This window comes from Pseudochaenichthys georgianus, chromosome 17 (genome assembly GCF_902827115.2).
Source record: "Pseudochaenichthys georgianus chromosome 17, fPseGeo1.2, whole genome shotgun sequence".
NCBI classification, from domain to species: Eukaryota; Metazoa; Chordata; class Actinopteri; order Perciformes; family Channichthyidae; genus Pseudochaenichthys; species Pseudochaenichthys georgianus.
The window spans coordinates 234,518-306,606 of NC_047519.1; the positions used below are offsets into that span (position 1 = coordinate 234,518).

General features: G+C 42.9%; 2 protein-coding genes and 2 pseudogenes across 5 annotated transcripts; 1 reads left to right on the plus strand and 3 right to left on the minus strand.

Moving 5' to 3' along the window:
- The window catches only part of LOC117462351 (casein kinase I-like), a 16,375-nt pseudogene extending 16,314 nt beyond the window's left edge, over positions 1-61 (minus strand).
- Positions 62-1,905: 1,844 nt separating this feature from the next.
- On the minus strand, positions 1,906-24,053 carry LOC117462423 (casein kinase I-like). 4 transcript variants are annotated; one of them, XM_034104656.1, is made up of 11 exons: positions 23,921-24,052; positions 19,376-20,417; positions 18,496-18,565; positions 14,170-14,318; positions 13,581-13,815; positions 12,379-12,464; positions 12,183-12,267; positions 11,883-12,031; positions 7,757-7,837; positions 3,295-3,396; positions 1,906-1,935 (listed from the first exon to the last, which is right to left on the minus strand). In XM_034104656.1, the coding sequence occupies exons 2-11, from the start codon at positions 19,637-19,639 to the stop codon at positions 1,921-1,923; spliced, it is 1,236 nt and encodes a 411-aa protein (XP_033960547.1). In that variant the 5' UTR covers positions 19,640-20,417; positions 23,921-24,052; the 3' UTR covers positions 1,906-1,920. The 4 variants fall into 4 exon arrangements, with proteins under 4 accessions (XP_033960547.1, XP_033960548.1, XP_033960546.1 ...); XM_034104657.2 differs by lacking the exon at positions 3,295-3,396 and having other exon boundaries at positions 23,921-24,051; XM_034104655.2 differs by lacking the exon at positions 1,906-1,935 and having other exon boundaries at positions 1,945-3,396; positions 11,883-12,028; positions 23,921-24,053.
- A 4,989-nt stretch (positions 24,054-29,042) lies between these two features.
- Positions 29,043-30,786, minus strand: LOC117462103 (zygote arrest protein 1.S-like; annotated as a pseudogene).
- Positions 30,787-50,057: 19,271 nt separating this feature from the next.
- mrpl37 (mitochondrial ribosomal protein L37) lies at positions 50,058-59,307 on the plus strand. The gene is made up of 8 exons (XM_034104461.1): positions 50,058-50,573; positions 51,424-51,607; positions 53,086-53,201; positions 54,246-54,434; positions 54,543-54,697; positions 55,450-55,575; positions 58,556-58,630; positions 58,960-59,307. Exons 1-8 carry the CDS (start codon positions 50,189-50,191, stop codon positions 59,035-59,037), a joined length of 1,308 nt encoding a protein of 435 aa, XP_033960352.1. The 5' UTR covers positions 50,058-50,188; the 3' UTR covers positions 59,038-59,307.
- Positions 59,308-72,089: the final 12,782 nt, after the last annotated feature.

Consider the following 72,089-nt stretch of genomic DNA (forward strand, 5'->3'; position numbering starts at 1 on the left):
AGCTCCAGAACCATAGCGTTGTATTTACCACACGGTCCAAAGTAAAACACCTGGGGCACACCCTCTGGATGAACACACAGAGAAAGCACAGTCAGAACAGGCGTTGGACACATTGAGAAATCAACCAGGTGGAGTTAGCTTCCGTCTGGCAGGCCATACTGAAGCATCTGCTGTCTCCTCAGGCTGTAGGACTCCACTAGACCATCAATTGTTTATCTTTTCCTTGTAGAAACTGGGCTACAGCTTGTGCAACCCCGTCTCTAGAATGACAGTAAACCATGAACTCGTGAAATATCCACCTAAAAGCCACGAGTTGACTCCTGGTGGTGCCCTTCCGTCAATTCCTTTAAGTGTCAGCTTTGCAGCCATACTCCCCCGGACCCCGCTCACAATACAATACTTCATTCAACAGCAAGTTAATGATATGAATATCTTTTAACAGAGATATGTCTTCATTACTTTAGCTGCGTGCTGTGACCTAGGCTACAGTGAAGAAGTGGTTATCCAGTGACCTACTGTGAATAAAAGCTAAGTTGCAGGCTCGGCTTGTGGATGTTGTCTTAACTTAATCTTTGTGTTTGGCCGTTTCTGTTTTTAAACATGACTTATTTTAAAATCGTAATTCTCTCTCAGTCTACATGTTCTACATTCGCCTTTTATCTGCAATGTACCTTTGCCGCTCTAACGCTGTGGGGACAAAGTAAAGTAGTGATTTCCGATGTCGCAGAAACCATCAAGATTGAATCTTGTGCTTGTGATCTTATTGCACCACCAGCGATGTTGTTGTTTTTAATACCATCTAGTTATTACAATATTTTTGGGTAAACACAAAAGGAAATGATATTTGTCACATATAACGCAGGGAAGTGAAATCTGATACTCTTTATGAAGCGCACAAGTGGTTCAGTTTGCACTGCAGAGACGGTGGGTTTAATATCCATGGCAATCCTTCTGGTCTGTTCCCGTGTTCCAATTCATCAAGGGTCTTGTCTGTTGTTGTTGTTGTTGTCTGGATTGTTGCTTCACTAACAACTCATACTAGTTGATCTGAGGCCTGTACTACGAAGCAGGGTTTTTGCTTAGCGCTAACTTCAGGTAGAACTCCGGCTTTCCGGTCCTCCGAAGCTGGTTCTCTTTTAGCAGGCTAGATCTCCATGGTAAATTATGCTGTGCCGCTAACCTGGTCGGGACCAGGTTTCTCACAGCTCTGACATCACTCCATGCTCATACAGCGGGTCACTGGTTCATTTCAATGTTTCACACCATCTCCATCTCTGTTACTTCCCATGCACCTGAGATGAACACTGATAAGGATGTGAGGACCGCCCACTTCACGCCAGCAGAGCAGGAATGAGCTTAGCCTGGAAATGAGTTAGCATTTCAGCACTTTGGGAGCGTTCCAACGTCACGCCAAAAAAAAAAGCAAACGCAAATCAAAGCAGATTTAGAACAATGTTTACTTAACTTTGCCTTTAAAACCAGGCAAGTTGATGATAAAAGAATGATCAACATATAAGACGATATGTAGCCTCATATCACAACAATCAAATATCCATAATATCGCCAAGCCCTAGTTCTGACACGCTGAGCCTTATTATAGGCGGTCAGTGTCGTGTTCTGTCGTCCTGGTGAGAGGTATCCGGTATGCTTGTGTTGCACACCGCCTTCTACTGATTCATTACATTCCCCCCCACTCTTCTTCTTCATGCATTCATTTGACACAACACTGTACAGTAGAAATACATTTTGAAATGTTGCCACTTTTTAATGATTTGTAATAGTTTCTTTTACTTCGCATATTGACTGGATAACGTGCCATCTGATTTGTGTTTTCAGCTGCATTGTCTGTGTTTGATCCGTTGTCACTTTGTTCATGCTGCCCTTCTTGGCCAGGTCACTCTTGGACAAGAGATTGGAATCTCAATGAGTCTTTACCTGGTTAAATATAAATAAAACCTTTTAGAAAAATAAACACGTTTCCACATTGCCACAGAATGAGATTGCTTTGTTTGTGGGAATGTTGCAGAAGGTGGCAGATTTGACGTGGCTCCAGCTGCTCTCCATCCTCAGGCCGGAGCTACCCTGCTCGATCAATCAAACAACACGTACACCTTTTCTTGCCTAGTCTGCTGAACACAAACAAAGGCTTCGTTTACAAACCTGACGCTGCTTCTGGAAAGTACACATTCCTCCAAGACAACAGCTGTGTGCTTCTACCTTGATCATTTCAGCTAACATAAGAAAACTACATTGCCTCAGTGCATTGAGTGGTGCAGGAAAGAGTCATAGTTAGCATTTAAGCACTTCCAGTTCACCCGTCTGCACGTCTTTAGTAAGATGACAGGAAAATACAGTAGGGAGTGCCTCACTGATGAATGTCTGAAGCTTCAATGTGTCCTAAAGAAGTGAGGCTACTAAACGTCGACCAGCAGAACATTAGCCACCTTTAGCTTAGCGCTGGTGAAGGGCAGCAGTGTGAAGGTGATGTACTTTGTACAGAGCCTACTGTTAGCTTTTAAATTCTATTTAGATTATATTTACGCTTAAGAAATTGGGGAGACCAACCCTGCTGAACAAAATGTGTAAGTATCATCAGTGTTGGCCAAAGATCATATGTTACACTTCCATCACTTTTTTTTAGGGAGCCCTAGGGATGTTAACGTCTTGGTTTTTCTACACAAAAACGTCCTCACGGCACCACCGCTATTCAAGCAGAACATCAAGTCAGTAAGCATTGAGATAGATCTGGCAGCATAGAAGCCAGACCTGCGGTCCTCTTGCAGAAGGTCTCCAGTATCTAATGTGGAAACAGGACTGATAGGTTGGAAATAATTGTGACATTCCCTAATTGATGCTTTGCTATGAGAGGATTAGGGACACGTGAGAAACAGTTTTTGGGACGTGACCAAAAGTTAAAACAATTATTTCAGTGTTGACTTTAAATCTAAGATTTCTGAAAAACAAAGTCAGAATATTATGAACATTCATCATTTCTTTCCAGGATTTATTTTTGAATCTCAGATTCTGAGAATTGTTCTCATAAATCTGAGATCAAAATCAGAACTCAACTTTTTTTTTTTCTTTTGGTCACGTCCCCAAAAGAAAGGTTCTCATGTGGCCCTAATGATTCCATGATGTGCAAACCTTACATGGACACATGAAGGGTTCTTGATTCTACAACAATAGTCCCATGTCGGGGTGAGCCCTGCTCTGTCTCAGAAGGTCATGCAGGCGGACAGATACAGGTAGGCAGACAGACAAGAAGCCAGCAGAGCTAACCCTTCCTCTCAGTACCTGGACGGACCCGCCCAGCCTATCAGCAGTGAGATGGGAGCCCAGCAGCTCTCGATTGGTCACTGGAGTGGGCTGCGACTCACTGCCTTTCCCCTCTGGAGACTAGAGGAGACAGGAAGCCCAATCGCAGGAGAAACCACACAGGAGAGGGAGGGAAAAGGTGAAGAGTACAAATAAAATGGAAGAGGAGGCTCGCCGTGGAAAAGAGGAACAGTCATGATGGAAGGAAGGCGAGGGAGAAGTGGGAAGCCGAGCAGACGGAAAAGAGGAGTGGGCGGTGTGAGGAAAGAGAAAAGAAATGGTGAGTTCATAGTCAGTATTTGGTGGAGGGGGTGCAGTACAGTGAGAGTACACAGGAGGCTATAGAGCCCCACGCAGAAGGGCTATTTCCTTGCTGCCTCGCCTCACCTGCCCCAAAGGCCTGCAGTGGGACTACAGGTGCCTTGTGAAACGTTGACCGTGTGTGTGAATGCAAAAGAAGGAGGCATGCAAAGATAACGATAAGGAGACACCATTTGTTCTGCTTCAAATGGATTGGTGTCGTCAGCCACACAGGTTATTTGAAAACAGACACATTGGAATGCTAAGTGTTGTATTATATCTTATCTATTGTAGATGTTTAGAAACATAAAACATTTGTAATTTATGTCATTCTTCAATACACCTCACCTGATAGGAGAAATACATTATTCACTCGTCATCAGACAGACCACAATTAACTTCTACATCTGCCTGCATTCTTACCCATAAGACCCACCATTTAGTGCATTTGCTCATCATTTGAGCTTTGCACCTTCTCGGAGCACAACAGACTGTAGTTTGAGTATGAACTCGTATAGTTCCGTTCTGCTGTGAGCTGAACACAGGAGTCTTTAGGAGAGTTCACTGACAGTCTGCTCCCAAGCTGAGAGCGTCGTTCCAGTCAACTGACACGGGTCGGGCTTCTCCCCATTCCCCCTCTCTACTTCCATGGCAGTCAGTGTTGTGGTGAAGTCATTTAAGAACCTGTTTATGTTCCAACAAGCCCTGCTGCTGCGTCCCTAGGGGCCGGACATATATATAATATACACTACATGTTCTTTTTAGATTTTACTGGCCAAAGTGTATTTGGGTCAAAAGTATGAATATTTATATGGACTAGTTTTGTCGCGATTCTGCATTATTCTTTGATGAAATACTACAAGAACTAACATTTCATACTGTTTGTCATAACATATGCAGAAACTGGATTTCTTTCAACACAAAGAGGGTCCCACGAGTTGTTCTCTTTAGTGGAACAGAGCAACAACCTGTCTGCATTCTTCAAAAGTAAAACACCTTCCACAAATGCAAAAAAACAGAATTGGAAACTCAAGAAAATATTTGAGACGAATGTACCTCCCTAAACAACACTAAATCATAGGGATGTAACGATACCAAAAACTCACGGTACGATAATATCGCGATAACAAGTCCACGGTACGGTATTTATGGCGATATTGAATAATAAAGAAGAAAACAAAAAATTAAAAATATTTTTTTTCAATAAAATTTTTTTTACTCAGAAAATGTTTCTTATTACATAATACATCTGTTTTGTACAGCATGTTAGTAGGATAGCAGTATTTTAAAGTGTCAAAAACAACGTGACAGGAACAGACTGGAACAAGAAAACCAGTGTTTTTGTACCTATAGTACTACCAAACAAAGTAGGCCTTTTCTTTGTGCCACTGCATCTCACAAATAAACAAGGACATTTAATAATCAGACCCCGCAATAAAATAAATCAAGTTTCACTTTAGTTTTTCAAGTAACTCAACTCAAACTCACGAGTCACTCACTCAGCATCATCAGACAGGGTTTTAGGAATATGAGAATGTCCACATTTCCAGTATTTATAAGCTGGGATGTTTGGGCGTTTACAATATCCCCTGCTCTGGAAGAAACTCTCGCTTGGTACTGATGTTGCTGGGACAGCAGTGGTCGCGTTAACCGAATATTTTATTTAACAATGACAGAAAAATCTGAAAGCAGTCTGTCATTTTGACGGATTAGAACAAACTGGGAACAGCGCCAGCGTGTCCCCGCAGCGAGGCTCTGGTGTTATGCCGTGTTATGCTGCCCTCCAAAAGGAAATGATATAGTCTCCAAACCGTACTTTGTGTACAGATCAACACATGTCTGGGAGGTTTTGCTTTACGCTGTGTGCGCTCCCGCGAGGTGCATGCACACGGCATAACACCGCCCCCCCCCCCCCCGTTGAGAGTTCACGAGCGTGCTCTCTCTCTCTGTTCAGACCCGACGGGTAATAAGTAGGGCTGTCAAACGATTACAATTTTTAATCAGATTAATCACAGCTTAAAAATTAATTAATCATGATTAATCGAACTATGTCCAAAATATGCCATTTCTTTATGTATATTGTTGGGAATGGAAAGATAAATGAAAGAAGGCGGATATATCCATTTAACACCCAGTATCTATGTTTATTATAAAAATGTTCTGCGTGTCAAAATGAAAGACAACCCACACACCTATCAATCATCAAACCGTGGGGTCTTAATTCATTACGTGTTGATTTCTATCAACGGGGGAGTACTTCAGGAAAGTCGACAAAGGGGGGGGCGGCGGCTAGTGGAGTACTTCGTGACCACAGAGTGTGCACGTTGTGATCAGCTGTTTTAGCGCAGTTCTCCAGTGATGGGGGGAGTCTCCCTCCGCAGCCGGTTGGCGTAGTTTTGGCACAGTTCCGTTGTACAGACCGACGTTAACAGCAGCCCTGTCTGTGCACACGGAGACCGACTCTGTCGTCCGGTGATCTAACCGCCTTCTGGAAAAGCTTCACAAGTACGTCGGTACGCAAATGCGCTTTGTGACACAAGTGACGGTACGCATTTCAGATTACGCACATAACCTGCGTACCAGTTATGTGCACCCCTGTACTACAGCAAAAGTATTCTCCGTCGGGACTTCCTGCAACAACACGACGCCGTTATCTTGATTCTGATTGGCCAGAAGACATTATCAAAGATTTTCTATTGAGAAGTCGATCACTACGTGACAAAAGTTTTCAAAACCGTGGCGACTGAAATCAATCTTACTAACTGCTGTCTGTGCAATTTACTCCTTTTATCCAGTTGGCGGACTTTATTTTGTTTACTTTAACATCATTTTTCTTGGTATGGGTGTAGCCTACCCCAGCCATACCCTGGCGCTGCCACTGGTGGCACGTATGGGGCGGGCCATTCTGCACATGCGTAAAATGCATTAAATATTTTAACGCAATTAATTAAAAAAATTAATTACCGCCGTTAACGCGATAATTTTGACAGCACTAGTAATAAGGGATTATGACGGATATTTTACGATCCCGTCTGTCAAAATGACGGACAGCGAAAAAGTCTAACGCCACCTCAGCGGGACGGAGAGATATGCTTTGGCCATGGGTGACAGCAGTGGGTCAAACTGTGCATCGTCTCTCCACCACTTCAAAAACAACACAGTGTTTGCCAAGAAGGTGAGGCTTATTGACAGAGACATAAATATACTGTTGGTACTTGTCAATGTCTCTAGGTGTGTACATGTAGCCCTGTAAATACCATGTCCTTTTGTGTTCTGTTGTTTTATGTTCATGTTGTAACCTACTTGCTGCCATGTTGCACAGGTCTCTCTTGAAAAAGAGATCGATGATCTCAATGGGACCACCTGGTTAAATAAAGGTTTAAAACCAAATAAAGTGTTTAAAAAATAAATAAAAATCGAGGTAGATTTTGTCAGTCTCACGACGGTATTGGGACGTTTATTTACCGCGATACTGCGATATTCGGTATATCGTTACATCCCTACTAAATCACCAAAGCAATAAGAAGCTATCCTGAACGTAACATCAGGCACAACATATGTTCTATGCTGCTGATCCAGTCTGACTACAGCTGGTGGCTGAAGAAGAAAGCAAGAATCTCTACCATCACTTGACCTCAGTGTGTTCAAGCCCTTCTGTTAAACACTATCCACACACATCTACTGTCCACTTTTCATTGGACCAAACAAGAAGAATGTCCAACCAATGTTTAATAATGGCAATTTATCTTTACTCATGTTTAGGCAGGACGGCAGAAAGCTGCCAGCAGTGCGGCTGGTTCAGAGATGGGAAGCCAGTCCAGAGACAAACGCATGGATTTGCTCTTGCTATCTGCGGCTGAAAAGTCAAAGAAGAACTCAGAGGTCCCACTACACTTAGGCTATATCATTATGACATTCTTAATGTGTGTCTGCTATCGTTATAAAGGAGTTGTGGGGTGGCATTATCTCGATTCCATTGCACCATGTATCAAGAGAAGTATTTTCATACTTCTGTACTCACGTGCTATTTTCAGTGCGTGCCAATTAAAAGAACAGCAACATGCACTAGGCTGCCCCTCAGATCCTCTGTGTCACTCAGTTAGCAACCTCACTGAGTTGCGTGTGTGTTCAGAGTGTGTACCTGGTTTTTGGTCTGCGGTGCTTTCTCTCGGCTACTCGTTTGAAGTGGAGTCTCACTGGCCACTGGACCAATAGGAGTGGGCTAAACACAGGAGGTGGGGGTTAACATCAGATCAAGAAAAAACATACACATTCAGTGACATGACATTTCATTTTTTGGACTTTATATTCTATTACTGATTTTGTGCAGTTATTTCCAACCTTCTTTGCTCCGAGGTGGCCACTTCGACCAAGGAGGGACTTTTGCTTTTTACATTGTTTCATCCTACTCAGTAATTCATGACAAATTCATTGATAAAGACAAACTCAAAAACAATCATTTTGTGAACATCTGAGGAATATCTAAAGAAAGGTGAACGTGTCTGTTGACCCCTCAGGTTCACTAAGGCTGGGAACCCTGGATCTCATGGATAATACTGTTAAATCAACTATTCTGCCATTCAAAACTAATTAACACTCACATTTAAACATCACCACTAAGCTCATATCACATTATTTGAAATACAGAAATGTAAACATTGTTTCTGCTGACCTCCGTCAAGTCAGTCTATTCAGATTAAAAATAATTGTATACATGCAATGGAACATTTGCATATGCTTCCAGCTGATCTTAAAACCAACCATTAAACATTTTACAGTAACTTGAGATGTACATTTGAATGAAGAGTACATGTATAGTTATATTGACAAATGTACTAGTATTTATATTGTATACATCTGTACTTTGACCTGTTTGAATTGTTAGTGTGATTGGCATTACGTTTTTAGTGTTTGTTGATTGTTATCCGTGTACCTGCCCAGGGACCGCAGATACAAGTGAGCTTTTAGTAGCTTTGACTGGAAGTAAGGTCGTGTCATTACTAGCATGACTACTTTCTCAGTTCTTCTTTATGCAGTAGTTGATCAGTGTTGAAGCTATATGTTGGGGGGGGGGGGGCACGTAGTAATCAGCAGTGAACCGCTTCAACACGTGTATTTCGGTTTATTCACGGCATTCATTTTGTTATTCTGCAGTAGGGGTGCAACAACTAATCGACTTAATCGATTAAAATCGATTACCAAATTAGTTGGCAACTAATTCAGTCGCCGATTCGTTGGTGACGTCATCACATGTGTTCTACACCCCGTTAAGCTCCGACGTTATCGCTCTTTTTTATCGGTACAGGAGACATTTAAAACATATGTCATATGTATTATTGCTACATAAACATTATATCGCAGTCTTAGTGTCGCCAACTCCGTTTCTAATATGCAATATGACTACAAAATGCGTCTATAATGTATTTTTGATCTTCCCAATTCAGACGAGATCTCTCCCCTGCCTGCTTGCGAGGGGGCGGGGCAGTTTACACACACACACGCAGCTGCTACATGCAGCAACACACACACACGGAGGAGATGGCGGAGAGAACGCGCTCCGAGGTGTGGTTAAACTTTACCCGTCTCGATGTGGACAATGCTCGTTACCAAAAGTGCAATAAGAGTTTAGCATGTAAGGGCGCTAACACGAGCAATTTGTCTAAACATTTATCAAAAGTGCTCCACATCCAGACGGAGGAATGCACCGGGTTCCACTGTCTTTCTAGCAGTAACTCAGTTATAAAAACATGGGTTAATGATTAGAGGTAACTGAGTTATTTATTTTGTTAAAGTTTCAGCTATTCTGTTTACAGTTCTGTCATCACATTATTTAATATGATTTGTTAAAACATTGTTGTTTCTTTTGATGTGAAATATTATGCATTTAATTAAAAATAAAAAGCAATGTTAGTTTTGTTCACAATTTGTTTAGTTAGTTTACCTTATTTCTTGTCAAAAGAACCGTTAATACTATCGTTAAAAGGACCGGATCGATAAGCAGTATCGATATAAGTAGTAGTACAGTTAAAACCTTAACGATCCGAATAATCGATTCATTAATCGATAGATTAATCGATTATCAAATTAGTCGTTTGTTGCAGCCCTATTCTGCAGTATTGTTGTTTTATAGTTATGTGTTAATGTATATAACCCAATTTGTGTTCTTTGAAATTGAAAAGGATATTGCATTGTGTGTGTTACTTTCGTTGCAGTTGTATATGTCTTAAAGTGGACCTATCATGCTATATTTGAAACATATATTGTAGGGCCATACCTATATAAAGTATATAAATATTGTTTTTTTTTTCAAAATACCAAACAGCATTTTAGCCATGCATCATTTTGCTCTATTTGCTCTTTCCAGCCCTGTTTTTGCAGGGGGCTGATTCTGTGAGCTGCAACTGACCACGCCCCCCTGCAGGAGAGGGGAGTTGGCAGTTCCTTTGGCATTAGGGCAGGGATATCTCGATACTTTCCAAGGTTTAACATAATGAATTGTGCTACTTTTAAAGCAAGCAACGATGTTTTCAAATCTGTAATCAAAAAGCTCCTCAAAAACGCTATTGAAGCAGTTCCTGCCGTTGCTACGTTAGTTCAAACGGTAACAACGGACTATTTTTCTTAGCGGATGCACATGTCAATTTAAATCAATACAACTATTTTTTAAATCAATAAAATCATTTTCTAAATCCATAAAAGCATTTCAATTAATATTGGGAGTCATGTCGTTACTTTGTTGAGAATGTGGCCATGTAATAAGCGGGATAATGTGCACATTGCATAATGTGCCTTCATGCCGATCTAGATCCCTCCGCTTCGCGTCGGGCTCCTGATCAGCCTGTCGGTGTTCTTTTCCCCATAATGACCGCGTCGCTCCACATTATCCCTTACATGATTATATAGAGTCATTATTCATTTGTTTTAAAGCAGGAGGCGCAAACGCTTGCCTCGGGGAGGGAGAAAAAGAGCCACAGCGGAGAATAAACAGAAGGGCAACCATGGCAACCATGCAAGGGAAGTCTTCCTCGCTGCTTTACCACTTACAGGCCTGGCATATGTACTACAGCGTCTCCAGCGCTTTCGAGTAGCAATGGCCGGCCGTGGCCCAACCTCTCATTCCCCTGATAGGTGGAGAATTGAACCAAAGCCGTAGCGCCACCGTCCTGACGTCAGGACGGTGTTCAAATCTGAATCAGTCTGTATCAGATCCGTTGCAGCCCCTTTTTTAGAGATTTGGGTATGGAGGAAAATAGAGAGGGTTGTATTTTCCGACACTTGGTGAGTTCCCTGGAACACCGGGGACACATATTCATGTATAAAAGACGTACAAAAGTGCATTTTGCATGATAGGTCCCCTTTAAGTGGCTTCCTATTTTGTATGGTCATGCTTTTATTTTGAAGGAGAGTTAGCTCCGTTGCGTTGACAGGAAGTTGTTGTTGCTATGGAAACAACGTGACGGAGATTAACGGAGAAAAAAAAAAAATAACGAAATTGAAACCCGAATAGTACTCCAACGAACAAATATTCGGATATAGCCCTATTAAAATAGTTAAACATTTATTGTCATTTTTGTTTATTGTAAATGTACCATTTTATATTAGTCTAATTTAAGTGAATTGAAGTAGTTGTTTTAAGCTCTATTCTGAAGGCAGCTTTGGTCTCCTGGTGATTATGTACATATTGGAAACAGGTGATGAAAAAGCATGCCACAGGGCTATTATACATTATACAGCTTTTAGATGCGCAGCTCCTCTGTCTTGGAATAGTCTGCAAATTAAAGGGAAACTGAACAATCTGGTGCCACTAAATGTTTTAAAGCTCGGTTGGATGCTAGTCAATCGGAAGCTGTTGGTACCTGTTTATGTGGATAATTATGTAAATGATGCTGTATGATGTCCTTTTGTTGTTCTATTTATGCTTTTATGTTTCATGTGGAACTACTTGAGCAGGTCTCCCTTGGAAAAGAGATCAATGATCTCAATGGGATTTATATGTATAAATAAAGGTTTGAAATTAAATGAAATGAATACATTGGAAACCTGTTCATTGTATTTTGTTCGCATTGGTTAATGGAAATAAATGTACAAACAGAATTCTGGCCTGGACTTGGATCTTTCCCTGCCTGAGTTTTGCTATCTGGTGCGTCAGCGGCTGTTTTACTTTTGAGTTGATTTTCAGTTTGAGTTCTTCGTGATATTGGCCGCTTAAATTAGTATAATGAATAATGATACAATGGGGTATCAGCTGACAGTGAGCAGAAACTAACCAGAGGCTTCCCAGTCCAGTCGTACTGGTAGTCAAAGATGTATCCGTTCCTGTCGAAGAGGTCTGTGAAGAGTTTCCTCAGGTAGTCGTAATCTGGCTTCTCGAAGAAGTCCAGTCGACGCACGTACCGCAGGTAGGTGGCCATCTCTTCTGTTACAATCACACAGGTACCAAACCCACACACACACACATTCAAACACAGAGACACAAGATTTGATCAACATATGCTAACTTGACCATATTTGCAACAGCTGCAAAACAATATTTTGTATTTAATTTGTAGAGCTGTGTATATACACACCTGGGAAGTTTTCACAGAGGACCTCTATGGGTGTGTCTCTCTTTGTGTCTCCTATCTTCTGATAACGTTCTTTCAGAGTGTCAGCCTTGTGAAGACGGAGACATGAAGGAATGTATTCACTGTTTGTGATGGAAGGCAGCTTAGGAGAGGTGATGCAGAGGGGACAACAAATGTGACAGGACTGATAAACACTCACCTTGAGGCCCTGCCAGGGTAGGCTGCCTCGCAGGAAGTACATGAACATGTGACCTAGAGCTTCCAAATCATCCCGCCGGCTTTGCTCTGAAACAGGAAAACCAAAGGCTTTAATTACTCCTGATCACGACAGATGGGGTTGTTTGTCCCAGATTGAGTACGCCTTCAAACTCAATCAGAATGAAAACAGTGACAAAATCATTATTACAAGAATAAATAGCTTACAATTGTGATGACCCACTAATATTTCACACTAGCAATTACGCAAATATACTTATTTCTATATCTTTTTCAGTTGACTGACTGACAAAAACGATTTGAAATATGTGACCTCGGGGAGCACGTTTTCCACGACTATGTGATATTATAAAAACCTAAATATCAGAACTCACTACACTCAACAAAACAACATCATTCATTCAGTCCCAATTGTTTCACCACATTTAACCGTGTCCATTTGCCCCTTTTTTCATCTTCAACCACTTTGCGTCCTTAGCTCGGGGGCAACTGGCCGCGGAGAAAAGGCCCTTTCCCGGGGAGGCAACGTGCTAAAAAGGCACTTTCCTGTAGAGTTACTTGCATTGAGCTGAGCCAACAATGGAACAAGTTCACTTGATGGACAAGTGAGCACTGCTGTTGCTCAATTAGCTAGAACTTTGCAAGTATAAAATAATACAATTATTTGGTATTATAAAAGTGAGGTCTACAGGATAAGCAGAATGTGATTTTTGAGAGCATTAATATGTGTAAGAGAATCTCTGAGAATGAGGGCCAGTGTTCACATCACAAACAGAGCTGATCTCCCGAGCTCCCTGCCAGTGTCTTTCTGCCGAGACCAAGGCGCCATGTGGTCACAGGCCTACAAAGTGCTGACTCCTTCCATTGTTTGCATTTCTTAAACGCTAATTATCTTATTTTTTATTAATAGTACAATTTCAAATCTTATGTACACGTTATACTCCTTATATGAAAATTGCTCCACAGATGTTCTCAGGTAGAAGACACTTCTAACACAATTGTGTGATTTTGTTGTGTTCTGCAGAATCCTCGCCTAATTATTGAACTTATTAATAATTATCGAAACGCAAATTAAACGTATTTTGCTTACACACACATGCCTAGACATCTATGTCTACATAGGTACCATTAGCGTGCTGCTAATGATCGCATGCTTGGTCGAATGCAATGTAATGTAATGCGTACCTTTCCCCAGATGTGTATTGATGCTCATGTATCGAGCCGTTCCAGTCAGACTCTTGTGCTCTCTGTATGGGATGTGCTTCTTCGTCTCTGGGTCTATGTATTCCTTGGCCAGGCCGAAGTCTATGATGTGGATGGTGTGTTGCCGTTTGGAGCCCGGTCGGCCCACCAGGAAGTTCTCAGGCTTTACGTCCCGATAGATCAAGCTTCTGGTGTGGACGAACTCCATGCGGGTGATCTAAAGGAAAAAGAACAGAGGCTGAGATAAGTAATCCAAGAATAAACTAAAAGAACAAAGACTGTGCCACCACTGTTGAGCAGTTACTGGAGAACCTCACTGCTGTCATCGACCTGCCACCACACTTCAGGCTACATTGTTACATTTATTTTATATATACTGCTTTTACTTACTTATCTACCTGAATGTATATTTCTGTAAATTGTAATCATTTTATTAAAAACATCATGAGCATGACTTATATCTAATTGTGTTGTTTACATCTTTATCCATACATTTGCTGCAACAATGTACATTTCCCCTCTGGGACGAGTAAAGGGATTCTGTGTTTAGATCAAAATCAATGGGTTTTACCAGCTGTATAGCGATCATGAGGACAGTTTTCAGAGAGAAGGTCCGGTCGCAGAGGTCAAACAGATCTTCTAGGCTGGGTCCCAGGAGCTCCAGAACCATAGCGTTGTATTTACCACACGGTCCAAAGTAAAACACCTGGGGCACACCCTCTGGATGAACACACAGAGAAAGCACAGTCAGAACAGGCGTTGGACACATTGAGAAATCAACCAGGTGGAGTTAGCTTCCGTCTGGCAGGCCATACTGAAGCATCTGCTGTCTCCTCAGGCTGTAGGACTCCACTAGACCATCAATTGTTTATCTTTTCCTTGTGTAGAAACTGGGGCTACAGCTTGTGCAACCCCGTCTCTAGAATGACAGTAAACCATGAACTCGTGAAATATCCACCTAAAAGCCACGAGTTGACTCCTGGTGGTGCCCTTCCGTCAATTCCTTTAAGTGTCAGCTTTGCAGCCATACTCCCCCCGGACCCCGCTCACAATACAATACTTCATTCAACAGCAAGTTAATGATATGAATATCTTTTAACAGAGATATGTCTTCATTACTTTAGCTGCGTGCTGTGACCTAGGCTACAGTGAAGAAGTGGTTATCCAGTGACCTACTGTGAATAAAAGCTAAGTTGCAGGCTCGGCTTGTGGATGTTGTCTTAACTTAATTCTGTGTGTTTTGGCCGTTTCTGTTTTTAAACATGACTTATTTAAAATCGTAATTCTCTCTCAGTCTACATGTTCTACATTCGCCTTTTATCTGCAATGTACCTTTGCCGCTCTAACGCTGTGGGACAAAGTAAAGTAGTGATTTCCGATGTCGCAGAAACCATCAAGATTGAATCTTGTGCTTGTGATCTTATTGCACCACCAGCGATGTTGTTGTTTTAATACCATCTAGTTATTACAATATTTTTGGGTAAACACAAAAGGAAATGATATTTGTCACATATAACGCAGGGAAGTGAAATCTGTATACTCTTTATGAAGCGCACAAGTGGTTCAGTTTGCACTGCAGAGACGGTGGGTTTAATATCCAGTGGCAATCCTTCTGGTCTGTTCCCGTGTTCCAATTCATCAAGGGGTCTTGTCTGTTGTTGTTGTTGTTGTTGTGGATTGTTGCTTCACTAACAACTCATACTAGTTGATCTGAGGCCTGTACTACGAAGCAGGGTTTTTGCTTAGCGGCTAACTTCAGGGAGAACTCCGGCTTTCCGGTCCTCCGAAGCTGGTTCTCTTTTTAGCAGGCTAGATCTCCATGGTAACTTATGCTGTGCCGCTAACCTGGTCGGGACCAGGTTAGGTTGCAGGCTAAGAGCTCAACTCAGTGAAAGCACCGCCTGCTGACCAATCAGAGCTCAGTGTGCGGAGTTTAAAGCGATCAAGTCATATTACAGGAGAAAGGAAATACAGAAAAGCTGCCGTTGCAGGAAAGACGGCCGGCAAAAATCACCGACTGTGTGAACGTGAACATGAATAGAATATCACCTCCATCTTCAGAGCAATCTGACTATTATAACATTAGCGTTAAGAAAGCTTACTTAAATATCGGCCACAACATCAGTAACCGGATCAGAGTACATTAAGTACAGTCCGTGGCACTGTGAGTGCAGACGTCGATGTGTCCCATTATCATTCACATCCAGGGTATCTGCAATCCTGAAGTCAAATGTAATACATTTTAAGACCTCATCGCCACTTCGAGTTTTAACCGGTTAAATTGGCGACACACTTTACCTCACATTGACTATACACAGTATTGATCGTCCTTCCTCCTTATCTTCCAACCATTTGGACGCAGACTTGCATTTCCCCATAACGATGCTGCTTAGCAACCGGCGTAAACGGAGCTTCGCGCTATCAAGCAGTGAGCGTGCGATGTCCTGTTCAGATGACGTCAAACCCAACGGGATGCCATAAATAAACTTCACAGAATCACACTACACACCTACGCCATGACTACATTCAGGCACACTGTAGAATACGACCTCTTTGGACAATTTACATACTTATTGAAAACAAGCTACAAAATGTAATACCTTGGAAAATGTCGTTTAATACTTTTTAATAGCCTTAATTTTCTCTAAATTGATTTATCAACTTTTAATACTTTTTAAGACCCCGCGGACACCCTGACATCATATCACATTATAATTAGGGCTGTCAGTCGATTAAAATATTTAATCGCGATTAATCGAGAATGAATCGCACATGTTTTATCTGTTCTAAATGTACCTTAGAGGAATATTTTTCAAGTTTTTAATACTCTTATCAACATATGAGTGGACACATATGCTTTATGCTGATGTTTATTATCATTTGAACAATGACAAATATTCTCATGAATATTAAACACAACAACCTGAACATTACAAATATTCGCCTCAATTCAACCTGGAACCTGTGTGTGTGTGTGTGTGTGTGTGTGTGTGTGTTCGTTGGAGCTATGTGCAACTCAAGGCATATGCTCGAACGGGAGCTGCCTGGACGCTGCAATCATGTTGCGCACTATCCGTGCTGAGTGTGCTGACTTCTCCTACAATGTCCCGCTGTCTGGCTTCCTGCATCAAGTCAAGTGCTCGGCGCAGTTGTGGCGAAATGTCGCTCCTCTGTTTTCATTTAAACAGCTCCTTATATCCGTTAGCGCAGCTAGCTAGCACCAGATGCTAACAACAACAATGCACGTAAGGTCTCTCTCTCTCTCGCTCGGGCCACACACACACACACACACACACACCCTCCCGGTCCTCCCGATGGCCAGTCGGTGCCTGCCGGTGAGCGTGGAAGTGTGGTCTGCCACAAGCGGGCGGCAGGAGCGGGGCTGTCAGCATCAGCTTGTAGACGGTGTTTTAAACTCGATGCGCTCTGAAACTACAGGGCGGCCGAGGAAAAAAAATACACATGCGTTAATCGCATTAAAATAATTAGTGGCGTTATTTTTTTTTGCGTTAACGCGTTATTAACGGAAAAATTAAAACGCAGCCCTAATTATAATGCATCATATATTTCCTTATCTGAGTCAGCTGAGCCGTATCTGGCCGTGCAACACTCACAGCGTCACAGACTGGATGCAGAAGTGTTATTTTAAGCAACACATTAAGTTGACGAAACACTCGAGACAAATGTAATTAAAGTCAGATCGTGTTTTAGACGGGCAGTGATATCATAAACCTGTTAATGTACGCATTCAAACACGTGTTCTGTTCCCAGCTGTGTTCACCTTGCAGGTGCAGCTCTGTGGCTTTGATCCTGGATAAAGTAGACCCTCCAGAAAAACGCGATTATGCGATCGCATAATCAGCAAAATGGCGCAGATTTTTAAAAGGGCGCATAATCCCCGCATTTTGTCACGCAAAGTTGAGGGAAAAAAAGTTAACTCGTCTTGACGTGAAGTGATGATGATTACGCGACGTCATCAGCTCGTGCATCACAGAAGGTAAACAACATGTGTGTGTGTGTGATTAACATAGCCCAATTGCTTTTACAATAAATAAACATTGAATGTGTTTAGTTGAATAGTAAAGGGGTTTAACGTTAGTAGCGTTGTGTGTGAGAGAGAATAAATAAAGACAGCCCAATAGTTTAAAAAAAATTCTTTCCGCATATTTAGCATATTTCGCGACTTTCCGCAATTTCACCGCATAAAATCACATAAACATCCCGCATGTTTAATCGCATAATCAAGGATTTTAGCCCGCGTTTTTCTGGAGGGTCTAATAAAGTGTTTAAGGGATGTTTAAAGTTTAACTTCTTCATATGTCTAATATTAAAGTTCACTTTTCATTCAGGAAGTATGACGCTGCGCTGTCAGTGCGCTTGTCCATGTTTGTGATTGGTCGAATGCTCCAGATACCACCCCTCTCATGTGAACGCGCACCTAACTAGATAGGACACGGCTGGCTTGAGCGATCCACTTGATGACCAGCGTCGTAGGACCGTTTAGCGAGAGCGCGTATGTTTTGGATTAGGCCAACCGGCTAACTCAAACATATCCAGCTTCGTAGTACAGGCCTCTGGACATTGGCACAATAGAGGGAGAGGAGAGCATGTGAAGATATGTCCAAAACATCGAGCCTACACCCTTCCTAGGTCAAAAGTGTAGCAAGATATAAGATCAGTGCAAAATCAATCAGGTATTCCAAATGGGCCAAACATATGGTCAAATCAGCAGAGTTGTTTGACGAATATGAGACTTCTCTTTCAGAAATCATGATACAAAGGAGAACTTGAAAAGGCTAATTTATTAATTCATATTTGTGTTTATGACACGAACAAAACTCCTTATTCTTATGAATGTTAGTCACATGGAAATGTGAAGACTTAGTGAAAGCCTTACCTGAACTCCCCAGCTGTTTGTAGAAGCGATATTCTAGGTGAAGCTGTGGCGCCCGGGACTTGATAGGCTCCTACAAAAGGAGGATGATGTCTCAATAACAATAGTCACACAACAGAAGTAGTAGTAAACAAATAAAACCCATCTCATAATATACATTTTTCTGACACTGCTGTCATACTGAGGATCCCAATTATTGCAAGTATAAGGTGGTTAAGTACAATGTGAAACAGCTTCATGAATAATGCTCCTTCTTACTTAGACTAATAAAGTGTGCTGTCCCACAAAGCTATATAAGGACAGTGGTGCAAAGTAACTAAGTACATTTACACAAGTACTGTACTTAGTTATTATTATTATTTACTTGAGTATTTCCATTTTATGCTTAAAAAAATTGAGAGGTCATTTGTGTACTTTTATTCCACTACATAATACAAAATATAATCAACACTTAAATAAGGCTTTAGTTGCACCCGGAGCAAGTGTCAAAGGCCACTCGGCAGTGAAAGAAGAAGAATTAGAATCCAGCTTTGCAGGCTCGGTAACCCCATTCAAACATCCATGATTATATGAAAACATCAAACACGTGATGCAGTATTATGCTGCCGTGTTCATTGTATTTTCATAACACTGGCACCACAATATCCTCCGGGATAAATAATGACTTATCTTATTCTGAAATGGGCCGATCTGCATGATAAGTACTTTTACTTTTGTTACATTAAGTATATTTAGATGCCAATACTTTTGTGCTTTTACTTGAGTGACATTTTGAATGCAGAACTTAAAACTGAGTTTTACTACACTATGGTATTTCTATTTCTACTCAAGTGCAAGATCTCAGTACTTCTTCCACCTCTGAATTTGGAGAACTTATTTGTACCAGTTTGATAGCCACGTATTCGTTGGTGTACAGGTTCTTCCCAAGTCGCAGCTCTCCAAAGTTCCCACAGCCGATCTTCTTCCCGACCCGGAAATTTGGTCCGACCATCAGAACCCCGGAGTTGGAGCTGGTGCCCCGGCTTCCGTGCCCCGATCGACTCCCTGTCTTCCCGGGCATCCTCTTCCCCTCCTCTGCCTCCCCCTTCGCTCCACCTCCACCTCCTCCACCTCCTCCTCCTCCCACTCCTCGCTTGTCAAAGTCCATCAGTTTGTGGTAGCCTGGCCTCTCCACGGTTAAGCCGATTCCATGCAACCACAACAACTACCAAAACGACTGCCTAGCAGCTCGACAGTCAAATGTTAGGATTTCCTACACTGGGACAAAACGTGGGAAACAATGTTTAAGATGAACTGGGGGAGATGTGAGATGAATCCGTAAAGTATGAAGTTAAGCAGAGCAAAAGAGTGCTCAGTACTATGAAAGAGACGGGCTGGTGACGGTGTAAAAAGCAAAAGCTGATGATTGTTGGGTGGGGCGTTTAGATGACTTAATGAAAGAGGAGAACAAGATGATGGGGTAAGGGGGTACCACTAGCAACTAGTTTTAAACCCCCTTGCAGGGGCCAGAGATGGTGATGGAGGGGAAGAGGTAATAGCCTGGTCAGTCACCATACGTTGCTATCCATATGCTAACATGCTATATGAAACTTGGAAGCTCCGCTAGCTTGAGGCTTTAGACAAACCAGTCCACCATGACAACCGCCTCTCACTCAGCCCCAGGGCACACTTTGACAGCAGGAATGTGCTGCGTTGATCAAAAACTATTTACATTGGATTTTCCGTTACCGCTAGATACTTTAGGCGTGTGACTTATTGCCATAGGGCTGGGTTGGTTGCTCTTCAGCTTGTGCTCCTGTAAAAGCTGGATCTCTGTACGTGTCTTCTGACAGTCTGTCACAGCGCTCGGTCCTACGGAACACCGGCTGAAGCTTTGGGCCCTAGGTGTGAGGACCGCTGAGTGATGGGAAGTTTTAAAGCACCACCTGGAAGAGATACAGACAAAGAAAACAGTCAAATGAATTGCCAGGTACGTTTACACATACACGGAATTTGCTTTGGAGGTGCCAACAAAAACAACAGAAGAATATAGGTCGTAAGAGGAAAATAACGATTTTAAAAGCATTTGAAATGTCAAAACTTCATAAAGACACCCAGACAAAAATCTATTTAGTGGTATTGGTAGGATTAGACTTGTGTGTAAAAACCTTTATAGCAGAAGTGACAGCATGTGTCCTCTAACAGAAACCAGGCCAGATCTTCCTCCTGAAGGACATGTTCTCTGGTGTTTCTGATTTCCTCTGCTAGTAATAATAACACTCAACCTGGCTTCTCCCGTTCCTTCCTCCTCTCCTCTCAGCTTCCCTCTGCACTTCATTTTCTTGCCATGCTACGTAAAGCCAGTAAATAACGATGTATGTTTTTATGAGGTGCTAGTAGTATATGAATTTGGTTATAGTCCAGTCCAACAGACCAAGTACGGAGTGTTGGCCTCCCTGGCACTGCCGAGGGCCCTCGAGTACACCAGACTCCCACACTGCTCCCTGGATATATAATAATAACATATAACCCACTGCTCCTCCATAATGATGTCACTAACAGGAAAACATGACCGCTGATCCGCTGTGAGGGCGACATGTGAACTCTCAACACCAGCAAAGTGACCCACTTCTTATATGGGTTTCTTTTATTGTGTTTGCTACATTTCTGCAAAGACTACATATAGAAATGTTCACAACAATCAATAGAACTTCTTTATGTAAACAGGCCCTTGAAATGACCACAGAACGGTCATGTATCACTGTGGTACATTAAAAACAACTAGAACAGTCTGGTCAGATATTGACGTTCTGATGTCACCAAACCCCTCTGACTACAGGCGACCCCCACAGGATATTGTAGCCAATAAAAGCAGCTGAATGCATGTTAAAAAATGCCAATAGCATTGTATTAACTAAATATAACACACTGCAGTTTGTCATATATTCATTGTATTAAGTTTGTACTTTATTTAGTATATTTAAATGTGGTGTTAATATTTTTCTCTGTTCTTTTTTCAAATCGTTTTTTTATTTGTATATTCATTATATTTTGGATTTAATTCCTTGTATGTATAAACGTACCTGGCTTCTGGTGAACATTGTGATTCAGAAGGATCTCTCATGTGTGACAGCAGCTGTAACTACAGAGCAGCTGCCTGCGAACCTTTCTGTGGGAACACTCTCAGCCCAGGTTTACACATTGAGGTAATGAGGTTGCTCAAAACTAAGCAAACAAGTTAGTGAGATCTGCTAAAGTCCCAATTCATATTCAGATGTACCTGCAGTGACTGTAGTAAGAACCTGTAACGATATCCACTGGAGCAGATCAACACACCTCAGATTGAGCCACTGACAGCACTAATCAGTGATACTGTGTAGGCCGTGTGTGAGCAGGTTAGGCTGGCGCAAAGCAAGAGGCAACATCCCTCCCACAGTCTGTGGCTCAGCTCAGAGGGCAACGCTGGCATGAACAGAATCTAGAAGAGCGGCCGTTTCTTGAACATCGCTTTGAGCTAGTTATGTTTGGTAAACATTAACTTGCTGTAAAAACTCTGCTCCTTTTTGTCCCTTTGCTTTTGCCTATGTGTGCTATTCTTTTAACAAATCCTAGGATGACAAATAGTTCCACTTTCTTTAGTCAATTCTCTACTAAAATCCAATCACGCCCCTAACTAGATAATATCTTCAAAATAGGTTAGTATCAACCTATTTATGCTAGGTACATATGAAATACCTTCACCATATTTTAAATGTTCTTTGACCCCAGTACTACTTATACCTGCATAACAACGGATCATATGTTCAAATATTATTTGAGGGTGCACGGCGAAAAAGGCCTTACAACGAATCCTCGGAAACGCTTACTGGCAAATGCACTTCATTTTGTATTGAAAATATAAAAAGCAATATAGGTAGTGATAACGAAGTAGACCCACTAACCTGCATTCATCCTCACATCCAATAGTATGCTCTACACAGCGAGCCCCAGGCTACACGCCTGACCTCAATCACAGACTGAACTCTTTTTCCAAAAGAACACAAATGTGATGCAGACGAACCGTTTCTTATATATGCATTTGTTGACTTTCAATACAACATCTGCCCAGAGCCTCTGTATCAGCCACGGTATACACAATGTACTTGCTGTATTTACAAAGGCAATCTGCTGACAATGCAAATATATCAATACATGCTTATTAGGGGAACATATATTAGCATGGGGATGTATACACGCAACAGCTGCAGTGTATTTAAGATTCCACTAAATGTATGCTACACTCCAGGTGCAATAAAGGAACTGTCGGTGTCTTTCCAATACATTACAAGTTACTCTATTTTTTTTTTACTCTAAAAAGGTAACAAATGTACTTTATTTACTGCTCTCTCCACTTTGCAAGTCTCCTCCAATAATCGTTGTTAGGTTTGGTATAAAAACATTTCAAATGTATATTCCTACAGAAGGTTTGCATTTGCGTATCAAAAACACCTAACCGTATGACTAGATAAGGAGAGCATGTGGTACTGGTGGCCCCAATGGACGGACAGGCTTGATCCTACTAGTCAATCTCTTCATTGCAAGCTTTCCCCCGCAGCCACTTCAACGTTCTGACTTACATTTTGAAGGGAAATACGGTTTATATCAAGCTGTACCAACATGGCCTTGTCTCACCACCCACACTCCAACGATCAACTTAGCTGCACCCCCTCTTACTGGTCTCCATTAATGGATTTAGGTACCTGTGAATATTCAGAGGCCTAACTGATATATCATAGAACACAGTTCTGTTCAAAATCGTGGTATCTGCCACTATTTCTGAATTTAGCCCAGAAAGCTGTTGGGGGGGTGAGCTGTTTCAGAGTTTGCTAATGGAGCTAATGTTAGCTGGAACGACTGCAGCAGATTCCAACATATGTGGAACAGTAACTGTTCAATATACTAACCATACCCCGGGGTTCGATACCTGATGAAAACTGGAAGATTATTTTGGAATTTATAATATTATAGTGTTATTGCACGTCAACATATTCACCGACCCAGGCAACGCAGGAAGTTAGGTTTAGGCCACAGGAGTTTGTGTGTGAGTGTTTGGCCTTGGTGTAGCTTGTCAACGTTAGCTTAATTGAAACCAATTGGAAATAGCAAAGTAGAGAGAATGCAGTAGCACATTGAGGGAAGTAATGTCAGAAAATACAACAACTACAATAGTAACGAGCAGCAGTGAAAACGGACCACATCAACAGCTCTCTACCCAGCTAACGTTAGCTTTTACTAGCCTCTGTGGTCGTAACAAGACGTAGCCTGGTAGAAGCTAACATGTTAGCCAGCTAGCTAACTAGCCAGTGTTGGCTAACGCTGAATTTCTGCCCATACATACAGTCATTCATAAACATAGCTAGCTAATTCAACAAACCAATATGTAAAAAGTTCAAAGAACGACAAAACGTACCTAAACCGACGTTCTTTCTGTTGCTATTCGTCTACTTCGGGATAAATGTTCTTATTTCCTTCGTGTCGTTTTCCTGCTCATCTCTTTTTCTGTGGATGTTTGGCTAACCAGCTGAAAAGCCTCGCTAGTGACCGTAACGCAATTTGCGTAGAAGAGGATAAGTGCGGTAGAAAACGGAGGAGGCGAGCGTAAACTGCTTTGAAGAATACAAACAGAAAATCCGTGTGCGTGAGTGTAGCCTACGTGAGAGGGGGTCACGCACACTTTGATTTGTAGAGAGATGTTTTGCTTTTCACCAGCACTTTTTTCATACTCTTTTCTGGTGTTTCTAAATATATGTATCCAATCTAGAAAGTCATATGATGTACCTTTGTATACCAGCATTTTATTTTATTTACCCGCATATGTAATATTTGGTTCTAGATTTTTAACAGTTTTCCTGGTTGTCTGTACTTTGAATAACTGCACCTTTTTGAATGAATTTGCACCACTGAATACTGAAATACCCTCTTAAACATGTCCTGCGTGATCCTATCTTATAAAGGATGCTAAATCTGGTGATCACCTTACATATTCTCTTAATAAACTCATGTTCAATCAAATTGCTCTTACAAATCATATAAAAAGGTTTGGTCAGCTGAGCAAAGGATTGTCTGGCAGCCCCAATTAATTGTTAATATTGTGAATAGTGTTTAAACTACTATTCAAGCTTTATCGGTCTTGTTACATCTTTCATTTTAAATGTGTCAAATATTTCTCCGTTTATGGACTGCACTGTCAGAAGCCAAATGAGCAACATTGTATTACATATGTTAAAAAAGGTCATGTCATATAGCTTATTTGACTTATTTTAAACTCATAATATGCTACTTTAATGTTATTGGCTGGGTTTACCATGGACATTAAAAGTACAATAAAACTACTATAAACGATATGAACTATAAATACACTGTTACCGTATACCCTGTTACAAGATGTCCTTTGTCTTTTTGATTGAATAGATAACAGTTATAGACTTCCTGTCATTGTGGTAACATCAGCGATAACGTTTTTTATAAGGTGGGGATTTTTGAACAGTTGTTGACCATACATGGAGGTTTATAGTGATGGTCAGCGTTAGTCCTGGCTGGCAGCCTTCATCAGCTGCACATCCTATCTGAGATCCACCAGAAGCTTCTGTCAGTGTTCTACTGTATGTTCATATAGCTGACAGTGAGTCCAGAGCCGTGCTCACACAGCGACAGGTCACAGAGACGACGAGAAGACTATCACACATGTTGCTTCTGCTGGGGAGTCTGCTGCCTGAGTCCTGCTGAAGGGAAGGTTACGCCTTTGTAAGTCCAATCACATTATAAGATAACATCAGATGTCCCTTATTGATCCCAAGTTGGGACATTTTATAAAAGTGATACTAAACCAAAGTAGAAAAAAAATCATATACATATATAATTCATGTGTGCAATTTGTAGGGTTTAAGAATACATTCAAATGTAGATGCAATGACTGTGAGTACAAATGAAATTGTTAAGGGTGACTGAAGGGGAGGAAACAGAGTGGTTCAATAAAGAAACAGAGCAGGGATTATTCATATTATTATTATCAGTGGTAGTGTAACTAGAACATGTGAGTCTATCTGTCTGCATTAGATGTAGTAAGTATTAGAAATGGCGGCACAGCCATATTAGCAAAGATCATAGTCATCGATCGATGTTTGCTGTACAACCGCAGTAATGATCACTGTGTGTGAAAACGATGATACACTATTTATGTAAAAAGCCTTGTAAGAAAAGGGTACGTGTGCAAGGAGAACTCTCTGACCCAAAATGCATTGCACATGCAGTATATTTCAGAATGTTTTCTTAATCCTCGTGTACACGACTTTCATTACGTATATGCAAACGTATTATATTTTCTCTCAATCTGCCCATTGATATGTAACTGTATATTGGACTACTTGTAAAATAACGCTGTGCAATACTATTGACTATTTATCTGCTACTTCATTCATGTTAAATGTTAGATTTGTATTTTATTAACGTGTGCTTGCCTCTTTATTTATCATCTTAGTCTACTCTTTTATTTGGTCTTTATGTGCACTATTTTGAAGCTATTGTGATTATTTCCGGAGATTATGGGCTTCTGTCCTCTGGAGAAGGCTTCAACCTGAGCTGTGAGTTCTGCTCCCTGAGGGCCCACCATGTGGCCCAACTGTGGAGGAGCGCCCCCCAGGAGGGAGATACCATCTCTGCAGAGCTTCTCTGACCTTGACATTTAATATGGCATGAATTAAGTGTACTTTTGATTATGCCACACACTTTTAAATGTTGCGACAATATAAGCTCTCCTGTTGTAAAGGACGATGTTGATGGTTTTGGTATCGTTACATTTTTATTGTATTTTGTCCAAAGCAACTTATAATATGTGCATTCAACTCGTCTGCCCTGTCTTAATCCAATATTGAGTTGGTTTGGTTTTAGTCAAAGATTTCTTTAATGGAATTGTAAAAACATTTGTCATGCTAAATTACTTTTTCTACAAGAAACGTATGCTGCACAGGTCTAGTAAATAAAACATTGAAACTGTTGATTTCGCACACTTCTTTGTGAAGAACCTCTGTTTTACAGATCTGTTGAAAGAATTAACTTATTTAATTTTTTTAAGAAAGTCTTAGCTGACTTATAATATTTAGTCGAGAACAGTTTGACAGTCAATGATGTGGATACATTGCGAAAATCATGCAAGCACATCAAATTAATCAAATACGATGTAGTAGCCTACTTCCTTAATCCAATGGAGTGCATGGTGTTCATGAGTGATGGTATGGTCAGCAAAGATATGAGCACTTTTAACAATGTGTACCTCCATCTAAAATAGCATCAGAGGAAAGGTTCGTACAGTCTGAAGTGGTTTAGTTTCACTCTGCTACAGTACACACTGTGTTAGTACACTAGCCTTTGTGAGCTGTGGGTATCAGACCCCTCCAACACAACGACCCCTCCCCCACAGAGGACAGAACCCTGAAACTACTTGATGAAAACACCCAGGTCTGGTGCTAAAGTGCATCTCTATGGTAACATCTGTGCTGTCTCATCGGAGAGAATGTCTCTTGTCAACATGAGCTCCGCCCTCCCTGATGTGACCCTGGTTCTGAGGATCCGCTCTGCCACCCCGGCCCACAGCGGGGATTACTTCTGCATGACCCAGCCGCCGGACACCATCAGCCCCAAGGTCTGCACCCAGATAGCAGGTTAGATGACCGCCTTTAAAACGACCGTTTCAACTGAAAGGTGATCGTTAGGAATATATCATACGTTTATAATGAACTGAAATAATGATGTTTGACATAGCAACATTGGTGTTTTGTTAAAATATTAGGACAATCTATTCATATGAACATTTTAAAATGACTTATGTATTTCATAATATTAAACACTTTGTAGCTGAGTAGCCTATTGCATGATGAACCGGCCCCTCTCCAGACAACATCCAGCCCCCCCCACTGTGACAGCAGCCAGCAGCACAGCAGGGCCACAGGTGGGAGCGCACTGTGTGTCGGGACTCTGTTTAAGAGTTATAGATTCTCTCAACACTGATAACATCTAATGTCCATCTGATATCATATTCCATATCTCAACCACAGCCACATAATAAATACATCCTATGCCTGTTAGGAGTTCATCCCGTGCCTGGAGTAAGACACGTAATCAAATAAAAATAGTTTTAGAGATTTAAAAGAGGAAACAATGTCAGCCTGCCTGAGCTGCCGGGAAGGTAAAGGCTGTCGCCCCCGGCCCTGCCAGAGGACCTCAGCAGTGTTCCGCTCACAGAGATGTTAGGCATGCAAGGCTTTAACAAAGAACATGTTAAACATATGTAGGTAACAAGTGAAGGGCAGCAAGGATTGATATGATGTAGTAACTTCTGTTGCAAACCTGGCAGTGATTTGTACATTTGTAAATAAGATCTGTGGCAAACACATGTTTATAATACTTATATACATCAATGCTTGTATTGACTTTTAAATGAGGGAACCGGAAGTGGACATTCTAACTCATTTCTACAGCTCTCTGATAGTAGCAGACAGTAAGCCAATGCTGACTTTGACCTTTGACCAGAGCAGTGTCAGTGCTGTGCATAAAACCAAACCAGACTGTCAATTTGCAGATTCTAGAGACAACACCAAGAGACACATTTCTTTCTAAAAAACGTGGGTAAAAATGTTGGGTAACAGACGGTCCTAAAGTGACTTTAAAGTGACTTAAAACAGAGAGAGGGACTTATGTGTGCTCAAAGCAGTTTGAAAGGCAACAGTGTCTGCAAGAAAATGCTGGAAGTCACAGAAACTGAAATTCCTTCCTGTTGTGTTGTCTGAGAATGTGGTCAAACCACCGACGCATGAGCCTCACAGCGTCATTGCACTTTAGGAGTCAATCAGGACATGTTTTAAATGTATCCCGCGGTTTTGATGGCACTGCTTTGGGGCACCATCCACTGCTGAGAGTGTGAATCGATTGAAGGAATTAAAATCATTCAAAGGCTTTATTTATTATGCACAGCTATAGTGAAGTTTTAGCTATTACAATCTTGAGTCTCAGGCTCTTCCAACAATGTGACATACAATATACTTAACAAAATTAAAATAAAATACATAAGATAGCACAATAGACAATATGGTTCAAGTAAGCTGCAAATATGATTTACATAACACTTAATTAGAAATCAATATTGTGGAGTACAATACATTAACTATATTGTAATTATATATACATGTGAACATATGAGGACTATAAACAGATACAAATGGCCCATATGTTATGGGGGCTGATGAGACTAGACTGGGTTAATTATTCCCATCTCATGTCTCTTCTAATTTCACTTGTTTATGTATTTTGTCCTATTTTACTCCTTCCTCAAACCCTGCCTCTCTTCATCTCTGTGTATGTTGCAGTTTTGCCTCTGGGAGATTTTATTAAATTAAAATATGCATCCTCTGTCCATGCAGCTCTGCAGGGTCAGCTGTGGTACTGGATCCTGCCCTGCTCCTCTTCAGTTTGGCCTGCCTCGCTGTGAAATACAAGAGAGCATGAGAAGAAGAAGAAGATCTCTCCTGCTACAAGCTGGCTCTGCTTGTAACATAAGGACAACAGTTCCACACCGGAGTTGCCCAAAACAAGCATTTATTTTATGCAACACAGTGGTTACAAACAAGAATAAAACAGAACAAAGGTGCGGTGTCCTGCTGCACCGAGCCGGGCAGCTGAGAGAGAGCGAGAGCCTGTTCTGCAGCCCTGTTATATCCTGGAATCAGCGCCACAGGTGGGTCCCATCACTGCTGATTACAACAAACAGGTTACAGCAGCACCACCTGGTGGACAACCACAGGGTTGTCACACCCCCCCCCATAAAAGAAGTGTCCCCAAGACACTGAAACATCCAAACAAATAACAGAGCTTATACTTACAGCTACTACATGAAACATACATGTATTTAATTTTTCCTTACAAAAATAGTTTATGTTTAAGTTACGCTCCAGGATAATTAGGGGAACAAAGATTTTTTGAGATTGCTTCAAATAAACCACCAAAAGATCTCCATCTACTCGCTGGTAGGAGAATATATGAAGATCTTAAAGTCCGTTACGAGAGTCAACTTCCATTTGTGGCATGTACTGAATGTCTGCTGAGGAATGGGAGCTTCCAAACCCGAGCGAACATGCAGGGCAGCTCAGACGAGGTATTTGAAGCTGTAGGTGGCGTCGCAGGACAACCTCGAGCCCTTTCAGCGACAACACAGGTCCTGGCGGTGAGGCCTCTTCATGTTAATGTGCCGCAGATTCTTCTCACAGTTGCAGGTAGTCTGAGAGCAGTCCTTGCAGAGGATGGGCTCCACCCTGTAGGGGTTAAACCCAACCTGACACCTCCGGCAGAGCTGCTTGTTGTACACCTTACTGGTTCCAGGGATGCACCAAACATACGCACTCTCCCGCCGGATGTTGCATTTCTTGCAGTGGAAAAAGCCACAACTCTGCTCCAGGAACTGAAAGCTGGACCCCTTTGTAGACCTGTGGAAAGTTGTCGAAGTCCTTCCCGGTGTCCTCTTCGCCACTGTCACCCTTCTCACATTCATGTCCTGACTCAACGTGATCCACGGATTCGTTGGCTTCTCCTTCACCCGCATAGCTGAGTTTCTTCCTGGAGATTCTGCGGTCGAACACGAGGGAGTAGATTGACAGGCCGCAGGAAGCGCATGTGGCTCACCGGTGTAGTGCAGTACGGGGCCTTCCCCTCTGCTTTAACCAGCCCCGGGCTCTTGGGGGACTTTGACAGGGCCACTCCCTCTGAACAGAACAGCGTTTTAGGACCCAGCGAGCACTGCACGGTTTTATCCACTTTGACATTCACCTGCACACCGCACTCTTTGGTGATGCCTTTCCTCAGTGGGACTGGTGAACTGCGGTGAACCTGGGATAAACGCTCCTGCAAAGTTGGATCCTCCTGCTGCTTCTGTGCCAATTCACTACGAGAGACAGACAATGGAACAACAGGTAGCGCCAAAACAATATTCTCAGAAATGACTTTTTTACCTTGTGCTTTATAGGTCTGGGCTCGTGTTACTGCACAAGCTGGAACTACCTTTGTCAGCTTCTTCTCAGGGTCAGCAAGCTCGCCCCTCACTGGCTTAGAGGACACCACTGGTGAAAGAGGCCCATCAGGCCACACTCTGCCGCCAGCCAAGTCATTTCCGAGGATGACTGCCACTCCCGGAACAGGCAAAGATGGCTGGACTCCCATGGCAACCTCACCCTGCCGTAAATCACAGGACAACACCAACCGATGCTTTGGAGCAGACAACAACTGCATCCCCATTCCCTTGAACAATACACCACTTCCAGTGTCAGTTACCGAGGGAAATGGAAGAACGCCCTCAGTTATGTATGAATCCATAGCACCTGTGTCTCTCAGTATCTTAACAAAGACATTTTTTCACTTCCTTGCAAAGACACATAACCCTCTCGTATGAAAGGGGCATACCCTGGATCAATTTCATCTGCCAACTGGGAGGGGCGAGGTTTCACCTGCAGGGCTGGTCCGTAGTTAGAAACCGCAGCAGCAACTGGTTGCGGGGTAGTATAGAGTTTAACCGCAGCTATGGCCTCATCCCTAGCAACCTGGTGGGGAGAAGCTGCAAGGGCAACAGGCCTGGGAAACTGAACATTTTGGAGTCCCTTGGTTTTTGCAAGTACTGGGCATTCCTTTTTCTGGTGTCCTTTACTCAAACAAAAGTAGCAAGTACTTGGATCTACTTTACATCTGGGGTCACCAGACCAGTTATTTCTGCTCCCCCAGTCAAATCTCTCCCCTGAATGAATCTTGTGTGTTAACGTGTATTCATCAGCTAGTCTGTTGCATTGTTAACCTTATTCTCATTCAGGTACGTAGCAACGCATTCTGGAATAATATCTTTTAATTGTTCAAGAAGGAACAGTTCCCTCAAATCATTAAGATGTACTACTTCGGAAGCCGTGAGCCACCGATTACATTTCATCGTCAGCTCCCGAACAAGTTCCACATAGGTCTGTCCTTCTGACTTCCTTAGCTTCCTGAACTGCTGACGGTAGGCCTCAGGCACCAACTCATAAGCTTTTATCACTGCAGTCTTTACCCTTAAGTAATCTTCACTGTCAGCCATACTTAATGCAGAAAATGCTTCTTGAGCCCTGCCAGTTAACACACTGTAACAGCAATGTTTTCTCTGAATCAGACCACTGTCGTCTTTGGCTAAGTCGCTCAAAAAGTCCAACAAAAGAATCTACAGTCTTCTCCTCGAATTTCGGTAACAACCTCAAGTTATAAGCTACATCAAAAGTAGCCGGGGACACCCCAGAAGAAAGCTTACAAGTTGGACCTCATCCAAGAGGGTAACGCTCTTGTTGCAATTCAGCTTCCCGCACCACTGTAGTTAACCTTAAACGCTCCATCTCAGTTTCCTGGTCACAAGCTCTAGCCCGGTCCTCACGAGCACTTACTCGTTCCTCACGTTCAGTGTCTTGTTGGTACTGCAGCAGCATTACTTCCTTTCTCTGTTCAAATGTCATTTCACCAAAGTCAAACAAAGAAAAACCTGCACTTCTGACGCTCTGGATTTATATCTGCCTTCGCCAACTCCTCCTCGGAGCCATCATCGACAGCCCCTGCTGGCAGAACTTCTTGCAGTATCAACTGGGCCTGTAACATAGTCACTATGGTGTCTTTACGACCTTGCTTTGGAACGTCTACCTCAAAATGCTCTGCAATTTTTAACAGTTGGTCTTTAGTACATTTGTCCAGTAGTTCCACACTGGGACACTTCACAACATCTGTCAATGTAGCCATGATTATGCAAACTCCCTTGAACCCGGTGCACAGACACCTAAAAATATATATATTTTTTTGTTTCACTCTGGAATACCTCTCCCCTAGCTAACTGCCTACCCAATACTAGCTATCTTGTCTCACCCTAGTCTTCATGCATGGCACGACAGGTGTTTAAAACACTTACCCAATGACCCGGTAAAGCCCCACACCAGGAACAAACTGTCTACACAATCAAGGCAAACAAATCAAGTAAACAACTATCACCTGGTTCTTGGATCGGACGAGCCCCCATATGTTACAAGCTGGCTCTGCTTGTAACATAAGGACAACAGTTCCACACCGGAGTTGCCCAAAACAAGCATTTATTTTATGCAACACAGTGGTTACAAACAAGAATAAAACAGAACAAAGGTGCGGTGTCCTGCTGCACCGAGCCGGGCAGCTGAGAGAGAGCGAGAGCCTGTTCTGCAGCCCTGTTATATCCTGGAATCAGCGCCACAGGTGGGTCCCATCACTGCTGATTACAACAAACAGGTTACAGCAGCACCACCTGGTGGACAACCACAGGGTTGTCACACCCCCCACAGCTGAGATTTGGTTTTAAAACATTATTCCATATTTTAATTCCTGCATTGCTTCTGTCCTCAAATTAAACATGTCTGGATGCCTCTATAGAGTTGATCTTCGTGCTTCCCTGGAGATTGTTAATGTTTTTGTTTGGCTTTATTTGTGTTACATTACATTAATCAAACATGGAAATGGTTTTCAATTCACTCTTTGCATCTGAGTGGTTTTGTTTCTTTTTGGTATAAATAAACTTGATGGTAGGGGATCAAATGATCAATTATTTGTATGTTTGTCATTGTATAATGGTGTGTGACCATACTGCATAACATTAATAACAAATCCCAATGCAGAGACAGCAAACAGAGTTTCTCAAAGTAGATATAAATCACGTGGGAGTAAATGCTACATAATATTTTCATTTTCATTTAATCGTTTATCCGTTTATTTGAACCGGGACAGTGCACATCGATGAACACTAAAACAAAACAATGCTTACAAGCGTAAATGAGCTGGATTTTAGCTTTAAGCTAATTTCCATCCGTAGTCCCCTCACATACAAGAACATGACATTTATAAACATAGCAAAAATAAATACATGACATGCAGCATACACGCATTTACCACATGGCAGTACAATGTAGCAGCTACGGTATATAATGTGCAAGATAAGATAAAAGTGCTACATCAAGTGCAAGAGGAGTGCATTAGTGCATTAGCGCTGATTGCACGTCTGTTTGTTGCTCAACCATTCTCTGAGTTGACCTTTAAAACTATTGAAAGTGGGACAATCCCGTATCTCAGTTGGGAGGCTATTCCACAATGAGCTGCCTTTAATTCAGGGGTGGGGAACCTCCGGCCCCCGGGGCGTATATGGCCCGCGAGACCATTTGGTAATTTATAAACACGCAAAAAAGAAAACAATTAAAGAAATCTAGACCGCAAAAAAATTAAACAAGCGAGTGCCTGTTTTTCCTGGCCAAGGTCAGGGTCCTTGAACACAACACGAGCCTAACGTGTCATCACGTGGTATATGTCTTGTCTTGTGCAGTTCTGACGGAGAGCACCAGAACGTCGCTCCGGCCAACAATTGCAGTTGGGCCTACCCAGAGCCGTATAATAGAAGAGTTACGACAACGGAAGTTCAAAAACGGTTATCGTCACGTGGTTCATGTAGACGAGGATCGTTCCCCGGAAGTTCATGGCGGGCAATGTGAATGCATTGATAACAGGAGATAGAACTACGATTTTTGGTAATTATTAGTGAATAAAGATTTTGATTTGCAATATTTATACAACAAATCGATATGTGTATGTATTTACATCAATATGTTTTAAAAAATAAAATAGAATTTGCTAATATTAAGTGATAATATTAGGATTAGTGTGAACAGCTAGTTTACATGTTACTAACAGTGCCTTGGTTAAAGAGCCTGTTGCTGTTTATTTATAGCTTTGAATTCTTTCAAACCAATATTATCTTCTTAAACTTGTATGGTAGTCAGGAGGATCACTTTCTAATGTTTATTGATACATTTAGAGGGAGGGGATCTAAAGTAATGCTTTACAATTCAGATTAGATTCATTTCTACCATTTTCTTAAATTCATGGTAGTTTCAGTAATCCCCTGGTAACTGAGGACACAAGTTATCTAAATGACTAATGTCATCTTTATGGCTTTCAGAAAGGACAGGAGACCGACAGGTGGCTATCAAAGGACTAGCAGCAGCAGCATATGATGATGATGATGATGATGATGATGATGATGATGATGATGATGTTAAATGTGTTGTTTTAGGAACATCCATTGCAAATACATGGAATTCAATAAACATTGAATAGCATATCATGCAGTTTGTCTGTGCCTTTTCCTCCGTGTTGTCCTGGTTTGCTGTGCTGCCTCCTAGTCGCCACCATGGTTTGCTGTGCTGCCTGGGGATGCTCCAATCGCTCAGAGAAAGGAGTACGAATGTACGGCTTCCCCACTGACACAGAGCGGAGGAAGCAGGAGCAATTTCACGACCAACAGCAACAAAATATGTGATTTATATACAAACACTGCATTTACACTTTTTCACAAAACGAAAACCACACCATTGGGAAAGCTTAATGTTTTGTTAAGGCTTCCCAAAGTTATATTTATCTAATATTTAACTCCCTCCACCCCCGCATACAATCCCGTTTAGATGCCCCTCTTCTCTAATTCAACAATGTTGGACGAAATGACATTAAGAGAACGGAATTTACAATTGAAAGGCTGTTCAACGTGTGTTGCTAACTTGATCGGTATCCTAGCTTAATCTGTTATCTGTAAACGTTCCCTAAATCTACTAATTTAGGGATAATCCACTGACATCCTTTAATACACATGTTCATTAGAATCAGATGTACTGATAATATCTGCAATATAAATCTTCAAACTTCTTCTTACCTTTAAAAGTCCGTCACGAACGGTCTATTATGCTGCAACTCTACAGCTCTGCTAGCCTTGGCAACTTTGTTGTTATTAGCATCTGGTTAGCTAGCTATGCTAACGAATATATATGAGAGGCAGTGGCAAACCGTGTCTATCACAACTGGACCTTCTGTAGACACACACACACCCCCACCCCCCCCGCCGCCGCCACCCCCCCCTCCCGCCGTTATAATGTCCGTCTTTTCACTGAATTGTCGTCTTGAAAAGGGTACTCACAACAATTCCGCAACAACTTCATCTTCACCTGTTGCACTTGTCATTTCAACGTTAAAAACAATAAAACGGCATGAATTGCTTCGTCGCATTCATCTAGATCAGGGGTGCCCAACCTTTTTTGAACCGAGAGCTACTTTTAAAGTTGCCAGTCTGCCGAGATCTACCAGTCCAAATAGAGAGGCGTAGCCATTACTGACAGCCTACTACCAGGTAAATACACACTTCTACTTGTATAAAACTGACCTTTGTACGATTAATACCTCGTAAAATACTGCAGATCCTTTATCTTAGTATTTAACTGAAGTTACACAACAGTGTTGTTGATACAGAGTTGGAGTTTATTCACACGTCACACACTACAGTGGGTAATGTTTTCAAGAAACATTGAACAGTGCTGCCACATATGACTCAGGAAAAAAAGAAAAGACTCTGAACCCTTTCTTTGCCATTATATAAAAATAGTGTTGCTACAAAAGTATAAATAGCTGAACAGCTAGCTCTGCCGGCGGGTCTCTGTGGTCTCGCACTGACGGCTGCTGACCTAGCAGCAGGACCAAAATCCACACCATCGGAGGACTGGGGGCCCGCACCGAGGGCTAAAAGCACAGCAGCGGGGAACCATGCATCACCAGCTGGCTACACACGAGGCCGGCTAGCAAAACAGCTAGCTCGGCCGGAGGATCTCTGTGGGCTCGCGCCGGCGGCTGCTGGCCTAGCATCTGGACCAACATCCACACCATCGGAGGACTACGGGACTGCGCCAATGGCTAGCAGCCTAGCGTCAGAAATCCATAAAAAACCAGCTAGCTTTGACTGCTCCACTGTCAACAACGGCACCGAGGTAAAGCCTAGAAATCCTGTATTTAAAAAACACCAGTGAATCAAGCTAAAATAGTGTGGGATCCTCGGTGCAAGCCGAAGGGACTATTCAGTGGACATTTACATTTCCGCAGCATCTGCAATAAATATGAACAGCTAGAACATCTCCTCCTTGAGTCCAATATTGACTGTTTGGGAATATCGGAATCTTGGCTAAAACAGTCGTCACCATCCACTCTTGTATCTATGTCAGGATATAATGTGTTTAGGAAGGACAGACTGAAGGGAAAAGGAGGGGGTGTGTTGCTTTATGTGAGGAATACCTTTACTTGTAGGGAGAGTACTCCCAGCTAATATTGAATTTGATTGTGTTGGTGTGAAAATCAAACTATCTGAGGAAATGTCCCTCACCATGATTTGCCTGTATCGACAACCCACCGCCAAGGTGGATTTATATGACCAAGTAAAACTCCTGCTGAATTCCTGTGACTCCAACAAAGAGCTAATTATTGTAGGAGACTTTAATATCAACTGGAATGACAAACAAAATAGAAAGAGCTTAAAACGGATCATGGATAAACACAACTTAATACAACTAATGGATCAACCGACTAGAATAACCAAAACCTCCAAGACTATGATAGTTTTATTATTTACAGACAAAGCTGACAGAATAGTTAAAACATACAACTTCCTGACTGGTCTTTCTGACCATAATCTTGTTCTTTTTGCCAGGAAACTCTCAAAAAAAGGTTCATGGCCACACCTAAAACCCCTGCCTTGGGTTCACGCTTCATCCCCAAAAACCTGCAACAGCGTTTCATGGAGGCAGTGAAAATGATTGATTGGGGGGACACTCTCTCCTCTGAAGACATTGGTGAAAACAGTGTTTATATCTAAAATTAACGATGCAATGTCTTCCTTCTCAAGGAAAGGGTGCATTAGGGACAGGAAGGAACATCATCTTCCCTGGCTGAATCTACAGTGCAGGAATCTCATGACATCTAGAGACCAACTACTAAAGCAGAGCTTGAAATCCGGACTATCCACTGATAGACAGAAATTCACTCATGCTCGTAACAAGGTAACACAAACAATAAGACAGGCCAAAGCAAACTTTTTCATCAACATAATTGAAGGTGAGAAAGGTAAGAGTAAAAACTTTTGGCAAATCCTAAATAAACTATTAGGTAAACATACAAACAGGTAGAATGTACTAGAATTAAAAAATCAATGATGCCCTGATAAAAGACCCTGCAGTGTTGACCAGCTCTCTAAATGACTATTTTGCACTACTTTTTAATAGTTGTATTAACTTATTAACTGATCGACATCAGAGATGCAAAATATCATCCCTGTGTTTTTTTATATTGTGAACTGTATTTAAATAATGTGCGGGCATGTATGCATGTTGGTATGGATATGTGAGCATGTTTAATGTGTATATGTTTATATAGATATATATTTATTCGTTTTATGTGGATATGCACTGCGAAGATTGCTTTTTTAATTTCGTTGTACCTGGTGCGATGACAATAATGGAATTCTATTCTATTCTATTCTATTTTATAAATAGTGCTCTGGACATTACAAAGCTCTTCCCGCCATCTGAGGTCTCCCCTAGCCCGATTGTGGATACACACCCCGTTTTTGACCTGGAGGAAATCACAGAGGTGGAGGTAAAAAATATAATTTGAGGTAGCACGCTCCTTCCCAGCTGACCTGAGAGTGGAAGCTGTGGGACTGCTGAGTGTCCTCTCAAAGCTGGACTTCAGATTCATTGCGCTTCTCATCAACAAGATTGTGATGCTTCTTGAACCACCTAATAGAATGCTACAATCGAAAGACATCGATTGTATCTCCTTTGCCTTCTGGCTCAGCTCCCTTTTCGTCACAACGGTGCGGTAAAGCGACTGCAGTACCGCTCCCGCTGCTCCGATTCTCCGGCCCATCTCACGCTCCATTGTTCCCTCACTCGAGAACAAGACCCCAAGATACTTGAACTCCTTCACTTGGAGTAAGGACTCATTCCCTACTTGGAGTGGACAGTCCATCGGTTTCCTGCTGAGAACCATGGCCTCAGATTTGGAGGTGCTGATCCTCATCCCAGCCGCTTCACACTCGGTTGCGAACCGATCCAGTGAGTGCTGAAGGTCGCAGACCGATGAAGCCATCAGAACCACATTCATCTGCAAAAAGCAGTGGTGCAATCCTTACTCCACCGAACTGCAGACCCCCCCCCCCACGACTACGCCTCGAAATCCGATCCATGTATATTACAAACAGGATTGGTGACAAAGCGCAGCCCTGGCGGAGGCCAACCCTCACCGGAAATGGGTCCGACTTACTTCAGAGGACCCGGACACAGCTTTCGCTTTGGATGGCCCTGAGTAGAGACCCCCTCACCCCATACTCCCGCAGCACCTCCCACAGTAACTCCCTGGGAACTCGGTCATACGCCTTCTCCAAGTCTACAAAACACATGTAGACCGGATAAGTGTACTCCCAGGCCCCCTCCAGGATCCTTGCGAGAGTAAAAAGCTGATCCGTCGTTCCACGACCAGGACGGAATCCGCATTGTTCCTCCTCAATCTGAGGTTCGACAATCGGCCTGACCCTCCTTTCGAGTACCTTAGAGTAAACTTTCCCCGGGAGGCTGAGTAGTGTGATGCCCTCTGTGTGACGGGGTTCTAATTGTCCGTCCGAAAACACTGGCCTAGTCGGTTGGGTAAGCTCCAAAACTTTATTTAGATCAGCAAAACATAAAATAACGAACCAGCACAACTTAAACAAAACAAAATAAACGTCCAAATCAGACCGTCCATCACTCCCGGAGAGTAAACTTTGAGCATGGTACACCGACTTTTATTTTTGTACTCTATTTTATATTTTATTTTTTGATTTCTTATTATTATTACAATTATTTGTCTTTTATTATCTCAAAGCGTATCAGTATCCCTTGTTGTGAAGCACTTCGAGATTTGTCTTGGCAGATGAGAAGCGCTATATAAATTAAATATATTATTATTATTATTATTAAACGTGTTCAGCTGTTGCCTTCTCTGCAACGATCTCTCAAACACGTCCCAGCTGTTGCCTTCTCTGCAACATTCCCCGAGTTCCCCTTCCAGGGCCAACCCCGTCCCTTATTAACCCGTAGCCCCTCCCACCAGGCTTACCGTCAATAGGTGACAACAATTACACTCCAAACCACATTTCAATATAACAATCTGACCCAAACATAAACAGGTTAACCACCTCTTAACATAATCATTTAAGAAATTAACAAATACACAATAAATAATACATTGCATGGTTTCTTTTTAGGAAGAGAGCAGGAAATGTTTGGTGTGTGACTGTGTGTGCGTGTGTGTGTCGGCTGTCAGTGGCGGAGTCAGTCACTCATGTGATCCGCTCCGTCACACTCTGTAATTGGCACACACCCTCTGATCCCCCTTTTTAAAGTACTGTTTCCGACTTCCACGCAATGTTGACGACCCAGAGCCTTCAGCATTTCTGGGCGGATCTCATCCACCCCCGGGGCTTTGCCACTGTGGAGTTGTTTAACGACCTCAGTGACCTCCCTCCGGGAGATTGGTGTTGGTCCTCCGTCATACTCCAGCTCTGCCTCTAACATAGAGGGCGGAGTTGTCGGGTTCAGGAGTTCCTCAAAGTGTTCCTTACAACGCCCTAACACTCCATCAGTTGAGGTCAACAACGTCCCATCCTTACTGTACACAGCTTGGATGGTTCCCTGCTTCCCCCTCCTGAGGTGTCGGACAGTTTTCCAGAACAACTTTGGTGCCGCCCGAAGTCCTTCTCCATGTCTTCTCCGAACTTCTCCCACACCCGCTGCTTTGCCTCGGCCACGGATGAGGCTGCTGCCCTTCGGGCCTGTCGGTACCTTGCAACTGCCTCGGGAGTCCCCCGGGATAACAAATCCCTGAAGGCCTCCTTCTTCAGTCGGACGGCTTCCCTGACCACCGGTGTCCACCAGGAGGTTCGAGGGTTACCGCCCCTTGAGGCACCTAGGACCTTGAGACCACAGCTCCCCGCCGCGGCTTCGGCAATAGAGGCTTTGAACACCGACCACTACTGGTTCAATGTCTCCAACCTCCACAGGAATGCCTGAAAAGCTCCGCCGGAGGTGCGAGTTGAAGGCCTCCTGAACTTGGGCCTCCTCCAGACGTCCCAGTTCACCCGAACTACACGTTTGGGCTTATCAGGTCTATCCAGAGGCTTCCCCCGCCACTCGACCCAACTCACCACCAGATGGTGATCAGTTGACAACTCCGCCCCTCTCTTTACCCGAGTGTCCAAAACATACAGCCTCAGGTCCGATGATACGATAACGAAATCAATCATGGACCTTCTGCCTAGGGTGCTCTGGTACCACGTACACTTATGAGCATCCTTATGTTCGAACATGGTGTTTGTTATGGCCAATCCATGACTAGCACAGAAGTCCAGTAACAAACCACCACTCCGGTTCAGATCAGGGGGGCCGTTCCTCCCAATCACGCCCCTCCAAGTGTCTCCATCATTGCCCACATGTGCGTTGAAGTCTCCCAGCAAGACTAAAGAGTCCCCTTCAGGAGCCCCATACAGAACTCTTTCCAGGGTCTCCAAGAAGGGCCGTATACTCTGAACTGCTGTTGGGTGCATAAGCACACACAACAGTCAGAGTTGTCCCCCCCATAACCCGCAGGCGTAGGGAGGCGACCCTCTCGTCCACTGGGGTAAACTCCAACAACGAAGCACCTAACCGGGGACTTGTGAGTATCCCCACACCCGCCCGGCGCCTCACACCTTGAGCAACTCCGGAGAAGAATAGCGTCCAACCCCTATCCAGAAGTAAGGTTCCAGAGCCGACGCTGTGTGTAGAGGTGAGCCCAACCAGATCCAACTGGTACCGCTCCACCTCCCGCACAAGCTCCGGCTCCTTCCCCCCCAGAGAGGTGACGTTCCACGTCCCCAAAGCCAGCTTCTGCCGCCCGGGTCTGGTCCGTCGAGACCCTCCGCTTTCACTGCCACCCTTCTGGCAGCGCACCCGACCCCATCGCTGTTTCCCGTAGGTGGTGGGCCCGTGGGACGGAGAAGCGGAGGTGTTGCTCACATGGCCTTTTCGGGCTGGGCCCGGCCGGGCTCCGTGGCAAGCCCGGCCACCAGACGCTCGCCGACGAGTCCTCCTTCTGGGCCTGGCTCCAGAAGGGGACCCCGGGCTTCCTCCGGGCCGGGTATCCTCACTTCTTGTTTTCTTCTTCATGAGGTCTTTTTGAACCAATCTTAGTCTGGCCCCTTGCCTGAGACCAATTTGCCATGGGAGACCCTACCAGGAACACAAGGTTCCAGACAACACAGCCCCCAGGTTCATCAGGGCACACAAACCTCTCTACCACGGTAAGGTGCTGGTTCTTCAGAACTAAAAGAGTTCTCATGAACTAGTTCTCATGAACCTTTGTGGGAAAAGTACTGCGGTGTGAATGCGCCTTATGTCTATTCTGTACTCAAGCTCACAAAGGGATGTCATGTTATTATTGTACCACTGTGAGGCACTGAAATGTTATGTGCTACTTAAGGACGCAGGCTTTCGTCATATGTAAATGAGGGTGTGTTCACCTGATGCACATTCAGTCCAGATCTATGTGTGTTGTTGTTCTAAGTTAGCTCGGCTGAGCGAAAGGATGCACCTGCAGTGCATAGGAAAATAAACCATGCCCAAGGCGGGCTAAACAGTTCATCGTCTCCGTCTCTACTATTTCTCTCCGAGTGCAACGATGAGGAAGCTGCCATCCGTAACCAGTGTGCCTTGCTCGTGATTTACCAGTGTTTGTGCTGCCACGCACACAATGGTTCAAAAGTGGTTTCTATGTTGCCCTTTATTTGTGTATGTATTTGCGATAAGTGTGCGTCTTCACGCAATGCTGTTGGCCTTGCTGTTTGATATATATTGTGCCACAGGCCCGCAGCACGTGACGGTTTTGTGGTCCCTCCCATGAAAATCATATGCCCTCCCTTTAGATTTGTTTCTGGCGCCGGGTCTGGTAAGAGGTTCTAAGGCTATGCAGATGATTTAGACACCAACTTTATAAAAACACATATCGACGGTCTAATACAGCCAATTACTATGTTAGTAAATCAATCTATCAGCACGAGGGAAATTCCATCATCCTGGAAGGTGGTCACGGTGACACCGATTTTTAAATCTGGGAATAAGGCAATGATGTCCAATTACAGACCAATCAGCATCCTCCCATGTGTCTCTAAGATAGCTGAGAAATGGGTGTCAAAACTAATCACCAAACATTTAGACAAAGGTTTTGCTCCACTCCACTCAATGCAGTTTGGTTTCCGTTCTCACCACTCCACTGAGATAGCTAACTGTGTCTTTGTGGAAAAGGTTAAATGTATGTTGGACACGAGCCCATATGTAGGTGCTGTCTTCCTTGATCTCAGGAAGGCTTTTGACACTGTTGACCACCAAGTACTCCTTACAAAGCTGACTTATTTCAATTTTTCAGCAGATTCAATACATTGGGTTAAGTCTTACTTATCGAACAGAAAACAGTGTGTTTTGGTCAACGGTACCAAATCCCCCTACTTTGTCAACCCTGTTGGGGTTCCACAAGGTTCCATTCTTGGACCATTACTGTTTTCACTATTAATGACTTGCCTAATGTATGTCCTGAGTTCAATGTGCAAATGTATGCCGATGATGCGGTCATCTTTGTACATGTGAAAAACACTGACATTATCTCATCCTGTCTCTCAAATGCTTTGGACGAGGTTCAACACTGGCTGAACAATATTTGCTTACAGTTAAATAAATAAAAAACAGTATGCATGATGTTCAGTAAACGACCAGTCAAATTCGAAGGATCCAATGTGTTTTAAACGGATCAGAATTAGAACTAGTCCCCTAGTTGAAGTCATACTGGACTCGAACTTGACTTTTAAGAGACATATTAAGAAAGTATCCAATACCATTAAATTCAACTTGCAAAATGTTAAACAAATTAGACCTTTCTTAACTGTCAATGCTAGCAAAGTCATACCTCCCACTGTATGATTCTATCCCACATTGAATACTGTTTTGATAAACTGGTCGTTTGCTTGTTGCCACAAACCTGAAACCCATAGAACAGCTGCACAAGAGAGCTGTGTTTGACAGAAAGCCAAATTCATACCACCACTGTACCATCGTTGAAAAACACAATTTCTTGAGTTTTGACAATTTTAAGTCTTTAAAAGTATGTGTTTTTTTTATAAATGTTTACATGGACTGGCCACCCCTCCCTTAGGGGAATTCATCCACAAAAAACACACTTGACGCTGCACTAGGAGTCAGAAACCAGAGGAGACTGTGAGGTCCACCATAGACGGACCACTTTCGGTCAAAATGTTCTAATCAATTAAGGGCAGTTCATTGTGGAATAGCCTCCCAACTGAGATACGGGATTGTCCCACTTTGAACAGTTTTAAAGGTCAACTAAAAGAATGGTTGAGAAACAAACAAACGTGCCATTACCACTAAATGCACTTTAATACAGGGGTATCTCCTCGTGCACTTTATGTAGCACTTTTATCTTCTCTTGCACTTTATGTATCATAGCTGCTACATTGTACTGCCATGTGGTTAATGCTTGTATATGCTGCTCTTGCTCTTTCTGCATATCATGTATTTATTTTTGCTATGTATATAAATGTCATGTTCTTAATCTTCTATGTGAGGGACTACAGGTGGGAAATTAGCTCAAAGCTAAAATCCGGCATGTTTACGTTTTAAAGCATTATTTGTTTTGAATGTTCATCATTGTGCATTGTCCCTCTTCAAATAAACGATTAAATGAAAAAAAATAAAAAAAATAAAATTAAGGGACATTGCACAGTTTTATTGTTCAATAATGGAACCTTTATTTTATTATGTATTATTCTTCTACTGAAAATTAAAGGTGATAAATAATCGATAAAAGACAGATTTTTGTCATGTTCTTAACAAGCACTGTGGTCTCACTCTGTCAGGGGTGGCATCAAGCACATTTGTTGCCCTTTGATCGGCCAATAAAAACACTTTAATTAAACATTTTGGATTTTTAACAAGATAACCTTTGGACATTATATTATAAAATGCACACAATAATGATAATAGGAAAGCGTCCATCTGGTTTATGTGGGCATTTTCAGGATGAGGAGTCTGTTGATCATGTAATCGCAAGAAATTAAAAAAGAAAGTCAAAGAATGCAAGATGATCTGAAGACGGCTGGAATTGTACTCTTGATAATGAAACCGCAGGCTTATCATCAGATTACTCGATTTCTCCTGTGGGAAATTGGGTTTATGTAACAGTTGCTACTTTTAAGAATGAAATAGAATAAAGGATATACATTTTTTTTAATACAAATGTATATATAAACATAAGAAGTTAGTAAAATGTCTAATAATAAAATAAATTACAATACAATACAAGTATTTATGTAAACATAAAATCAATTAAGCAATAATGAGCACATTGTGCTACAATATCAAAATTCAAAGTGAACTTTATTGTCAATCTTGTGTTTGTCTGATACAGACAAGGAGATTATAAATGCTGTTTCTCACAATCCAGAGGAATACAATTTAAATGATATAAAAAAATATATACACATATGTATATATACAGTACATACACACATGTACACCCAATTATGTTTGTATATATATATATGTATATACACACAATATATATATATATATATATACACATACATAATCAGACATAGACGTATACAGTTTATAAAGAAAAGGAAATAAGAAGAAGAGAAACTCTCAAAAGATAAAGGTATGCACCTGTAACATCTCATTTATTTAGTTTGGCTATATTAAGCTGTCATTAAATAATGCCGGTAACCTTAACTCCAATGCTGCTTGTTAGCTGCCTGTGTTTCGTCGTCAGTTCATCAACTAACATTGGAATAATTTCAAACCGTCATACTTCAGAACGATAATATGTATACCTTGCAATAAAAACGTTATAAACAACCATATAATCGTTATTGATTTAGTCACCTTCATTTAGCAAACACCTCAAAGGTAATTGTACTGACAAGCCCTTTGTGTAATTTTCAATACTGGAGGCTTAAGGCGGCGCCAGGATTTTTTTGCTGCAGTAGCTTAGCAGTTGCTATATGACAGCACGGCATTGCTAGTTAATTTTCAAAATAAACAAACAATACCAGTGGGGCCAAGCACGAGCCTGTTCATATTGTAGCGTTCACCGCTATTCAAGATCACTCAAGCCTTCTATGTCGAAAAAGTTCTCTTAATTTACAGAACCAATCAATAGTGTAACACTCATGACTTTCAGGTAACACACACCGGAAAATGCACACACATACACACCTGGAAGGGGCGGTCTCTCCCTAACTCCCACCACCAACAACATTGCCTAAATAACGCACTTTTCCTCCTCTCTGGCCTCATTCTGTGACTCTCGCGGGCAGCGAGAATGTGTATAAATATGATACATTTCATATCAAAGAATGGGGTTGCTAAAGCCGTTGCTAGGCCAATTGTTGGAGTTGCTATAGCAACTCCTAGATACCCCCTGGCGCCGCCCCTGATGTTGTAGCCCATCTTTTGTGAGATATATTATGCCAAAAAAGAATTAGTGTAGGAAGTTGTGTTATTGTTCTCACAGTTCCTATTCTGAAAAAGTCTACATTGTACATACTGAAATTAAAGCTTTATTTAAAGGGGAAAGGAAACACCAATTACAGCTATAATATTCCGGTAGTTTATTCATTTTACAATGGATATTGATCGTAATATTTATTGTACATGATATTACTCGCCAAAAGAAAATTAATTATCCGCCGGCCCGGGTGGGGAATTCCGGGACCCAGGCCGCCGCCATTAGGGGAGTCCCAAATGGTGACGTCACTGGGTGGGTCTTCGCTCCGGGTATCCATACCGGAAGTCACACAACGTAGCAGATATGGCAGCGATGGAGGAATTTTGCAATGAGATCGACGTTTTGAACGATGAATTTGACTATTCGTCGGGAGATGACATTGATGTGGAAGTATCTACAGTTACCAGGCATCCCATGGCCTATGCTTATGAACCGATTCGGTCGAATAGAGTTGCATACGATCCGGAATAAAAAAAAACAACAACACAATGCTAACAGTGAGCCTCTGAATTAGCCCCGAGCGAAAAATGCTAACCTATTACTGCACCGAAAATCACTCCTAGCTCCCTTGTTATTACTTATCCTAGCTGCACATCCAACACATCGTTTATGATCGCAAGGAGACACAGAATCTAACGGTGCTCACCTCAACACTGAAAGATACAAACTCGCGAGGTTATCCACAAAAACGTACATCAAACAAGTGGCGCTAGGTACTAACATACGCCAGGCTAACGGCTTACCTTCCTCATTGTCTGGTCTAAACTGGTCTTCAATGCATTACAACGATAAAAACGATGATGTAGTTAATCCATAGGTTAATATCCAATGGTGGCTGTGTCCCCTTTGAAATGTTCTGATAATCTATAAGCAATACAACTGCAATTCCGTTATCTGCTGTCCGCTCTGTGCTGCGTGCGCTCTGGGATCCTGGCTTCAAATCCGATGTTTTGTAATGAAACCAGGCATCCAGACTCATCAAACCTCATTTTGTGGACATAATCGTCATTTTAAAGTGTTCGCTGCACACACGTGCGTACTGATTCAGCAGTGGATCGGACCATTTCATGGAAATAACCCATGCTTTGAGCAGCTTCTCATCCATTAGTGGCAGCCTATGGAAATGTACTTCTTCCTTCTTTGTATAAAATCCATTTGTGCAGCCTGGGGCAATACAATAAACTCCTGACGACGACCGTTTTCTTGTAATGTAAACTACTGGTGCATTGCACGCCATGTTGTTTGTTATTGAGCTTTGGCCCAGGGAAGCGTACCCACTCAGTGACGTCACTGGGAAAGTCCCGGAGCAATGGAAGCGCCCATGGTCATTAGGCACGTATCTCAAAAAATAAATGTGCGTATCTCGTTTACATTGGAAATAGACTAGATAAATACATTTCCTAATGGGAATATTGTCGCATGGAAAGCAGTTTGAAAAGTGTTTCCTATAGAGATGCCTAATTCTGTAAATAAGTTATTTAACGTGTGTTCTGTTCGGTTTGTGTGTTGAAAGATTTGTGCAATTTAGTATTTTCATTCTATAGCTACCTCTCTGAAGAACCAGCACCTTACCGTGGTAGAGAGGTCTGTGTCCCCTGATGAACCTGGGGGCTGTGTTGTCTGGAACCTTGTGTTCCTGGTAGGGTCTCCCATGGCAAATTGGTCTCAGGCAAGGGGCCAGACTAAGATTGGTTCAAAAGACCTCATGAAAGACGACACAAGAAGTGAGGATACCCGGCACGGAGGAAGCCCGGGGTCCCCTTCTGGAGCCAGGCCTAGAAGGAGGACTCTTCGGCGAGCTTCGGCGAGCTTCGGGCTTGCCACGGAGCCCGGCCGGGCCCAGCCCGAAAAGGCAACGTGGGCAACACCTCCGCTTCTCCGTCCCGCGGGCCGACCACCTACGGGAAACAGCGATGGGGTCGGGTGCGCTGCCAGAAGGGTGGCAGTGAAAGCGGAGGGTCTCGACGGACCAGACCCGGGCGACAGAAGCTGGCTTTGGGGACGTGGAACGTCACCTCTCTGGGGGGGAAGGAGCCGGAGCTTGTGCGGGAGGTGGAGCGTTACCAGTTGGATCTGGTTGGGCTCACCTCTACGCACAGCGTCGGCTCTGGAAACCTTACTTCTGGATAGGGGTTGGACTCTATTCTTCTCCGGAGTTGCTCAAGGTGTGAGGCGCCGGCGGGTGTGGGGATACTCACAAGTCCCCGGTTAGGTGCTTCGTTGTTGGAGTTTACCCCAGTGGACGAGAGGGTCGCCTCCCTACGCCTGCGAGGTTATGGGGGGGAAAACTCTGACTGTTGTGTGTGCTTATGCACCCAACAGCAGTTCAGAGTATTCGGCCTTCTGGAGACCCTGGAAAGAGTCCTGTATGGGGCTCCTGAAGGGGACTCTTTAGTCTTGCTGGGAGACTTCAACGCACATGTGGGCAATGATGGAGACACTTGGAGGGGCGTGATTGGGAGGAACGGCCCCCCTGATCTGAACCGGAGTGGTGGTTTGTTACTGGACTTCTGTGCTAGTCATGGATTGGCCATAACAAACACCATGTTCGAACATAAGGATGCTCATAAGTGTACGTGGTACCAGAGCACCCTAGGCAGAAGGTCCATGATCGATTTCGTTATCGTATCATCGGACCTGAGGCCGTATGTTTTGGACACTCGGGTAAAGAGAGGGGCGGAGTTGTCAACTGATCACCAGATGGTGATCAGTTGACACCACCAGGATCCTTGCGAGAGTAAAAAGCTGATCCGCATTGTTCCTCCTCAATCTGAGGTTCGACAATCGGCCCGACCCTCCTTTCGAGTACCTTGGAGTAAACTTTCCCGGGGAGGCTGAGTAGTGTGATGCCTCTGTAATTAGCACACACCCTCTGATCCCCCTTTTTGAAAAGTGGAACCACCACCCCGGTCTGCCACTCCTTCGGTACTGTTTCCGACTTCCACGCAACGTTGATGAGACGTGTCAACCATGACAGTCCCTCAACACCCAGAGTCTTCAGCATTTCTGGTTGGATCTCATCCACCCCCGGGGCTTTGCCACTGTGGAGTTGTATTCTATAGCTTATGTCTTTTTATTTATTAATGTATGTTTCCTACTACTTTTTTATATTCATGTTTATTTTGTGATATTGTTATTTAATTTGTGTAGTTATTTTGATTGTACATTTGATTGTTCTATTTGTGTTTTGGAGACATTTGTGCACTATAGCAACCTATACTTTGTTATATTCATGCCTTCTATAAGGAGAATAAAAAGAAAATTCACAGGCCTACTTAATAAATTAAACACAGCACTTGGGGAGTCCTCTGCACATTTGAAGTAAAAAATATATAATTAAAATGGGCCCACTTTGAAATAAATAAAACATATAGCTGCACCCTAAAAAGAGTTAACTGATTGAATTATGACTGAAGATCGTCAGCTGTCTTCCTCTTCCGTTTTCTCCTCGCATACGTAAAGGCTGCAGCACCTTAACAACTTCTCTCTACATATCAAACATACCGGTAAACCAGCATAGTTTGCTTGAAAGCATATAACTCTAACCACGCAGAACTAAAAGCTCTGTGTTCCTCCGATACTTATATTTTCTCTGATGTATCCATAGTTCGCTCATCTAGCCAGGGGTCAGGTTTTTCACCTGCAAGAAAAGGGTGCTGGTGCGGGACCGTAGCAGGATGTGACGCGTATTTTAGTTGACCTAATCAAAACCGTTTTGTTTTTTATTTATGTGTCACAGTATCACCTCAAAATACTAGATACCAAACATTTTCAACCATGCAACAAAATGTAATAGTCCTACAAATACTTTTATTTTATTTCCTTCTTATTTTTGTCTAAGCTCAAGGGAGCCAGAGCAGAGGGCTTAAAGACCCGCATGCGGCTCGAGAGCCGCGGGTTGCCGACCCCTGGCCAGGGCAATCATATCAGCTAGAACCGCCACTGGCTACTCTCCACTCATCCACCCATCCATCTTATCTACTGCGAGCAGAAGGTGGCGGTAATACACCAAATCTTTGGTGGCCAGCCGCCATTGAAATAAAAAACAGAAGAAGAAGAAAATCCAACATGGCGGCGCCCTGCAGCAGCATTTCCAGGCACTGACTTATGTCAGAATTACAGTTTACATCTTAAAAACTCTGTATAAATTACATTAGGCGCCAATATGTTTCCGGAAACGGCTCAGTGTCTGAAAGCGGTGGCTCCGCTGTTCTCTCAAACCGTTCTCCTCAAGGACTTGTCCCGGTTGTCTACACATGGAGGAGGCAGCCACCTTCAGGCCCGGAGACACCTCTCCATCAGCCGCTGTCTGACATCCAAGGTCCGGCCTGTGCGCACACCCCGGGAGAGAGTGGAGATACCCGGGCTGGAGGCAGTCACCTACGGGGAGAAGATGCACTATGTGCCAGGACTGTCCAAGCCTTTCCACCCGCAGTGGGAGAGGAGCTACAAGGACCCGGGTCACTACCGGTCTCCCCCGGCTCACGAGATGCCGCTGTTCAAAGACAGGTCGTGCTTTGTGTTCAACCAGAGGACCAGCGCTCTGGAGGGTAGGATCCTCACTTCATTACTGTATTACACAAGAAGTACACTGTTGTGTGTACAAATAAGCAGAGGTGTACTTGAGTAAAAGTAGAAATACCAGAGTGTAGGAATACTCTGTAAGAAGTTATAGTCAGCAATCAAAAATGATACTCAAGTAAAAGTAAAAAAATAATTGGCGACTAAATACTTTAAGTACCAAAAGTAAAAGTAGTCATTGTGCAGATTGGTCCATTTCAGAATAATATATGTTTTATAATGATTGATCATGAAAGTGTTCTCAAAGCAGGTAAAGGTGCAGCTAGTTTGAATGACTTTGTATACTGCAGGGTAGCTTGGGAATATACTCCAGGTAGAACTAAAGTCTGATTTAACACTTGATTATATTTCACATCATTCATCCACATCTGTAAAGTAACTAAAGGTGTTAAATACATGTAGTGGAGTAAACGTACACAATTAACCTCTGAATTTTAGCGAATTGTGTAGAAGTACAAAGTAACATCAAATGGAAATGCTGAAGTAAAGTACAAGTCCCATCAAAAGTGTACTTAAGTACAGTACTTGAGTAAATGTACGTAGTTACTTTACATCACTGACATGCATACATACAGGGTAGTTCAAGTGCTTTTTGGAGGATTATTAATATACAGAATTCTTTCATTTTTCAGAACTGTATTGCTTCGCTCATAATAACAACAACATAACAACAACAATAACATTTAATTGACTGCTAAATTACACAAAAACTCTTCCTGAAAACATCCAATTGTAGTCAGAATAAAAAAAACTAGTAATTGCATTTTGATAATACTTCAAAATGTCACGTCTCTTTAAATCCTCCTCTCTCTGTCTCAGGGGTGCTTCAGGCTCTGTGGTTGACCAAAACCAAACTGATCTCCAGTCTGCCACCTCAGCTCCTCTCACTGTCAGAGAATCCTGCCAATCAGATCCCAGATCAGGATGAACGTGTGCAGAATGCCATCAAACACGCCCGCTTCTGGGACACCACAGAAGAGCGGCCCGGCAAAGAGAGATACAGGTAGTGTGTCAGGACAACGACAAACATTCAGCGATTTAATGTCTGGTAGTACATCAACAACTCTTAAGTACATGTTTGATGTACTGACAAGGAATACAGCTTTTTTTTTTAAGTATTTCAAAATAACTATATAGTTTTTTTAATAGGAAATCTACAGCAAATGAATTTTTGTTGGAGGCTGCAACTTTGGCTAAATTAATCCCAAAAAAAACAACTACAAATATTTTTGATTAAAATCGCATTCCCTAATTTGTCCGAAATGCCATCTCTCAAAACTTTTCAAAAAGCTCTATTTACACATTAAGAAGTAATTATTTAAAATTCCCAGTAACTCCCCAATTTAAAACGGTGTAATCCGTCTGTGATTTACCAATTCCTTTTTTCAAAACAACATAATTTATGGACTTACTTTAGACAAACCTATCCATAACCTTTTAGTCAATAATATTGTTATTCTTTGTACATTTTATATCTATAAATCCAAATGTATCAAAGCAAACCCCAACTTATCATTGTCTGTATGTATGTTGCCCCCTTGCTTTTTATTATCTAATTGTGCTACTAAATATTTGTATGACATTTATCTTCACCTTGAACTTGGTGTTCAGAAGATTGTTGCTCTCACACTTTGTATGAATGAGCTTCAGCGCTCAGTCTGACAGCCATCGAGCGAGAAGAACGATCCCAAACGGAGATAGAAGTCCACCCGGCTGATCCGCTCAAACACATGATCTCTAGGTCTTTGTGAAGATAGTTCCTGTCTGAAGGACACAGCCAAATTCAAGCTTCTGTCCATTTTCTACAGTGACTTTATCAGTTTCTTTCTGAATATTTGAAATATTATCATCTCGAAGCGCTCACCAAATAAGTCGAGCTCTGGAAAGGGGCTATGTGAACACAGGCCCTGAGTTGGTAACTAACAGTTAGTCACTAGCTCAGGGCTTCACATGATGAAAACAATAACTTGTTGATTTTAAAACTGTCAATCCTGCACAACCCTCTGAATGTTACCCATCGTACTCAGAGCTACCTCTTTTCATTTCTGCACATATTTGATTTGATTCTAATTTGTTTACATTTTGTCATATTAAACTGTACATAGTTTGTTGGTATACCTATATTACGTGTACATATTTCTCTTTATTTCAATGCTATAATAGTTTTTATATAGATTTTTATAATGGTTTTATTTGTTGGTCCTTTTCTTCCGATTGATCCTCTTTCACTGTGTTTATGTACGCACCATATACAACAAGGCAACTTGTGTAAACCTACCTGGCAACAGACCTGATTCTGAAGTGATATACCCTTGCATGAACCTCTGGAAGTGAACCATTGTGATAACCTTTGCTAATGATGATGGTTTTAGAGTCTGTGGTACACATCACATTTTTTTTAAGCACCGGTACTTTTACCATCCTTGTTTTCACGAGGTCATCACTCTACTCTCTCTCACTGTGTTTGTGTTCGTCTCCTAGCAACACGATGATGGTCAACCTGCTCCACCTGTGTGCGACTCTGCAGAGCAGCCACCCAGCCATTGGACGGAGGATCCAAGCTGAGAAATGCTCACTGGCAACTACATGGAAAAGAGGTAAACCACCCTCTCCTTAAAGGTGCTGTGGAGGTTTTGATCACCACTAGTGGTATGGAACAATACCAACAGTTTTCTTTTTGTATATCCTCATCATTCTAGTGGGCATGCAGTTAAACAATACACATTCTTGAGCATTTAACGTCATTTTGGTTCGGCAGCAATGCACCAACTCAAGCACTTCAGAAGAAAAGTGCTTTAAAGTTTATAAAGAATGCACGATTTAAACCATTTGAGAGTATGGAATATTTTTGACAGGATAAGTGGAAACACTGGCCAGTTGGTTGTGCTCAGAGGATCACTAAAGTCATTGTGGTTCATTCTGTGAGGACCATTTGTATATATGTACAAAGTACCATGGCAAACCATCCAAAAGTAGTTGTAATATCAGTCTTTATCAAATCTGAATCAGAATGTCTTTATAGGTCCAGCAGCGGAGACATTTCCAGTTACAGCAAAAGTGGCATAGCGGGTCAAAAAGAGTATGCAAACTAATGAAATATAGAGAAATAAAAGCACACATTAGTAAAATAATAAAATTGAAGACAAATAATTACGTACTGTAACCATGGCTAAAAAGTAGCAGCAATTAAAAAAACAAAACAAGTGACATAAGTTACATATTAAGGTGCGAAGACATGAATACAAATGTTGGGACGTTTACAAAAATATCTGTTTTTACATAAAAGTGATTATTGCACAGTACAATTGCAAAAAGGTAAACCAAGAGAGAGACGGACCAATCTTGCAATCCAGGGACAGTAAATAAGTATAAAAAGTTGATCAATGCTCTTAGAGAGTGCAGTCAAGCCAAATGCTCTTTCTCTCGGTGTAAACAAAATATAAAAAATAATGTGTGTATTCCCATGCAGTTCAGATACACTACAAAATGTCATTGGGTCTTATTGGCCTGCTCTTCCAGCAAGTTTAATAATTGGGCCAGTAGTTTTTCACAATCCAACAAACATGGCAGAGGAAATCAATCTGAACATACTGAATGCATTCTGCAACAGCTTTTACTTTCATTCCATGTTCAACCACCAGGAGAGGACTTGTTCCAGATTAGAGGTCAGAATGGTTTGTTGCACACCTGCATGGATCCTCTCCCAGAGGTTTCTGGGAAACAGGAAGTGAGCGACACGGCAGATCATGTGCTGGAAACGTTCTACCCTGTCTCCCCCACCATCAACCTGCAGAAGGTGAACGTGTACAAGGAGGAGATGAACTGCTCAGGTGAGGAACATGTTACAACATTAGTGAGCTGTTTTTCGGTTTTCCCTGAGACTGAGTATAGCATAAGGAGTGTCACCTAATAAAATGACCTCTCTGTTATCCTATCAGGCTTCAGGGATGACTACCCGTACCCCCATGCCCACACACTTTTCTTTCTGGAGGGAGCTGATGCTAACTGTAAGCTGCGTCCGGATCAGTTCAGAGCCAAGATGTTGATGTTTACCTTTGGCAACGCTCTGGTCCGTGCACAGAAACTGTATGGGGTAAGGATTTACACTTTATCACTTTTACTACCATGTCATGAAGTGGTGCAGTGTATCTTTGTAGTCCAACCCTGAAGTTAAGATCGTAGGCAAAAAGCAATGGGATATCTTTTTGAAATATTGCAGAAATTAAGCTTTTTTTAACACAACCTTTTATGATACTTACACATTTTGCTTCACATATTAACAATGCTTTGTGATGTTTGAAATGTAAAAGGCAATCTCCAGAAGTAAGAAGCTAACGTTAGGCTATAAACAAACTACATCATGGTCACATGTCTTCATGTCCCCACCGCTAAGCTAAAGGAGGCTAATGTTCATCATGATGACATTTAGTAGTCTCATTTAATCACTTTTTATCAACGGCTAATAATATGAACTATAGAAGCTTCAGACATTAACTAGGGGTATTACTGATGTGTTTTATGTCGTAGAACCAACCGTGAAAATCTCTTCCGCCTATGTTAACCACAGACCTTACATAAAGCAGTTAACCAAAATATATATAAAACATATTTCCGGGTTTTTCAAAACGTCCCCGCTGCGAGACGAATAAAGTATATTTGATATAGGATTAAGTAGTCAGTCCTTCATCACTGTATTACATAAAAGCAAATTAGAACTGGTCTGTGTCTATATGTAGAAAGGTCTCCTGTTTAACCAGATGCTGATCCGCATTCTCAAACTGCATATTTATCATTCTGTCTCTTTTTGTCTGCCTGTGTGTGTGTGTGTTTTGTGTGGTGTGTCAGCCCCAGCGTGTATTAGATCGTCCGGTAACCGTACAGGCAGTGGGGACCAACGGTAGAATCTTCCAGTTTATGGTTTTCCAGCTCAACACCACGGATCTCTCAGGAGACGACGGCATCAAGAACCAGGTGCTCCATTAACAATAAATCAATATCATTGTGATGTTTTACTGTATTACTGTATATCAGGGGGGTCCAAACTTTTCTCACTGAGGGCCACATACAGAAAAATATACAAAAGGATGGGCCGCTCACTTGAGGTGAGGTATATTGCCTCATATGTTAAGTTAAGTTATAGGTTAGCAAAATCAATCAAATGTAGGTAAATGATGCTCCAAACTTTAATATACTTTTGAAAAAAAAACAGCCTATATCCCAGCTCTCCATAGGGTTTCATTTATTTTCTTACAAAAGTGTTAGCAGCTCGTTCCTTAAAACAGAAGCCTCAGATTGATTATAATAGGGGACAATTATTTTTAAAAAGCTTGTTATGCAAATGCATTTCTTTATCTTCAACTAAGATTGATTAGAAAAAGTTTTCAACTTTAATTGACTGAATGTCTACATATATATATTTAGGACGTACAATAAAAGAAAAACACAAGTTTCAGCTGTGGGCCATATTCCAATTCGATTATACTTTTTTAATTAGCTGAGGGCCAATTCAAAATGGACAACAGGCCGCATTTGGCCCCCGGGCTATAGTTTGGATACCCCTGCTTTATATTATGCTGTAAATACACAAGCAAAGAGCTTTCCGATAGGGCTGCACAATTTGAAGAAAATAGCTAATTGCGATTATTTTGACTTGTAGTGTAATTTAGATATGATCGGCAATATTAGAGGAAATTAGCATTTTTGAAAAATATATTATGTTGAATAGGATCTTTAACAAACATGGATTTTTGTATTAAGATTGTTTCTAGGCCTGGACTTCTCTGCAGCTCTACAATACTTCATTCAGATATTTTCACATATTTTGCATTTACCAAATATTGATCTTACTCCAAATTGTATATTGCACTAGTGCAATATGTGTTGTCATAAAAAGGCAAGGCAAGTTTATTTATATAGCACCTTTCAACACAAGGCAATTCAAAGTGCTTTACAACAAAGAAAGACATTAAGAGCATTAAGAAACTATTGTATTATAAAATGATATCTAAAAAAAAAAATGTAAAAGCAAAGATAAAAAGCAAAGATAATACAAGTTACAGTGCAGTTTAAGATATGAATATATCAATTATTTTAAAAAAGCAGGATTTTACTACGGTGCTGACCTGCTTGTCGAATTTAAAAGTGCTATTGAAGGTCACTCCAAGGTTCATGACAGAGGGGAGGATGTTTTTACTTAGGGAGCCCAGAATATCAACCGGAGAGGCTGGAGGTTGGGGTCCATAAAAGATTACCTCGGTCTTGCTCTCATTGAGGTTGAGGAAGTTTTTGCTCAGCCAGGATTTTATCTCTGTTAAGCAGTCCATCAACTGCTGTAGTGAGTTGACATTTGCTTTGAGAGGCAGATAGATCTGTACATCGTCCGCGTAGGGGTGTAACGGTATCCGTATTCGTCCCGTACCGTCACGGTTCGGACGTCACGGTTCGGCACATGCAGTCACACGGCAAATACGCCTTTTTTTTACGAGTGGGAAAAAAGTCATTCAGGGCCGTATGCACTACACTATTTATAATCCAGGGGGCAGTATTGCGCCTAAAAGCTGTTTGCCAGCCGCCCTTAAACAACAAATGAAGAACAAGAAGAAACACAACAACAAAACCAACAAAACGAACAAAATACAAGAAGAAGAAAAGTTAGTATGGCGATTTCAGATAACACACAGTAGCTAGAACCCACCTGCTTCTTTTAAATCGGCTGTGTGGGAACATTTCGGGTTCCCTGTGGACTAAATAACGAGTGCACGAGTGGTGGATCGGACGAGGACGGTGTGTCGGCGTTGTTCGATAGCGGTGTGGTATGCTAATGGTAACACACGCCAAACATGCTAAATCATATCAGAAGGCATCATCCAGATTTGCCAATCACCGGAGCCCGGCAAAAGACAACAGCAGTTCAACAGCTGATCCCCGCTGTTTTTAAGAAGCCAAGAGACATGAGAGCCGAGAGACCAAAATAAATAACGGAAGCTTTTGACATACGTTTTTCAACGACTTTGCGCTCTGGAAACACTTTCTTATTATTTATGATGTAATATGTTCAAGACATTCTTTTTAGTTTTACAGCTTGATGAAACCTTTTTGTTTGACATCAGCCATTATAGATGATATGGCCATCTGAGTGTGTCTGGTAATGTTTGTGGTTTGTTTTTAACTGTGTAATACAGTTAATTATTCAAAATGTCAGAGTTCCTTATTTTTAAACTGAATTGCACTACTGTTCAAAAATAAATAACAAACCTGGAATTATGCATTTGGGACTTTTTTTTGCTTTTTCTTGTTGTACCGAACCCGTACCGAACCGTGACCCCCAAACCGAGGTACGAACCGCACCGTGACTTCTGTGAACCGTTACACCCCTAGTGGAAGGGGATGTTGTGTTTTGTGAGAATTGAACCTACGGGCAGTATGTACAGTAAAAAGAGGATGGGGCCCAGAATTGAGCCTTGGGGGACCCCACAGGTAAGAGGGGCTTTGGCAGAGGAGAAGGCACCTAGCTGCACTAAAAAGCTACGGTCTGTCAGGTAAGACCTGAACTATGCAAGGGGCCTAAAATTTGCGAGAATGGAGGGGTCAATATTTTTCTTTTTAAGTAGTGGCTTGACCACAGCATGTTTGAAGGCAGCTGGGACACATCCTGAGCTAAGAGAGGTGTTTATAAGTAATAAAATACTTGCTCCAACTGATTCGAAAACGTCTCTGAGAAGGCGAGAGGGAATGCTGTCTGAGGTGCAGTTTGTCGGCCGCAGGGGGGGAGGTGGTTGACGTAGGCACGGTGATGAAGACGGGGGAGATGGTGCGCGTCTCTGCTTCGGTGATTGTGGTGGGCATCGTTGAGGGGCGGGTGTAAAGGGACTTTTCGTTAGATGTAAACAATTACTTTGCTGCTTTTTCTTTGTTGTCTACTGGCTGTTTAAATGCTGTTTGCTACATGCAGGTGTGGCTGGATGAAGATGTTGAGCTCTATGATTTCGCAAAAGTCCGACCACTCATCAAAAGGAAGCAAGTGAAGGTAAGATCCTAATATCTCTATTTGTCCATAACTGTGACCCAAGCCTAGAGTAACTTATAGCAAGTCTCAAACATTACCATTATTTAAATCAGTTTGGTCCAATGAGTCTGCATCACGACACAAAGAGAGATAAACCAAAAAGAACTAGACAATCGAGGCTCATTTATTACTATATTCTATGATCAGGCCGAGTAGAGAGGAAGCTTGGCAGGGCCAAACCTACCATCTCCTTAAAAACTGAATGTGCTGTAATTGGATAACAGAATAATGACAGGAAAGAGCAGCAGAAAAAAGTTGATTCTGATTGGTTGCTGTGTGTCTCCCTGCAGGTACCAGCTGGTCTGGCAGGATACAAGCCAGAAGCATTCAGCAAGTTCCTGTCCCTGTACCTGCACGGGGCTGTGTAGGACTGTGTGTGTGTGTGTGTGTGTGTGTAGGACCGTGTAGGACCGTGTGTGTGTGTGTGTGTGTGTGTGTGTGTGTGTGTGTGTGTGTGTGTGTGTGTGTGTGCTCTTAGCAGTGAGTCATATGTCAAGTATGTGTTTGTGTTGCCACAAAAATCCTCCTTTCTCTTTCAAACATTCAATAATCTGGTTCACAACATTTTAACATTGTCTTTTTTTCACACTGACTCCATCCCTCTGAGAGCTCAATCAATAAAACACTCTGAATATGTACTTCAGTGAGTTTTTATTCCTGCTCCCCTCTGTCAGACATGTTCCTGTCCCAAGCTTGGACAGGGAAGTGATGTTACAAGATATAGATAAATGATGGCAAATTGTGTGAAAAGCAATACAATTAAGAATTAATATTACCCAGGTCATAACACATATTTAGTAGGGCTGTGCATCTTCACTGGTCTCACGATTCGATTCGATTACGATTATCCTGTCAACGATTCGATTCGGTTCGATATCCCGGTGCATCCCGGTGCATCTCGATTCATACCAATGCGTTGCATCCTCAATTTTCTATATTACTGCACATGGCTTATTTTTCATCAATGCATACATGCAGTAAATACATATGAACTCTCTTTTTATTATTTAGAAAGTGCTTCAGAAATCAATAACATAAATGTCTTGACATTAATTTATAAACCAAAATAAATGAATTGTATAGGTCTAGCCTCCGTGTGTGAAGTTGTTCCATCCTCAAAAACAAAAAGCTAATGCTTCTGCAGTCTAGCTGCAGCTTCTAGCCACGGCCTTCTGTTAAGAAAGGACACTGAATGTCCTGAATGAGGCATCACACACAGGACGTGAGTCTGAACACAGCAGACAACAGGAGTATTTACAACAGCATATACAAACTAAAATACTGCATGTGGGTGCACACTTACATTCTCTGTTTTACTGTTACATAAATCCAATGAATGAAAGATAAAATTAGCTTCATTATATCTCAGTGATTAAGTGAATAATAAAGTTTCTTTCGGGTCACTGTCAGCCTGTCAGTCATTATTTTCAGGGACGGGGCGGGGCTTGGAGGAACGGAGAGGAGACGGTGATCGCGGAAGCTTTTTTCCTCCTGCCTTCACAAACTTTACACACGTATATATCATCTGAAAATTGCTAGAGGACATTCATACTCTGCAATCCAAGACTTAATTAAATACACCAAAAACCTGACATGATTGTAACGCGATTATTTTTGAAAAACATAAATCCCTGTCTGTGTCTCTGAGCCGCAGCAACACGGAGTGATTCAGAGCGGGTCCTTCTGCTGTGGGTTCTGGACTGGTGTTCTTGTGTTGGTGGATAAAGCAGACTGCTCCGTGTTCGGTGTTGCTGTGCCGCTGTCACGTATGTTCCCTGATCTCTGCGTCACCGACCGATTTGATATTAAAGTGACAGAAAAAACGTTATAGTAAAGCGCGGCCGGAAAATCAGGAAGCAACGTTACTACTCTATAACCGATTATCTTCCGTCACTGCATCGAGACCGAATCGTCCACGTCCGCATCGCAATGCATCGTAGAAACGATTATTTTCAACACCCCTAATATTTAGTGATGTAATGTTAATATGTTTTTTGTTTCAGTCTACAATAATAACATAAAATGAGAAGGTAAAAGACACAGGGAAGGCTTCTCAATACTCTAATTCCCCCTCCTCGACTCCTCGGTCCTCCGGTAGTGACCCGGAAATGAATTTCAGCGCGCCATGTTGAAGGACATCTAATTTCTCTAAATGCATATCGAGGACCGAGCATCGAGGAGGCTCTCTGGAGGAGCTCTAACCGAGGATACACTGATGCATCCTCCACGGACGTATTTCCGGCAACAGAGATGTTTCAAAGAGTCGTGACGGACGGCCGGACTTATCTCAGCCAATGACAGCTCTGCATGCATCCCCTGGATATTATTTTAGTAACTGCTTTCATCGCAACGCGATATTTACAGTGAGAACAGCTGTGAGGTCGTGCAGAAAGCAGAGCAGTGTGTAAAATATATATCACTCAGTATAACAGGCCTACATTACTCTCTGTATTTGTATGCTGTAGTTTAGTAGATATCTACAAACAAAGACTCGATATTTTTCTAAAACCATTTAGTGCTTCACATAATAAAATACACAACGGCTGTATCCTGATATATAGCCTATGCTTTAGGAGCTGCAAGTGTGTGTGGTACAGTGTGTAGTAGTGTTGCACGGTGTACCGATACATGAAAGGTGCGGCGATACCCTGCCATTAAAAACGGTACGATTCCTCCGTTTAATTAGTATCGGTACTTTAAGTCAATACAACTTTTGGCCCGTAATTTCAATTCAATCAGGAGAGACGTGATGTATGAAATACATGTTTATTACCGGGACACATAATATGAATGAATAGTGATTGACAGATTGTAACAAGTGAATGAAATGGTGTTTGGCGATTAGTCCCCGGTTTGCAGGATGATCATTCAGGAGGGGAAAAAACCGCTCCGATGAACCCCCAAAAGAAGTGAAGTATGAAGTACTGAGATGTGATGCATTTCTTACCTTACGGGCTGACTGCGGAGATCTATGGATGAAAATTAGATTAACGCGAGGACATGATGAGAATGCCGGAATCACTGCCAGGCTTAAGTACTATTACATCGTGGGATGCAAACCCTGCGGTCGACTGCTGAGTCAGTGCCGGGCTTACATAAACGCCAGCCATGGGTCAACGCCTGGCGTCGCGGGGTTAGAATGACGCAGACCCACAGCCGCAACCTGCTCTCGCAGGGTTAAACGTAACGCAGACCCACTGGCCGCAACCTGCACTTGCAGGGTTAAACATAACGCAGACCCACAGCCGCAACCTGCTCTCGCAGGGTTAAACGTAACGCAGACCCACAGCCGCAACCTGCTCTCGCAGGGTTAAACGTAACGCAGACCCACAGCCGCAACCTGCTCTCGCAGGGTTAAACGTAACGCAGACCCACAGCCGCAACCTGCTCTCGCAGGGTTAAACGTAACGCAGACCCACTGGCCGCAACCTGCACTTGCAGGGTTAAACGTAACGCAGACCCACTGGCCGCAACCTGCTCTCGCAGGGTTAAACGTAACGCAGACCCACTGGCCGCAACCTGCTCTCGCAGGGTTAAACGTAACGCAGACCCACTGGCCGCAACCTGCTCTCGCAGGGTTAAACATAAACACGGACCCGGAGGTCACAACCTGACGTGCAGGGTTAAACATGAACACAGTGACACGTATACATGCTGACGTGCTATAAGACCACCACAAGTTATATGCATATATTATACCAGGTTTAGGGTTTGAGCATAGACTGTGGGTTTGAGAGACCTTTGGATAGCCAGCACAGCACTGATGTTTGGGTGAATGTAGGATGTGAAGGCAGAGGAGGACCACCGTCCGAGTTGTGGCAGGGATAAGGATGAGACACCTTGATTAGCAGCAGAGGTAGCGGCGCCTATCCTGAACGAAAGCCCTGATATGCCAAGACACCACCACCAGTTACATGCATGTTTACCATAGGCAAACTGAAGAGATCTTGGATTTCCAGCACAAGCCGATGTCCGGGCGAAGAGGGAGATGTAGACAATGTAATGCACGAGAGCTGTTAGCTTGAGTACAGTGATGCATGAATATCATAACCTGGCTTAACACGAGCCATGTGAGCATTAGCCAAACATATGAATGAAGTGCAGGATGCATGCAGACAATGACATACGCTTAGTTAAATACTGAAACATGAGTCATGACCCTATTTAGAGAGAATGGACGTCCATTCTCAGGAGACGTCTGACAGTGGTGCGGTTACCCAAAGTGACAGACCTAATTTTACCCCTATTTAGAGGCAATGGACTTCCACTTCCACGGGAGAGGGACCTCCAGCATGTGTCCCTGAAATGGGGACTCAGAGGACAGGCTGCTTCACAGCACTATGTAACCCAGGAAAGAAGCTTGAAACCTGTCCATTTCATCCACATTTGACTCATGAAATGTACGGCAGCAGAGTCACTGCTGTAAGCAGGGTCCCACGCACACAGGCAGAGATCCAGGGTCATGCACATGGCTTTCTTACCCAGCAATAAGTGTGTGAAAGCTGGGTAAAAGTTATGTGAATACAGGGAGGGAGAGAGCAGCAGCAGCAGACAGAGAGCTCCTTCCAGCACCTCGCTCTCCCATCCAGAGGACAGGCTGCTTCACAGCACTATGTAACCCAGGAAAGAAGCTTGAATCCTGGGTATGTCAGTGTTAAAAAGTGCATTAAACTGGTTTAATTACCCAGCAATACGTGTGTGAAAGCTGGGTAAAAGTGATGTGAACAGAGGGAGAGAGCAGCATTTCACAGGCATTTCACAGGCACATAGCCAGAGATCCAGGGTGATGCACATGGGTCAGAAAAAGTCTAAGTTAACTTTTGGAAGAACCAGAGAAAAGGGTGAAAATGGATAGATAAATTGTACCCCAAAATAGTGTCTCTTAAGGCGGATATAGTCCCCTGACAACTCCCGTTAAATTCCCACAGGCTATGTCAGACTTCCATGAAATACACCGGGAAAAGCACCTCTCTGTGGCGGCTCACAGAGCCCCAAATGACGGACTAATTAGCTCCAGCATCGCTCCCTGACATGCGTACTTCCATAACCTTGTGCACCTTGGGTCCCCGGACCCCCAAACTTAAGCACTCCACCACAGACTAAACCCAGATGATCACACCCTCAAGAACCTTAAAGGTGCTGGATTTTGCGGTGCTTTATCGTCCGCCCATCCGCATCCATATTCATCCTTATTCACAGCCCCACCCTCCTGTGGAGGAGGTTCTCATGCTCCTGGTAACCCTTTAAATAGTCTGATACTACCACTGCACTTTACAAGCCAGAAATAATGTTTAAATTGTCGGAAAAAGAGTTTTTAAACATCTGGAAGAGATTTTTAGCCTGTCATTTTGCAAGATATCATTTAACATTGAAGCTCTCTTGGAGAAGGACAGAATATGTCCATTTCCAGGAGAGCTTCAATGTTAAATCATATCTTGCAAAATGACAGGCTAAAAGCCAGGAATAAGTGTTTCAAAGGCGGGGAAAAGTTGTTTAAAATAGTCTGATACCTCCAGGGCGCATCACCACATTTTACAAGCCAGTGAAGGTGTCTGAATCCTGGGTAAACTTTGTTTAAATAGTCTGATACCTCCAAGGCGCATCACCGCATTTTACAAGCCAAGGAAGGTGTCTGAATCCTGGGTAAACTTTGTTTAAATAGTCTGATACCTGGCACTGTATCAACCCCTGGGAATCTTAAACGTTATTAAAATGTTTTTTTATTTATTTAATTATCACATTATTTTTTACAAAAACAGTATACACAATAAACATAATACAAACATGATTAAAAACATGATTAGTGGGGGCCCGGGGGCCATATTAGCCGTCTGACTTGTACGGTGCACCGGGGAAAAAAGGCTGAGTCCACGGCCCCTACCCCCACATCAGGAGTATCAACCGGCCCTGAAGAAGAGGTGTCGCTGCTCTCCGCCCCTGTGTCCTCTTCGGAGGTATCTGACGACGGTAGAACTCCTTCCGATGATGCTGCTGCTGCTGCAGCTGCTGCCGCCCTGAACATGGAGCGGATCTTCAATCCCTCCTTCATTCCAGGCGTATTCGTGTAGAACCGGTCTGCAGTGCTTACGTCGTGACACATAAACCTGGCGAGAATCAACCTGCTTTCTGGATCTTGGTGATGCTTGATAATGTCAGCCAGGGCAGTGCGCAGGATTGTGAAGGTGACGGCTGTTTTTAGCCCAGCATCAGCCCAAGCCCTCTTCAAGTGAGCGTTCAGGTTCCTGGAGGCGTACGTCCCCGTTGTGAAAAGGAAGACTGCCAAATGTCTTGGCAGTCTTGTGATCCTGCACATGGATGATGTAGCCCTCAGCAGTGCCCCTTATGTCTGCCTTTTTCAAGTTGTTCATGTTGGCTTTCACCTCTCTGATAATGTGGGTCATATCAGACTGGGTGAGCCTGCACCCCGGGAGCTTTGACTCAGACAAGTACCTCAGGAAATGGTTCACATTCTTCAGGAACAACAGAGCTGTTGTGACTGCCCGGCCCGACTTTACAATATACTCGCTCCAGCCATGGACCCTCTCTGTGTCTTTTAGGAACAGCCAATCTGACAGCCGGTTAACACCATGGGTCATGAATACGAGGAAGTTCTTTATCCAGCTGACATTGGACAGACAATTTTCTTTCCGTTTTACTGTCGGTGCGACACCCTCACAATGATGCCTGTATGTCTGAATGTACGTCTCCATGCTTTGAGGCAACGTGATTTCACGCATGGTATTCCCCCGTCCCCTCCCAGTGGACCAGTGAGGATAGGGCCAGTCCTCATTACAGGAGGCTGCTGGGGACCGCATGACGGTCTTGACCGGGGTCTTGAGAGGCGTCTGACTACCGGAGGCTGCTGGAGACCGCATGACAGTCTTGACCGGGGTCTTGAGAGGCGTCTGACTACCGGAGGCTGCTGGAGACCGCATGACAGTCTTGACCGGGGTCTTGAGAGGCGTCTGACTACCGGAGGCTGCTGGAGACCGCATGACAGTCTTGACCGGGGTCTGACTACAGGAGTCTGCTGTTAAGTAAGCCGGAGGGTCTTCACCTCATCAATGAGGGCATCCTTCTGAGCCCTCAATGCCACATTTTCCAGCATCACCTGCCTGCAGTCCTCTTCGTCACACTCAGTATGTGGGGAGAAGGGTGGAGGGTGCACCGGGTATTCCTCCTCATTGTCTATATCCAATGATGTAGCCATTCCAATGATGGGATTAGTCTGTCTGAGGTCATGGAGCAATTGCAGGGCCACACTATGCTTCAGCCTTGCCATGACCTGATGTGCTTCATCTCGGGATAACTCAGGGTGGCCATGAGTGACATGACGGTGCAGTTTCTTCCCAGCATACGAACACCCTGTGATGGGACAGGGTGTGGTCCGAACATTTATTCGGCCACTGGCCATTTTAAGAATGATGCCTCTTTCCTCCAAGTTCCGCACTGCATGTTTGTGCTTAAGGTGCTTGTTCGAAGCCAGATAGAAGAGTCTGCACACCGGGCATTCGGACGACATCCTTACTGAAACAGACACAGTTAATTGTATTTCAATTCTGTTGTGTTTCTCCGTTTATATGCGTTAGCATAACCGGTAATTGCAACAAAAGTTCGATGCTTCAATGCCTGGTACACGGACCAAAGGAGGACTTGGGTTACCACCTGGCAAAATGGTCCCACCTCCGCACCAATGCGGGGCTGGTGGTGGCAACATTGGGTCATGAGAGGGTTTGGGGTGCCCCGGAACCAGGCAGTACCCCAGCAGGAAACACGTTTTATGGTCAAAGGAGGAAAGAGTGATAGAACCGGGGTAAAGCAAAGAAAGTGTCTTGTAAAATAGTGACTTGTAACCCGGGTAGAGAGTATATAATCTCTCGGTCCTATCCTCCAGACAACATGGTAACGTGGGGACAACAGTACCTCCGGGCCCTCCATCCCGCTCCGGTATTCACCGCAGCGGGGGGAGGAGGCATTGAACCCCTTACACCTGCCCCCGGAGGAGGCAGGGGAGTCAGGTACCCGGAGGGCGCACGGTGGACGGCCAGGGCGAGGCAGCCACACCGCGCTGGAGTCAGAGTTCTGAGTTTTGGAGCCGGGTCCCGGTGAAACGCAGGACGGAGCACCCGGCAGGAGCCTCCAGCAGACCCCCCCCGCGCGGTTCCCTCGTCCCTCGGAAGAGGTGGAGAGGTGGGTGTTTTTCATCTGCTGGCGGACTGCCGGGGAGAACGCGCTGCTCGGGTGCCGTGTATCTCGTAATCGATATAACCGGCCTGCTCTCGTCTATCCCACATGCTCCACTGACATCCACCATCTAGTTTCAGGCGGCCTGTGGAACTGCCAGTCCAACACATCCTCACTCCCAGGTCGGCCTATGTTGACGTTATGTCAAGTCCCCTGCCGGCTTTTTCCAACGCAAGGGGGGGGCCTTAGAGTCCATTTTCAATGCAAGGGGGGGGGCCTTAGCGTCCATTTTCAGCTTTCCGGGATGTCCATATGCTTCTATGGACGCTCATGGAAGCACGGCATTCGTTTGTGTCGGCTGCCCTTAAAGGCAATGTGAGCGTCCATTCTCATTGGATAACGGAGAATTGTACACCCGGAAGTAAGTATTCCCCTTACTGACGATTGATTTTACAGTGATATCTGCACTACTCATCGACTAAAAAACACCAGATTATCCTTGTTAATTACACAACATTGATTGGTTTAAATTGTGTGCAATGCTTTTGTATTTTTCCCCTTCGATTCGGAGAAACAAATATTTTTTCGGAGTAAAGGATGGCAGAAGACACTACACGACCCAGAATCCCCAGCTATCGTTTGGACTACACCATGTCCTCTGTTTGACGTCACGTGATCTTCAAATTTCTCCCTGCAGAAAAAGAAAACATGGCCGAACTTCATTTTATTCTCGGTGTAAAATGCCTGTTTTAAAGTTAGTTTGGCCATTAAAATGCCTTTTGATGTCATTTGATGCGAGAAATATGAGTTGTTATTTCAGATGATGTGTGCAATGGATGAACATGATCTTTAGTTTGCTAGTTATTACGAAGATTACTTCAGGAAATCGCGTCATTGTTACCAAGGTGGTTGCTAGGGACGCTGCTATCTATATTATATGTCTGTTATGTTGTGTAACTGTTTAATGGTGTTATCTTTATTCCTACCCCCTTCCCCGTCAATGTATAGTGTTGGTCCACAGCCTAAACATATTAGTTTAACAAAATCCGCATCTAAAGATAGCCTACGTTATTTTCCCCCTGTGCAATTCCAGTCTCACATCTCAGAGCACATTGTCATTAACAAATACCGGAAACAGACCAAAATAATAATAATACCTTATTCCGAGTGTGCTTGCTTTTCTCTTTGAAAGTCATCACATAACGGCATTGTAATACACGGTTCGGCTGCATTACATATTACATATCTGCCGTAGTTCTGTATTTATAGAGCCCTGATGAGAAGACAAACATGAGGAACTGAAAATGTGACGTGGATCATAAATATATCAGCCATTAAACAACATCTTACATTTCTTTTCACACAATACGTCTCCTTGCAGTATCAACACTAATTCGGCTGACTTTTATATTTGATCCAATTGGTAGATAGGCTGTATTTACACCATAAAGGTGCACAGCTGATATAAAGGGACACCTGGTGGTTAAAGCATGTTATTGAATTTCATTATTTTTATTATTAGATATTAATAGGATCCTTATAAAGTATATTCATTACTCGTTATTCTCTACTAATAGTTCATTAAAGACTGTATATAATGACTATTTTGCACATCCCTTTCAAGATTTCAAGATGTTCTAAGGTTTATTGACATATTATATAGGCCTACACAACTATGGTGTAGTTCTGCACTGAATGAAAAACATGGGTTGTAGGTTCCTCAATAGTGCATTACAAGACATCTATCAGTATTTGCAGCAATGTTAACTATGTTGAAGCACTTATTTTAACTGATATTATACATAATTTATTATACTCTTATAATATGTATGTAGATATTTCATCTCCGGCCTTGTCAGGTATTGAACAATCAATAAATAAAGAACACAGAATTGTTAAATATAAAACACAGAATTTGTGTGATTATACTAAATGATTTACAAATACACACAACTGCATATTTAACTGTTACACATGCTGATGTAATGCAAATGTTCCAACTTGGGATCAATAAAGTATATCTTATCTTAAGCTGATCGATGGCTACTGCCATATTTGCAAAATGTGCCTCTGAACCTTGACAAGTGCATGTTTCAGGCTTATCAATTAATGTAATGTTATCAATGAACAAGAGGAGGGGTCACAAACATAAGACCAGCTGTTAAATAAAGCTCTTCTGACATTAGCTGGCATGTGTGTATATATATTAATGCTGCCCATTATGGGCACGAGCAATTTTCACCCATTTATTAATTATATGTTTTAAATGTGAGTGTTTCCTGTCCCCTAAACCTCCAGGGATGTACACAGTTTAATACTGGCAACTTCTTATTATGGGAAATACGAAAACGTCTTTTAAAACTACAACTCCCAGTAGAGACGTGCCATAGAGAACATGTTGCGAAACAGAATAGCCAGCATGTGTGGTTCTGGGGACGGGGTGGGGGAGGGGGGACGCGGTGGACCCGTTCAAATCCAGTTTTGGACAGTCTGCCGTGGTTCCATCCCATTTCAAGTGCTGTTCGAGGCTCTGTAACCCTCGGAGCACACTCTCCAATCACAGAGCTTGAGGACTATCACGGGATTTGTCAAACAGAGCACATGGTGTAGTCCAAACGATAGCTGGGGATTCTGGGTAGTGTAGTGTCTTCTGCCATCCTTTACTCCGAAAAAAGATTTGTTTCTCCGAATCGAAGGGGGAAAATACAAAAGCATTGCACACAATTTAAACCAATCAATGTTGTGTAATTAACAAGGATAATCTGGTGTTTTTTAGTCGATGAGTAGTGCAGATATCACTGTAAAATCAATCGTCAGTAAGGGGAATACTTACTTCCGGGTGTACAATTCTCCGTTATCCAATGAGAATGGACGCTCTCATTGCCTTTAAGGGCAGTCGACACAAACGAATGCCGTGCTTCCATGTGCATATGGACATCCCGGAAAACTGAAAATGGACGCTAAGGGCCCTCCCCTTGCGTTGAAAATTGACTCTAAGGCCCCCCCCCTTGCATTAGAAAAAGCCGGCAGGGGACTTGACATAACGTCAACATAGGCCGACCTGGGAGTGAGGATGTGTTGGCCAGTCAGCTGTTCCTAAGGCTGACTTCATCTCTGGCTACGCCTCCCCGCAGTCCCTGGATTTCCTTGCTCTCACTGAGACCTGGATTACTCCATCCAACACATCCACCCCAGCAGCTCTCTCCACAGCATATTCCTTCTCCCATACACCCAGACCCACTGGCAGAGGAGGTGGCACTGGTCTCCTGCTCTCTCCCAAATGGAGCTTTTCCCTCTTCAAGCTACCTAACTTCACTCCTTCCACCTTTGAATTCCATGCCGTCACAGTAACCCATCCTATATAATTAACCATTGTTGTTCTCTACCGTCCACCAGGCGCCTTGGGGGACTTCTTGGAGGAATTAGATAATCTCCTCTCACACATCCCTGAAACTGGCCCTCCCGCTGTACTTCTCGGAGACTTCAACCTCCAGACGGGGAAGATAGACGAACTAACATCTCTGTTAACCGCCTTTGCTTTCTCACTGTCTCCGTCCCCACCAACTCATAAAGCTGGCAATGTCCTTGATCTCATATTCTCAAGGAACTGCACTACTTCTAACCTCTCTGTAAACCCGCTCCACACCTCCGATCACTTCTTCATTTCATTCTCTCTACCCCTTTCCAAACATAACAAACTAATCTCTTCTCATCCTGCACCTGTCCGCCGTAACCTTCGTTCCCTCTCCCCCTCTACCTTTGCCTCCTCGGTGCTCTCAGCCCTCCCTTCCTCTGACTCGTTCCAACTCCTGCCTCCAAACTCTGCTGCAGAAACTCTCCTCTCTACTCTCTCATCCTCTCTGGACTCTCTCTGTCCTCTCACATCTCGGCAGGCTCGTCAGTCCCCTCCTGCTCCCTGGCTAAATGACGCACTGCGTGCTAATAGAACCGTCCTTCGGGCAGCAGAGCGGAAACGGTGGAAATCCAAACACCATGAAGACCTCCTAACCTATCAGGCTCTCCTCTCCTCTTTCTCTGCTTTGCTCTCTCAGGCAAAAAGCACTTTCTTTCAAGATAAGATCCAATCTTCCTATTCCAATCCTAAAAAACTATTTTCCATCTTCTCCACCCTCTTGGACCCCCCCAAAGCCCCTTCCCCCTCCTCCCTTCTGTCAAGCGACTTTGTTAACCACTTTGAAAAAAAGGTTGATGATATTCGCTCTTCTTTTTCTGACTCACCTTTACTCACCGCTGGGTCACAAGTAGGGTTGGGTACCGAGAACCGGTTCCAACATTTCGATTCCACGGCATCATTTAGAAATGTGAATTTCGGTTCCGCTTTTCGATTCCTGAGGAAATGTTTCTCGCAGCTCTCCGTAGCCTACTGCATGACTGCAGCGGGGTGGGAAATGTAGCATTGTATCTACATTTCCTACAGTGTAACCTGAGACCAGGGCCGGGCGGTCGCACTGGCATTATAAATGTTCGCCTAGGGCGCCAGATCTGTGGAGGCGCTGCGCTGACAGCTCTGGGAGAAAAAAATAAATGTTTTGACCGTTGGTGCTCATCCTAATTTTCGGCCTTGATGTAACAACATTCATAATTAAGTAAATGTAACACCCTTTTCATCCCGGTTACACTTTTCATTTGCCCTGTACGATGGGCGCTGCAAGTGATGAAAATGGGGGATGTTGGCTTATCTGGCAATCGCAGCTCACAGCCAAAGTGCGTGTGAGCGAGGGAGAAAGGGAGGGTGCACTGGAACCGGCGCTGTTGTTATTAGCATCTGGTGCTAGCTGCTCTAACGGAAGAAGAAGATGTTTCTACAATGATGTGGAGGGAGAGTCCTCTCCAGTCAGACTGAGAGGCTGATAACTTCAGCTCAGTGAGGTAAAGGACTCTGAGTGTTTAGATAGTTCACTTTAGTCTAAGTTATCTCAGTGGGTCTCAAACGTTTTGATCACAATTTATGTAAACACATATTTCCAAGGCACTCTTTTATAATTATTGGGATAAAACAGGTTTGAAATCATTCCAATGTATACTATAGGACAGTAAACCAGACATATCGTTTTAAACTGGAGAGATACAAAAATATGCATAAATAAAATAGTAAAATAAGATATGAATGAACAACAAAAATAAAATGCGTTACATGTAGGCTATTTGTTATTTAATTATTCAAATGTAAACCGATCTTTTTCATATGGGTGTTTAGAGTTGTACCCCCTAGATC

Bases quoted from the DNA above. Each gene is read 5' to 3' on its own strand.
- mrpl37 (XM_034104461.1), top strand. From the start codon at position 50,189: ATGTTTCCGGAAACGGCTCAGTGTCTGAAAGCGGTGGCTCCGCTGTTC. The intron at 54,435-54,542 runs GTGAGGAACATG...TTATCCTATCAG, and splicing joins GGAGGAGATGAACTGCTCAG to GCTTCAGGGATGACTACCCG. The intron at 54,698-55,449 runs GTAAGGATTTAC...GTGGTGTGTCAG, and splicing joins GTGCACAGAAACTGTATGGG to CCCCAGCGTGTATTAGATCG.
- LOC117462423 (XM_034104654.1), bottom strand. From the start codon at position 19,639: ATGGACTTTGACAAGCGAGGAGTGGGAGGAGGAGGAGGTGGAGGAGGT. The intron at 14,319-18,495 runs GTAAGGCTTTCA...GTGTTCATCCAG, and splicing joins CAAACAGCTGGGGAGTTCAG to AGGGTGTGCCCCAGGTGTTT. The intron at 12,032-12,182 runs GTGTGTATATAC...TGATTGTAACAG, and splicing joins CCTCTGTGAAAACTTCCCAG to AAGAGATGGCCACCTACCTG.